The sequence below is a fragment of the Phyllostomus hastatus genome, unplaced genomic scaffold (genome assembly GCF_019186645.2).
Source record: "Phyllostomus hastatus isolate PE091 unplaced genomic scaffold, TTU_PhHast_1.1 phas_contig_152, whole genome shotgun sequence".
In the NCBI taxonomy this organism is placed as follows: domain Eukaryota; kingdom Metazoa; phylum Chordata; class Mammalia; order Chiroptera; family Phyllostomidae; genus Phyllostomus; species Phyllostomus hastatus.
This window is the reverse complement of record NW_025333622.1, coordinates 7,166,917-7,239,005: the sequence shown is the minus strand read 5'-3', so window position 1 is coordinate 7,239,005 and position 72,089 is coordinate 7,166,917.

The following is a 72,089-nucleotide window of genomic DNA, read 5'->3' as shown; positions in this document are numbered from 1 at the left end:
TTACTTGTTCTAACAATTTTTATGAGTGGATTGTTATTGACTTTTTAGTTGTTTCTTTTATTTTAAGATCACTTCCTGGTTTGCACTAGATTTGGCCTGTTTCATTCTGTCCCTGGGCACACAGATCAATGCTTCTGTTTCTTGCTTTAATGATATGGTGCATTAGTTTGAAGTAATGGTGTTTTCTCCCACATGGCCGTAATAATGACAGGTGTGCACTGGAATAAAACAAACAATGCCTTAAGTATGCATTACTTATAGTGTATTGATTAACAATATCTGTGCTCACAAAAATTAAAACAAGATCATGTACTATAGAAGTTTCCAGTGTTTTACAACTGTAAACTATAATTTGTTGTATACAGCGCAAGTGACAAAATATATAGCCTGTGGTCCTGGTGAAAGACTTTATTGCTTTCAATAGATCAGTCATTGCTTGTAGTCTAAAAACTGAAAATGCTGTTTCCCTTCAAGAAGCAACCCAGGGCCAGGTGCATTTGGAAGGACCCAGCCAATATCCTCTTAATTGAATCTACCTGAGTGGGGGTAGTTACTCTGAGAAAACAACCCTTTTAAAGGAAACCTTCTTTTGACATCATAATTACCAAACAGATACCCTTAGCTAGGTAAGGAGGCCTTCTCCTGGAACACTTGAATGCAGGGGAAAAAACCTCTCATAGAAACAAGACAACAGGTTTGGTATTATTTTTCTTGTGCAGGTTCCCTGGAATTAGACACAGGGTTTCTATCCTATTTAGGTTAGCCCCGTTTCCTACCTCATACAGAAATCAGTAGCCCAGACCTTCAGCAGCAGCCATCCCTGGGTCTCATTGTTAGCAGAGCCCCCCGACAGGCTTGTTGTCAGCTGTGCTTCCTGTGTTCCTGTCTTTTATTTCAGAACCACTGACCTGATGCTTCTTCAGTGGAGATAAAATAATGATACCTGTTGATATTCACAGGGGTCTGAGTGGGAGGCTTGACATCACAGTAACTCTGAAAAAGATAAAAAGGTGCAGCTAGCAAACAGCCACACACACAAGCTGCAACTTTATTTCTAGTTGCTATAGTTGAACAACAAAAGGGACAGGTTGAGTCATTTGGCTTCTATTGTACTGAGGTGATTTTTTTATGAGCCCTAGCTGTTTCTTTTAGAGCATGAAATAGAAATGGATCAGTCCAAGCTCTAGTGAATACATTTGGCTCATAATATAGCTTGCATTTAAATCAAATCTATATTGCCTAAAATAGACTCTTGAATTGTGCAGCAGTCATAGAAGTAGCAGTCAGAATGATGAGTGTTTTTTGCTATTCATTCAAAAGCACATAAGTCACTAAAGATACAATTTTCAATTGTTATCTGTCCTATGGAGACTATTGCAAGGGTTCAGTTTCTCTTCAATTACACTGAAATGATACACTCTTGTCTGCTGCTGTTTTAAATCCCTATTATCTCTAAATGTGTTTCCCTGTAATACTAAAAGGTATGGAGTAAACAGCAGGGGGCTCAAAGGTTCTTTTTTCCTCCTTTTCTTATTCCTTCTCCCTGTCCCCATGACTCCCCCCCTTTTTAATAGGATTCACAGGTATAGTCTAGCTTTATTCTTTTATAGCAATGCTTCTCAGCTGGGACAATTTTGCTGCCCAGGAGACATTTGGCAAAGTTTGGAGGTATTTTTGATTGTCACAATTGTGTGAGGGCTGTTACTGGCTAGCAGTTAGTCACTAGAGATTAGAGATTCTGCTGAATATTCTACATTGCACAGTAAACCCTTACCACCACAAAGATTTATTCAGCCTAAATACCCATGGGGTGGAGATAGAAAACCCTTCTTTGAAAGAAACAAACAAGAATGATCAAGCTTAACTTTTACATAATTTTTTAGAAAAGGTTAGTTGATGTGTTTTCTCTCTCTCTGCTTTTGAATTTAGATAAGGGGATTAGTGTCATGTAAGGTTTTAACAGACTGAGTTTCCCATGAAGGCACCATTGAACCCCTAAAATTCTTATTTTTAAAAATCAGTCATTATATTTGAGACATTTATCTCAAGGTCTGATGTCACTTTTCTATTTAATATTCTCCTCATATATAGCTGATATATCTAATTGAAGGGATTTTCTTGTGATAGAAACATAGTACTAAAATTCTTTGCAGTTTCATTTACCTGGCTCTAGTGAATACTTTGATTCTATCAGGGTAAAAAGAGGAGACTGTAATGAAACCCAGTTAATTTCATATACCTGTATTTTCCAAGTTCTATGTAAGATTAATCTTATGTTTAACATTTTTACTTTCCATTCTTACATTTTAGAAGGGTTTGGACAGAAAATGTCAGCCTTTCAACTTTTTTCTATAATAAAATCTCTACTGTTATGGACTAAATATTTGTGTCCTCTGAAATTCATATGTCGAAGCCCCCAAACCCAGCGTGATGGTATTTAGACACACAGTCTTCGGTAGGTGATCAGGCCCGAGGGTAGAGCCCTCATGACAGGACCATCACCCCTAGAGAAAGAGTAGAAAGAAATAGGATTTTGTCCTCCCTCCCTTCCTCTCTCCCTCCCCTTGTGTGCACCAAACCAGGAAGAAGGCTTTCACCAGGAACCAAATCCGCCTGCATTTTAATTTTGAACTTCACTGTCAACAGTGAGAAACTGAGAAAATAATTTTCTTGTTTTAGGCTGCCCAGTCTATGTTAGAGTTATTATAGAAGTCTGAACTATGACACCTCCAGAGCATGTAAAAGTAGTATGCAAATTACGGTTCAGAAAAACAATGGGTCCCAGGCACAACATGATCAAGGCCAACTGGAGCTATCATCCTCATCATAGAACAACTGGGACCAATAATTAGTCTACTTTGGGAAGCATTAGAAAATATGTCTTGTGATGCTGTGACAGGACATAGCTGAGCAGTAGCCATTCTTAGGTAGGAGCTGACCAGCAGCCATTCCCAGACAGCAGCCTTTCCCAGATAAGCAGTTATCTCAAAGTCATACACTATCCCCCGTTTTAGCAGCTGCACTCCTTCCCCTCCTCCTTCTGCCTGTGTAAAAAGCATATAAAGAAGCCTCCAGCTTAAGCTCAATGCCCAGAATTTGGATTTTTATCTCCTCTGGGTCCGCATGAGTGAATAAACCCCACTTCATAAACCCCCAAGCCGTCTGAGTCATCTTTTCCATAACAATGCTAATGATCACATCTGGTATGAAGTTTTAGGTGTATGGACACATCACCTACACCTAGACTCTTTTCTCAGGTCTCTAGGATTAGATTTACATATTATAAGAAAATTGTTTAAATTCCTTTCTAAAGTAATTGAAACACAGAAAAATATGTGCTTCTGCTAGAGACCCCCTACTAGATACCAAATTTTAAATCTGTTATACACCCAAATGTATCAACAGAAGGAAAACATTTCAATATTTGAAGCAGTGCTTCTCAGCTGGGGATATATCTGCCCCCCTTCCCAGGAGACACATGACCATATCTGTGGACATTTTGGTTGTTGCAGTTGTAGCAGAGAGGGCTTGCTGCTGGCATTTAGTGAGCAGAGGCCAGAGATGCTGCTAACAATGCACAAGACAGCTCCCCACAGAAGGGAATTATCCAGTTCTAATATCAATAGCATTGAGGTTGGAAAATTCTGATTTAAAAGATGAACCAAAGACAAGTGTTTCAGAAGAGTGAGATCCCTTTGATGCTGTCCCTTCCAGCATAAGAAACCAGACCAGAAAACATGATTCTAAACTCTTAGTGTCTTTCTCTCTCTCTCTCTTTTTTAAAATTGACTTTAGGGGAAAGAGATTTTAAATTTAGTGGTCATGAAAATGACAGCATATACTTAGCAACATAGAAAGGCAGGTAGAAGGGAATAATGGGGGAAAGGGGAGGGTATTCAGGAACAACTATAAAGAACACGTGGACAAAACCGAGGGGAGGCGGGGATGGCTGGGGTGGGGGGCAGTGGTGGGGGGAAAATGCAGACAACTGTACTTGAACAACACTAAAATTAAAAAAAAAAAAGAAAGCATGTAAACACATAAAGAAAATTAAAGGTTGCATTACAGTGTCTATTCTTGTTTTTGTCCACATTATTAGGCACCCTCTCGCAGTGTGAAGGCTGAAAAGGCAAAGCAGTGTTTCAGGTACTGAGAGTGCAGACCACCCCCAAAGCTAGTACTAGACAAAGCTGAATCCTTAATTACTCCAGAAAGATTCTCCAGGGGCTGATTCATTCTTGGATTGTACCCACAGGATGCTCTCGGGTTCTTCGCTGACGTGCCCCTTAATAAATGTGGCAACAAAATCCCTGACCACCTGTCCTATTAGGTTCTCAAACCACAAAACTTGAGTAAGACATAAATAAATAAAAATAATTATTTTCTAACTTATTATGTAAGAAATCCATGGAATCTCTACACCTCTTAGAGATTGAAGTAGAAATATAAATATCTTAAAATAAGACCTGCCATAATTATACAGTAGATGAGGAAAATAAGATAAAAAGAGAAAACAGTATATTGTGATTATGAATAATGGGTCCTTAAGGAAAAATAGTTATTCAGGCCACGTTCTTGACATTTGATGTCACCACCAAGGGCCATGATGAGCACAGCCACGTTGCACCTGCTGGGCACCCTGCAGTGCCCAGTCCGGGCACTGTAGCCTGCAGGGAACCAGGGTCTGAATGGTGCAGTGAGTTTTATTTCAACTTTAATGTGTAGGAATTGTAAGGGCTTGTAAAAATGTTTTGAATCACATAAATGAGCAACTTCCACTATGCTTAGCTCACAGTAACTTTGTATTAGATCCTGTAAGACCATATTATATTTAACTTATCTATACTAATATTTTTATAATTGCCAAGTATAAAAACATTAACACAAATAGCTTACTCCAAGTAAAACATGAAGACCTGTATTTTATAATTGAGAAAGCTACAGCACAGAGAGTTTAAATAATTTCCCCACAGTCCCATGGAGAACGTGAGAGACAGGATCAAAGTACTACAGTGCTGGGTGACACAGAGCAACAGGGCCATTGGGCACCCATCGTCTATTTCTGTGAACATCTTAGTATGCGTTCAGCTTGGATCTTTTCATGTACATATGCCTTTTAAAATAAAATCATGCTCTTCATATGGTTTTAGAATCTTCTTTTCTCACTTAACAATGCCTCATAGATATTCAAATACCGGGGAAGCCCCCAAAATGGGAATTAGCTTCTGGAGGGCAGGCATCTTTCAGCACAGGCTTCCCCACTAGGTGAGTGTTCTGGGAACCCAGCCATGTCAGTGCACCAGCTGGGGTTGTTGTGAGAGCCTCCACTGGGCTTCAGTGAATCTTTTTTAAGATTCTTTCCATGTGTTTGCCCATTTCATGATGCGTAACTTACAAGCACACCTGCCCACACTGCACTGAGTGTTCAGCAGTTTTTGACCAAAAATGGCATGACTCCTATGCCCCACCTTCTCTAATTCAGCCTATCTCACCTCCAACGACAATTTTTTGTTTGTTTCCCTGGATGAAAAAAGTCCTCAGAGGGAAATGTTTTGCTGATGTGGGAGAGGTGAAAAAAAAATGGCAGAAGCACTAAAAGGCATCAAAATCAATGAGTTCAAAGCTGTTTTGGGCAGTGGAAAAAACATGTTGATAGGTAAATTGCATCAAATGGAGAGTATTTTGAAGGTGACTGAAGTTGAAACATGTGAGAATAAACATGTTTTTTAGTAAATAAATTCTGGGTTTTGGGATCCCACCGAGATTTGAGTCAGCAATCAGCATTTCCCATATTAGCACCTGATTAGTGGTCTGTGAAACCCTAATTCACAACCTGTTAAGAGTGGTGCCACCAAAACTTATCAAAGGACATAAAAATAACAAGAAAACAAAAAGAACAACAACAAAAAAAATTATTTCTTAAATAAGTTTGAGACTAGCTTTACAAATCCAGTTAAAATGAAAAACAGGTTCACTGCAGGACATTCCAGAACACTTAGCATGCTAATGCACGTTATAACTATCTCATAGAAACATAGGTTGCTTCATTTACCAAAATTAATTGATGTGAAAATACTTTTAATTCTTTATGGAGAACTATCTACCATAAACAGGTGAAGCAATAAAATCAGTGATCTCCAAACTGCTTTGATTGCATACTCCAAGAGTGAAAACCATTTGAGCACATACCAACCATATATTTACAATTATTTATTTATAGATTATATCCATATTCTACTGCACCAATGGATTGTGTCTATTACATAATATTATAAATTTAATATGAATAAAAAGTGAATTAAATAACACATTTTAAAGACCCTAATATTAATAGCTATCAAATTTTCACTAGTATTATTAACTATTATTTCAAAGCAGTTAGAATATACATCTTTATGGTAGTTGATATAAATAAATATTTTTAAATAGATTTTGATTTCAATTTTTTCAACCTACCTCTCATTAAATCCTGTTAGACTGTTACTGTATCTATTTTATAACACTCCAGATTAAGTGCTCATACAAGAAATAAAGGTGTCATATTTATAACTCAAAACTGCAATACATACCAGTCAGCTGATACATAGAAACAGTGCCACACTGGCTCTCACTCTTCCCTCGGGATCCATTATTTGACTTAACATGTGACCTCCTGATATCTGGACCGAGTGAGAGTTCAATGTGAAAGAGAATAGGACCATTACTTTTAAAAGTAATTAGAAACTATATACTTTTCTTTCCATATCATACTCCATCATCTTAAAAGCTAAGGCCTTAGGAAACATTTTTTTGTGAAATGTTGTACGCAGAAGATTTATTATCATGGGTGAAAGAGAGCAGGTGAAAAGGAAACAGAAACATTCCAGATAGACTTGTATTTCAAGTGACCTGGCCAAGAAAGGGAGGAAGAAGTCTTATCTCAAAAGGTATAAACATCAAGGAAGCTTATTTACTTTTGTTATTTGGTCTTAAAATGTGAATGTCTTGATTATGTCTAAATATCAAATCTATGCTGTAGGAAAAGATCCAGGGAAGAGACAAGAGGAAGAACACAAGAGAGGAGGAAGACTGATGAGGAAGAATTCAATGCAGGTCCAGAGACTGAGCTATTGCAACATGTAGATGAGAGCTTTCTTTCCGCAATTAAAGCAGGAATAATACATGAAAACACCCCACCTAGAAACATGCAGCCTGACTCAGGCTGTGCCAGTGACCTGAAATGAACACAAAAATAGACAAGTGGACAGCAAAGAACCAGGATAATGATGCAGAAATAGCACCACAGGAGAGATGACCTAAAGATGAATATCACAGTTATTTCTTTAACTTTCTAGAACCATTTTGAACTAAAGAACTCAGCAAGGAGGGATTGGTAGTTAAACCAGAACTACCTTGGATACCCATAATGTATTAGCAATAACCTTTAAATTCATAAATACTTACTCAGTGCTTACCACGTTCTGAACAATGTGCTGAGTGCTGAGGATGTGGAATGAAGATATGGGTATAGTTCTTGCTTCCACTGATTACATTTGTCTTTTAATTGCAATTAATATACATAGGGATTGTTTAACAAACTAGATATAGTTTATGTCACAGTGTGAGATGTCATTCCAAATTAAATTTTGTGTATATGTTTTGACTAGAAAAGAAAAATGCTTTAGTGTTTGGTAGGGAGAAAAGAGAATGTATGGGCCTTGCTAATTTTTTTGTAGTCACTAATAGAATTCCCTAAATGGGCAAAATTATTCAGAATAGTTCCTAAAACTATATAATCTCATTGGGATATACCAATAGCTTTGAGGACACCAATACAGCTTCTTGTTTTGGGGATGTCCTTTTTGTTTCTATGGTACTCCAATCAATATTTTGAAAAATCTAGGCAACTAAAACAAAAATAGGTATAGTCACACTTTGTATACGAAAGGAGAGAATAAATGAAATTGCTAAGTTATTGACCTTATTATTATAACATAATTTTAAATTTATCTCTTCCTTTCAAGATTGATTTTTGAAGTCTAAAATTGTTTGGCCTGGGTGCCAAAAAATTTAATAGATAATGCAATTGCAATTTGACCTGTTATGTTGAAATGAAGGTTTGAGGTGCATTATGGTTTCAAACAAATACCAGGGTGATAACGACTGCCTTCCCAGTGTCAATAGATAAATGCCAACCAGACAGCACAAAAGAAAACAAAGAGGTGGAGCTAGAAAAGGCAAGGACAGAAAGAGAAGAGGGATGTTGCTAGACAGTTCTCAAGAGAAGACTCCGTCTTTACCACCTTAACAATGCCCCCATCTACAGAAAGATCTGCATGTGATCTGAATCACATTAAATAATTTTGTTTTACATAATAATTATTCCTTAATTGAGGAAGTTATTTAATGTAAAAGAAATAAAAATTTATGAAACTGATAAACATCCTTGAAATCATCAGGAGACTTTGCTAGAAGTCATCATTGGTTTTATATAACCAGAGGGAGGAAAATAGTAAACATCAAGAATTTATAATAATAATAATAATAGGTAAAAAATAAATAATAAAAACTCTTGATTTTTTTTCAATTCTTGGGGAATACTTGAGGCAGAGATGAAGAGAGAACAGGTATCTAATTACCCATTCAGAGAAATTATTTTGAAAAATTTATTTTTCCCTTCTTACTGTAATGTTGACAATCAGAATCACGTGAGCTCTGAAAATGAGAGAATTCAGCAAAATTATACTGATTGAAGTGGATCTGAAAAAAATGCTGAACCACACATTCTGTGGTCAGAGTTTCTTTCTGTGTATAGGAATTACAGAGTGGTTTAAATAAACTAAGTAGTGTTTTAGGTATGTGTAAGATGTTCACAGCTCTACTGTTGAAGTGCCACCTTGCACAGAAACTCAGCCCAGAGTGCTGCATTCTCTCAATAATTCACAATATCCAGAGTGCAGCTGCCAAGAAAAAGTGAGAGCATTGAATTTGGATAAAAACCCAGATTCTCTCTCCAGCTGTGGCTCCCTGACCTATCTGGAAAATAAGAAAACAGTCCATCTTTATAAAACACTTTTCAGCCTAACCCTTCTCTGTCTTTTCTGTCTCATTATCAGGATATCAACACATTTACACATTGATGGATTATAATGACATTAAGAAGTACAGTACAACCAGTGAGTCTAGAAATAATTAAGACCATGAAAACATTTGAAGCAATGAGATTGATTTCCTGAAATCACACACAAGAATAATTTCTATTACCAGATACATGAACTTTATACTTTTCTTGACCTCCTGTTGCTGACCTTTCTTCCTAGGAATGTGGGGAGCATGGGCCCTGCAGAGACCACAGGCCCTGAGCTGAGATTAAGTGTGGGAGTCAGGGGGGAATAAGATTTGGGCTGAAGAACAAAAGGAGATTGGTGCCCAGATCCCAGATAAAGGTGTGGGAAGCAAGTAGAGTCGAAACATTAGGTCTGAACAAAGGGTGGAGGCCAGAGAACAGACATCAAGAAAAGCCTACAGAGTGAAGAACAAGCAAAGCAGTCATGACAAGTTTGAGAGGAAAAGCACAGACAGATTCCAGACACACGGGATCCGTGGCACTGGGGCCCTTTGTAGGTGCGTCAGTTGAGCTCAGCTCTTCTTACAGTTTTAAATATTGAATTGCCTCCTTAGATATCAACTTTTAGAAATACAAGGTAGAAATAAAACAATAGTGTCACAGAAAACAGTACTATGAAAAGAAATGTAATTTTCAAACAGGAAGAAGAAACAAGGAATTGAACGAGGTGCTAAAAATAAAGTCCCTGCACTAGTCCAAGTTTAATAAATCAAATGCTATCTTGCCTATAAAAAGATAATTTCCACAGTTTATGAACATGAAAATAGCTTTATCATTCTGTTATATTCTGGGGAATCCTGCCCCTCTTCTGCCAGTGGAAATAATTCCTGCTATGTTAGAGCCTGTTCATGACATGGCAGCCTTACTAATCAAGATAAACTAGGTTATATTATTCCTCAGTAACCAATTAACCTTGAAACATCAGATACTTAATGCAGCAAAAGTTTATTTTTCCCCTCACACTAAGTGTACAATATGAGTCAATAGAACGGCAGTTCTGTTTCATATATGATTGTATCATATAAGAAGAGGCTAATAGAATCCTCCATTCTGAGGATAGTTGGATATGTTGATAGGAGAAAGGACATGTTAGAGAAATTTGGGCTCTTCATTGCCTCAGCTTGAGGTTTCCACATCACACTTATGCACATTTTGTTGGCACGAGCTGGGTCTCCTGGTCCGTCCTGCCCTAAGAGAGGTTGGGAAGTATAATCCCTCCTACACAGAAATGGAAAGAAGAATTGGGTGTTTGTAAGTGCTAGTTACATTTACCATGTTTGATATTCTTAAATCATCATAAGATTCTGGAAAGTAACTTTCTAGAGAAAAGAGAGGGTTGTAAGAAAAAAATGGGGATATAGACATACTCAAGAAAGAACAGTGGAAGGATCTTAATATAGTTTACTCTTGAACAACACAGGTTTGAATTGCATGGCTCCATATAAGTACATGTTTTTGGTTTTGTTTTCCAAAAAAAACTATAAATGTATTTTTCTCTTTCTTACAATTTTCTTAACATTTTCTCTAGATTACTTTATTATAAGAATGCAGTATGTTATATATATGTGTGTATATGTATATATATATAACATACATATTTTAATAGACATGTAATCATAAGGTTTTTTATCAACAGTAAGCTATAAATAAAGTTTTTAGGGAGTCAAAAGTTATATGCAGATCTTTTGCTGCTTAGGGGTAGGTGCCCTTAACTCCCATGTTGTTTAAGGATCAACTGTAATTTGAAATTAAGGTATTTCAGGTACTTCATAAAGGTGCAGTTTCTGCACACTTGAGATTTCCCGTAATTACAAAAATAATAAAAAAATAAAATAAAATAAAACATATTACTACCTGGGCCTATTAAAAGTAGGACTTTTTAATCAGATACTACCTGTATGTGCCCTGACAGGGGGGATTGAATCTGCAACCTAGGTATAAGCCCTGAATGGGAATTTCTTTCTCTCTGTCTCTCTCTCTTTTCCTCCCCACCTTCCTCTCTCTCTAAAAACCAATCAACATATCCTCAGATGAGGATAAAGAAAAAAGTAAGGTTCTTTAACAACAAGCTAGGATAAGATGTTGCTTTCTGCAGACTAATGAGACCAGAAATAACACAGAGAGGGTAACAGTTTGGTGGAACAACATGGTAGAGGTCTCATGCACAGTAGGAAATTAAGCTTATGCACATCTACAGAGAACCATAGAGGTTGAAACAATGAACCTCCATGACTAGCTAGTAAAGAAGTAAAACAAAATAAATATTGAGCCTTGGCTGGTGTGGCTCAGTGGATTGAGCACTGGCATGCAAACTGAAGGTTGCTGGTTTGATTCCCAGTCAGGGCACATGCCTAGGTTGCAGGCCAGGTCCCAAGTAGGGGGTGCTCTAGAGGCAACCACACATTGATGTTTCTCCTTCCCCCTCCCTTCCTCTCTCTCTAAAAAATAAATAGATAGAATCTTTTTAAAAAACCAAAATAAATATTGACAGACTAGGTAAAAATATAAAAGGCAAAACATATTTAGGTCAGTACAGAACTTCTTGAGGTTTGGAGAAGGGATCCTTGATGCTCATTCTGGTTTAAGTTTTCAGGAAGAAGTAAAGGACCCAGAGGAGTCTAGAGTAATTCTCATGGAAGGATAGTAGGCTTGATATTCAGAGAAAAAGAGTTAAAAGATACACAGAGAAGACCAGGAAACCTAACCAGAAAATATATAGCGATCGCATTAGGCCAGTGAGAATCTACTGAGTTTGGATCCTGAAGAGCTTGGTCTACACTTTGGACTTCTCAAGTTTTACTTTCAAACCAAGAGAAAGTGAATGACTCTGTATGGGGATTCTTATACTGACCTAACTCCACTTGCATTTTCATAGAGACTAGACTGGAAAACCTATTATTAGTATTACTTTGAAGAACTTTTCTAGCTTGTAATCATTCCTATTACTTGGAATTTTAAAAATACTCTCTATTTCTTTGTATGTTTGAAGTTAAATCCTTAAAAAACACAAATGAAGTTCCATGGTTCTATGTTTCAGAAACTATAACTGGGGTTGGGGGGCAGGGGAGGGGGGTGGGTGTTGAAAACACAGGCTGAGTTGCAGGTAGTGGCAATCAGGAATGAGAGACAGTAAATGCTGAGATGATTTAGTCCCATGAAAGCAGAGAGAAGATAAAGAGGTCAGTCTAGAATATAGGTAGTCTGCTAGGAGGCCATGGCCTGCTGTAAAATGACTTACTCAATTTAGGTGGCAAAGTCAATCGTGACTCAAATTTCCATTTCTTCATATAAAGTCATCCACAGCTTCTCCAAACAATAGAAAGATTACAAGGTACAGAGAGCAGCTCAGGAATTGGGTCTATTCCCATCATGAACATTAATTAGTGTTCATTACAGACATTCTAAGCATATTTTCTATTCTAGTATTCAAGTGACTGATTAAAATTTTAACTGGCCCAAGAAGTAACTCCTGTGGAATGCCATTTGTTGTGTCTCCTCAGGCTGATACTGAACCATTGAGAATATTTGTCAAAATGTGACACTTCACCCAGCTGCCTCTTCTCATAGCACGTGCATGCACAGTTGTTGGTGAGGAATTAAGACTAACAGCAGGGGCATTAAGGATTAGCTATGACAGTTTACTAAGAGGAATGCATAGTTAGTGTGGCTTTGCAGAAGCCAGGATGCCTTCCTAGTTTAGAAAGATGATGATTTCAGTTAATGAAATTTAGTTTGAAAAGAGATGAGAATAAAAAAACAACAGTGGAGGCATTTTGAATGAAAACAAAACAGAAGAGAACTCAGGATTGTTGGTCATCGTTTTTCAATCGGAGAGCACATAACAGAAAGTAAGTTTCCAATGATTAACATACACTTAGATAGTAGAAAAATAATGCTTGCAAAATTTAAAAAATCATTTCAGCTTTTTGCCAGTGTTTAAAAAATTATCCAGTGGACACAATGGCTTTACTTTATGACTGCATTCCTAGGGAATGGAATGTTAAGGAAGAGGGCAGATACCTACTTTACAATTACAGTTAAATCATGCTTAAAGTTACTGTTGGAATTTTCTACAATAGAATGTTTTGTTTTTTTAGCTTCCTAGAAATATGGTCCTGTGATGGAACAGATGTGCTATTTAGCTCTTTCTCCTTGACCTTTTGACAAGTTCTGTAATTCCAATCAGGTAGTGAACAGCTGTTCAAATAAATCTGCCCTTGAGCTTTGGGGAAGAAGATGAGGCCTCAGACTGCAGCTTCTGACTTTATTCCTGGCATCATGGTTTAAATCAGAGATAATAAACTCAGTAATCCAGAGAACACAAGAAAAACACCTTGGTAATGTTGATAAATGCCAAACTCCCTTATCCCCATAAGGGGCGGGAGAGCAGGGAAACGGGCCCTGTGGTTTAGATGAATGAGCATATTAAGTCTCCAGATTGCCTGGGGATAGCAGCTTGCGTGTTTTGGGATTAACATGCACCTTTTCAGCCCTGCCCCGAGTAAGACTTGTACACATCTGCCATCATTTCATTATGTTTTTGGTGATCTGCACAACCTTGCAATGAAGAAAGACACCCAAAGTGCAGAGAGAAATAAACAAACTCCTGGTTTTCAGGGGAAGGCTCAACAAGAGCTGTTTGACCCGAGGGACCAGCCACAGTTCCCAGCAGTGGTGCTGTGGGATGAAGCCCAGGCTGTGTCTGCATCAGTGCACTGTCATCCTGAACAGCATTCCAGTGCAAAACTGACAGCAAGAGCACATTAGGACAGCCACTCACTCAGCCGGTCTTGGTAATGCATCATCTTTAAAGGCTGATGTGTCTTCAGATCAGGGCTGTGTCCACTCCATGAAGTATACCTGGTCATCCCCCATGGAGTAAAAAACAAATAATGGAAATTACCTCATTTCTTATCTAGTATTTTAAACTGATATTTTACCTCCATTCTGAAATATATCAGGTTAGCCAAAAAAGTTCTTGTAGTTTTTTTCTGTGCAATGAATCTCATACTACTTATTTGCTTTTAACTTCATTTGAAACAATTTTGTTAGATTGAAATGAGACAGCTGTCACATCAGCTTGCATTAAAAAAAATCAAAATTGGTGAATTTTTGTGGAGCCATTTTGATATTGAAGATGGAAGAAAATAAGTGACATTTTTGACATGTTATGCTTTATTATTTCAAGAAGGATAAAGACTCAACTGAAACACACATACGCAAAAAAAGATTTGTGTAGTATATGCAGAAGGTGCTGTGACTGACTGAATGTTTCAATAGTGGTTTGCGAAGTTTCTCAGTACTACTGACATTTTGGCCAGATGATTTTTTGCTGTGGGTCTGTCTTATGCACTGGAAGATGTTTAGCAGCACCCCTGGCCTCTACTCCCTAGAAGCCAATAGCAGGAGATAGCTGACATACTCAAAATGTCCAAATTAATAAAATTGTTGGTGAAGGTGAAAAATGTGTCTTTTATTTTATGGAAAAAAACTAAACAGGCTTTTTGGCCAACCCAACATGTATCGCAGTAGAACACTTAATTAACTACAAAGTAATAAATAAACATGGAGATATATGCCCCATCCTGGCTGCTTTAACAAAATACCATAAACTGGTGGCTTACAAACTACATACATTTATTATCACAGCCCTGGAGACTGGGAAGTCCAAGTTCAAGGCAATGGCAACTTTGGTGTCAGCTTCTTAGGCGATCATCTTTCCGTCATAACAACATATAGGAGAAGGGGTAAGGTAGCTTTCTTGGGCCTCTTTTATGAAAGTACTAATTCTATTTATGAGGGGTCTGCCCTGAGGATCTAATCACCTCCCAAAAACCCCACTTTCTAATACCATCACCTTAGGGGTTAAGATTGCAACATATGAATTTTAGGGGGACACAATGATTCAGACCATAGCACATATTTTTTTTTATTGATAGGAGCACATACAACCAAAAAAAATGTTGAAGACCACTGTGCTAGCTTATTTTCCTCCTTCAACCAAATATTTGAAAGAAGAAAGGGTACATTGGGAAGTCACTATTGTCATTGTAACTCTCAGAAAGTCACTCAAACCAAATTTTTTCATTTCAGAAAGTCTTCAGACGAATGTCACTATATGGTAGAAGAAAAATGAGTGAGGGGAGAAAAGGGAAATGAAAGTCCCTTTCCTCAGGTGACATCTGTTTTTAATCAATCTTTTACTTCTTTAAAGATTTTATTTATATATTTTTCCAGAGGGGAAGGGAAGGAGGAAGAGAGGGAGAGAAACATCAATGTGTGGTTGCCTCTTCAGCATTCCCTACTTGGGACCTGGCCCACAATCCAGACATGTGCCCTGACTAAGAATCAAACTGGTGGTGCTTTGGTTCACAGGCCAGCGCTCAATCCACTGAGCCACACCAGCCAGGGATTAATCGTAAACTTTTAAACAATAGACCCAGATAGCCCATCCTCACAGTCACGGCACACCACCTGCCTTGGTGTGAGCCCCATATCTCTCTGTGAATAATCAATTAACCTGAGAAACAGGATCTCCACCAAAGGGTACCATCTCTTTGAGAGAAAGCATGTCAAATGAGTGGGTGATAGCTGGTATTGAGACTCAGGAAAATGTCACTGCTGAGTGTGGTCACCAGGTAGTTTGTTTGCAAGGAGTCAGATAGTGAGCAGAGGACACTGACCTCACAATCAAAACCAAGAGATCAAGTTGAAGATCACAGGTGGTTCTCTGGTCAAGTCCAGCCTGTAGACATAATTTGTATGGTCAAAGGTCATCTATAAAATTTCAAATTTGTTGTAAACATTTAAATATTGGAAGATCTTATAGCAAAAATTATGCACATTTTTGGTTTCTCTTAATATGTGAAAGATCTGATGATATGGAGCCCACATCCCTGAAGAGCCAGCATGGTCTGAGGATAAAGCAGGCTCCTTATGAGAGAGGGCAGAGCTTCTTACTTCCATTTCATCCCCATAATGTCTATTGGACTCATCTATGCTTGTTTCCACGTTCAAGACTCAGATATAGCAATGCAACAGAATGCTGACAGAAGTCAGGAAGGCAAACAAAAGCCCCCAAATGACTGCCCATTGTTACACCTCCTCCCCCTGCCTTTTTGCCTACCATATGCTGCATACTGTTCTAATAATCTGTGATGAAGGAAATCAAAAATGGAAAAGTCAAGGTGCCTATTCCCATTGGATTTATATTCTAGTTGAGAAAATTGGGCAACACATCAATAAGTATCTATTATCAATGATAAGAATATCTAATATACTTGAATGCTAGTATAGGCCAGCCACTCTTCTTTTTCTCATGCAGTTTGTGCTCTTTTACATGTATTAATTCCCACTGAAACCCTATAAAAAGGAAATCCCATTTTTCACATAGGAAGAGGAGTCATGAAGATAAGTATCTTAGAAAGTCCCACAGCAAGTGAGTGGTGAAGTAATAATGGGCCCCAGCAGTCTGGCTTCACAGGCTCAGCCTTGGAGCCCTGCCCCTTACAGCTGGCTCCAACACAGCCACATCACAAGTATCTACACCTCCTAAAACTCATCAGGCCCTTACGTGGCCTCCCCACATTCCGTTCTCTCTGCCTGTAAAACCACCACTGAAGTGCTGTGGTTATGAGTAGAGCCTTTGGCTTCAGATGGGCCTGGACTCAAATATAAGCTTTGTTAATCAGGCACATGATCTTAGGTAAATTTCTTAATTTCTCCATGCCTCTGTTACCTCTTTATAGCACGGGAGTGATAGCACTCCCTATCTGAGGGCACTGCTATGAAAATCAAATGAAATAATGTAACAAAGAACATTTAGCAAAGTAGCTGGAAAATTATATAATTCATAAGCAATTTTGTTTTATTCATCTATTCACCTACACAGGTCCTAGGGAGATGGGGGAAAGATATGAAAGTTTGAAAGTTTGCCTTTCACTATCTTGTCTTTTGAGTTAGGCCTACCACCTGGTTCTTCTTATCTCCAAGATGCTTTCCAGGATCCACACAAGTATCTTTTTCTCTTATTCAGTAAAGGAATTATTCAATGATATAAACTTTTATATTATCTTATGGATGATATAAAAACTAACAGTGGCTTAAAGCAGCAATTTTCACTGGTGTGATGCACGAATTTTTAAAACATGCATTACCTGACTATTTATCAGGGGCACTGACCTCTTTTCCCTTAGATTGTTAGATAAAAAAAAAAAAAGACAGCAGCCAACACAATGGCCATCTAGTGTGAATTAATCAAAATCATACCTATTTGGTGAAAAATATAATATATTTTGGTGTGTCACAGAATTTTAGTAATTAGTTCATGTGTTCCATGAGATAAAACAGGTTGAAAATTGCTGTCTTAAAGTATTAGTATTTATTTTCTAAGAGTTTTCTAGCAGCAGGAAAGACTTTAAGACTCTGGTAGTAGAAATTTTCAGCCTTTGTATTTAATTTTGATATAGAGGATTATGTAAATTTTTGTATAGGCAATCATCTGAGGTAGATAACTAAGTGTTAGTTTCCACATGTCAGGTTTTATTCACAAGAATTCCATGGACAGCTCATTTTACTGTTTAGTTGTATCAGTACCAAGGATAGCTTTACTCATTGGCTATTAAAGATAGAGGTTCTAGTGCAGTTTGATTCTACCTTTGTGACTTTGTTTAAGTCCCAAACTCTGTGAGATTTACCACATTTGGATGAGTTGTCTATACCTACTCTAAAATTCAATGATTCTACATATTTAAATATTTATAAATTCCAAAAGCACCTCCAAAACCAACAGGAAAAAAATACAGTTGGCACCATTCTCATGAGATTAATATAAATAAACTTAGGCCTCTAAAGGAAACCAAAGCAAAGCATTGAAGCACTCGTATTAATAATTCAGAAACAAAATAAAATAAAGCAAAACTTGCAGTTCCAAAGGTATCAGAATATACTTAAGTTATCATCCTATTCAGAAATCACCAGAACCACAGTGCATTCCATACTCATATTTAACAAATCATCAAGGTTAAATTTTCCTTTAAATTCAGGTTTTTCAGAGACCCCATATCAAAATCTTGCTTAGGGGAATGTTCTAGATCCATAACAACTTAAATGTGTGTGATAGTGACCCAGGTGCCTTTGCTAACTTCCTAGCCAGATTTTAAAAAGATATTTAAGAATCACTAGAAATAAAGAAATCATCCATCTATTAGATGACTCTATTCTATTATACCTTGATAAATATTATGCCCTAATCCATATATAATATTTAGGAACATAAACCTTAAAACAGTACCTCCCCTAAAGTTTTTATCCAATGATTCCCATTTTTTTAGATTATCACTATGTTCTAAATTATCTTGATAGACTGTCAGCACATTTAAGGCAACTATTTGTTCTCCAAAGATGATATATGACTATAATGTACCCTGAGTGGTGTAACCAATAAAGCCATTACTACTTACACTACTAAAATCATTGTGTATCACTTGTCAGCAATGCAAGGCCTGAGCCCACAGGAGATTTTGGCTTACTGTTAAGCATTTTATATCAGCTAGTGAACAGTCACTATAAATAATATCAAAGGAATTTTATCACACATTTCAGGTAAAAGTAAATAATAAGTCATCAACATTTCTTATTATCTCTAATTCCTAACTCAGAGATATATTATAAGTGATCTTTTTCAGGGTGGATTATGGCTCTGACATAGCGAATTTGCATTGTGGAATGCATACAATTTATATCACCAATCATATTTTTCTTGACTGGGCTTTGCATGTCAATGATTGTTTCAGGAATAAGAATTTTCAGACTTGAAAGGGTGAAACAAGATGATCTGAAAAGGCTACATACTGTATAATGCCAAGTTCATGACATTCTAGAACAGGCAAAACTCTGGAGACCATAAAAATATCAGTGGTTAACAGGGGTTAAGAATGAGAGAAGGATGAATGGGCAGACACAGGTTTTCTTAGAGCAGTGAAAATACATACATAATCTGTGACATAATGATGGGTACATGTCATTGCACATTTGTACAAATTCATAGAATATACAATACCAGAGTAAACCCTATGTAAACAGTTGACATTGGATGATTGTCATACGTCAGTATAAGTTCACCCATTGTAACAAATATGCCAGTCTGTGGGAGATGTCGATGATGGGGGAGGTTATGCATGTGTGGAAGCAGGGGATTATGGGAAATCTCTGTTCTTTCCTCTCTATTTGGCTGTGAACCTAAAACTTCCCTTTAAAAGTCTTTTTAAAGAAAGGGAATGTTTAAAAAGTTAAGGATTTAACATCTTGCAAAAAATACATGCCCATGAAACAGGAACAAATGATTTAATGAATCCCTTACCCATATTCTTACATTTGGATTATATTATGGACCCTGTAAAGTCCTATAAAACAAAGGATACCTTTTAAGTTCTCTGAAATTTTCTTCATCTCCCAAGACAGCATCTTCACAGTTTCAACTAGCTCTAATAGGATGTTAGGATGTTAGGATAATAGGATTTTAGGGAGAGTTGGTTGATAAGTTAAGCACTAGTCTTATTCTAGATGTGACACAATTAGGATGTCACTAAGGTTTTCATGGAAATACAAATACATGAGTGTATCTGTAAAATATTCTCACCTAGATTCCTCCCCCCAAAAAAAGATCTTACTTATTTTTTTTTAATTTACAGTGATGCCTCAATGCTCTAAAGATTCAGAAGGGCATTAAATGATTCATGTTGCTAGAGAAAACTCTGCTAAATATGCCTGGATGCTTTTTTATCCAGAAAAGTGCACCAGAGGCTAAGAAAGTTTATCCTTATATATCCAGGCACTTTTCCACAAGAGGGTGAGAAAAACCTATTCATCCCATAGAAATCCTCAACTTGGACCTGGGGTGGCACTGACCGGTTTAACACTGAGACCATAATATCTACCACAAGCCTTTGAAGATTCCCAGCTGTGCCTCTTGCCATGGTGAACAGGAAAATCCACATTACTGAGGGCTTCCGGTGGTTTGAAATTCTCTGGAGGGGTGGCTACAGTGTGAGTCAGCTGTAAACCATGGCCAGGCCTTCCTCAGTCCTAAGGGAAGAATTTAGGGGAGAGAACTGAATGTTTGCTAATGCAACTGCCATCTGCCACCGTTACGTCTGATGGTGACAGAGTGCACGTTAATGCCAGAGAGACAGAGAACATTCACCATCTGTTCATTGCTCTGAAATAAAATTAACTAGGTCATCTGGATTTGGAAGCCTATCTGGAATTGCTGACCTCTATTCCCAACCTTGAGAATGGAAATTTTCCCCCATCTTACATCATTCATATTACCCAGAGACAGATTTTTACTCTAATCCTTCTAGTGGAGAAATTACAGTTAATAGATTATACATTACTAATAATTTATGTGTATATCCTACATTATTATATTTGTAAGCAATAATACTACAAATTGCTATCCAAATGAAATGCTCTAAGGAGAAAATATCTAATGAATCTAATTTCAAGAAGAATGTGCAAAATCTATATGGGCATCAGTCTTTGTTGACCAGCTAACAAGAAGCCAATTTCGTACTTTTCAGGAATTCAAACTACAAAAGAAAAATAAAGAACTGTAAGATATTCTGTTCCTGCCAACTATTTAAAAGATATTTATTCATACTGTAGCAACAGAATCTCACATATGACGGTAGGGGTGGTAACACTTTATTTTTTTCTGCACAGGAAAACCTGTCTCTGGTCTCCCCGCCCAGAATCTCTCACCTTCCAATCAACTCTTCTTATCATTAATGTTCTCATTTCTCTCAGATCAGTGTTGGTCTTGGCCAGTCTTGGTCTAGTAGTAAATTTTATCTGAATATATGACACAAAAGAAGAGAAAATATAGCAAATAATTATTTTCAGTTCCTTATATCAGCCGTGTCCTAAAACATGTTTTTTTAAAGAAAACTCTAAAAGATTCCATTTTCGAGAGTCACTTTCAATTAAATTAGGAAAAAAGTTAATGCTTTTAAGAGTTTATGCACATCAATAACAGGAAATAACACAGCTCATTTAGATGACCTGTAATTTTCTGACTTGAAGTAAGTCCAGTGAAGCTATCCTTAGGTCCCAAGAGATCCCATTTTAAAATAACCTTCTGCAACTTGGATTATTGGCCAAGCTCAGTTATTAGCAAAGTCTACAGGCAGAAATTTCTCTAGATGTTTACTTATGCCTTAAGTTTTTAAGAATTTGAACAGCCTACTAAGAATGTAGGAGTCCTTATGAGTGATTTTCATATATTCAGCACTGAATTTCAAGCTCTGGAAATAATCAAAGAAGTATACAATGTTATCCCTTGGGTTCATACAGATAAAAATGTATAAGGATTATGCATACAAATATCTAAAAAATAACAACCTGCATGAAATATGCCAAAGAAAAGACACCCTGACCCTAAAACCTAAAGTAGACCTCTACTATTCTCTCATGTAGTATCTTATACTTTTTCTTTATAGCTTTATTTATTTTTATTTTTTTATTTATATGTAGATATTTGTGTCTGTGGGCAAATTGTTTCCATGGACATTTTCCCCCCTTGCTTTTAGAGAGAGAAGAAAGGAGAGAGGAAGGAATAGAGACAAACATTGCTGTGAGAGAGAAACATGGATCGGTTGCCTCTGGTATGCACCTGGACTCAGGATCGAACATGCAGCCTAGGTATGTGCCCTGACTGGGAATAAAACCCCAAAACTTTTGGCATACAGATGGTGCTCCAACAAACTGAAACACCCCCAGGGCTTTTTATAGCTTTAATTGCTGTCTATACAGTGTTTATTTATAAGATCCCTTCATGTCTGTATCTCCACCCCAACCTCATACCTATGAACTACATGAGGACAGAGTAACATATGATTGCTTTTATTGCTTCATCCTTAGAACCTAAAACAGTGTCTGGCAACATGGTAGGCGGTCACTAAATATTTGTTGAGTTAATTTTGAACTACAGTATATTCAGTCCCATGGGAGATGATGACAAACAAACAGACCATAGTTACCTGCTTTCCTTCACTGGTTAATTAATTTAACAAGTGTTTATTGAGTACATACTATGTCAAAACTGCTTTTAGATATGTGAGTAGATTTGTAAATAAAATACTCATTATAGACCCACAGAACTCATGAGGCAAGACATCATTATTATACAATCAAATTGTAAAAAATATATAATTATACCAAATTTATAATTGTAAAATGTGAGATCATTACGAAGTAAAAGCAATAGCAGATTTCATTTATTCTTAGGAGTCAGGAAATGAAGAAGGAATGCAAGCATATAAATAAGCAGGAAAATTATGATTTTAGAAGTGAGAGAGAACACTAAGGCCAACAGGGAAGAAACAACATTTATTTTATGGACACATCATGGAAAAGTAGAAGTAGTTCTGTCCTTTAAGGCATAATTATGTGTACTGAGGCATCTACTAGTGCTTGGAGTTAATATCAATATATACACTGTATTTGAATGATGTATGTCCCCAGATAGCTTGTTTTCAAAAAATGTGGGCATTGAGTCTTTCATATTTGAAAAGTTATTTGTTGCTTTTCAAATTTATATATTCACATTATGCCATTTTTATTTTTGCAATTATTCAATATGTCACGAAGTATTGTACTTCATTTGTTTAAGAAGCATCAAGCATCAATTTTTTTCAAGAAATTAACTTCACATCTCTTAACAATATGCCAGAAGTGACGTCAACTACAAAATAGTCTAGGGGAAGATAGTACAATGGTTTAGACCAAACTGTTTCCAACATAACCACTTTAAAAGTTTTCCAGGGGAGAATATTACTCCTGAAAAAATTTATCATGCACATATGGTTGATGGCAGAACCATCATTCCCCGCATGATGCTTCTTTAATAGAGATTTGTTAAGTATTTGAGAAGAGGAGATTACTTTGGAAAATATTTCCATGTAAGAACTACTATTTTTTGAGTTTCTATGACAATTTAAAAAGGCAGCATGCCATGGATTATCAATCTATACGAAGACCTGGCACGTTTATTGCGAAGCCAGGCCCACAGCCTATCAGAGCCAATAAAATGGGGCAATAGTCATGAACTCAGTTTCAAAGCTGAGACACTGAGTGCTTGGGTTGTGGCAGTTATTATTTCCTGAGTAAGACTGTATGCCAGATCCGAAATTCACTCTGTCTGACTCGCAGCCAAGAAAGGAAGTAGCGTGGGTGACCAAGTTTAACACTTGCTCTGGGGATTCCTCCCCGGCCAAAGCTAAAAGGAGACTATAATTGGGTAGCCAGGACTGTCCTTAGCACATTCTGTATTTAGATGGCTCACCTAAACCCATTAGAAAGCAAAATGACTCTGCCCTGTGCCCCTCCAGACTTTTGAAAGTGAAAAACATTGGGAACTGGATGTCGACTCTGCCAAGGTAAAGAGGAGTGAGGAAGGGAAGAAGTGGAGGGAGAAAGGTCCCTACCTGTGTCTCTGGGCTTAGGAGTAAAACAGACTAGACTGAAAGTTCAGTTCTATTACTTACTAGTCATTTACGTTTAGTTAAATATCCTCAGGGTGAACCTTGGGTTATTTTGTTGCATAACATGTATATTGTAGTCACAACTTCACAGAGTGACTTTCAGTGGCTGGTGCTATTTTATTTCTTTTGTTATGACATCTATGGAAGAGGAAAGAGAAAGTAAATGCCTAGTTTTGGGGAGTCTTTAAAGATGTCCTGTTGTTTTCTGCCATCTCCAAACCACCTCCTTTCACTTCATTTAACCCTCCCTAATTTGGGAAGAAGTTGCTTGGGAAGAAGCAAAGGAAAATGTTGACCAACCTGCCCTAGGACTAATCTTCTACACAGGAACTCCCCAAGAGAAATTGTTTCCAGTGGGATAGTTGCCAGCCTCTCCACAAGTTTTTTATAAAGCAATTTGAGTAGGTCACTTGAGGGAGGCAAATTAAAAGAACCTTTTTAACTAAGTCAACCCTTGCTCTCCAGCTAATTATAACACCTTTGTAAAGTGCTCTTGAAAGCTTCAAACAGGTAATCAGAGCAAAATGCAATTTAAATGTTTCAAACATATATATACATATATATTTTTATATATGTCTTTTAAAATATATGGGATGGGTGGGGTGGGGGAGTGGTGGGGAGAAAATAGAGACAACCGTACTTGAACAACGATTAAATAAATAAATAGAAAAAGAAAGAACGAAAGAGAGAGAGAGAGGGAAGGAAGGAAGGAAAGTACAAAGGATGGAAGGAAGGGAGGGAGGGAGGGAGGGAGAGCGAGGGAAAGAAAAGTTGAGATTAGTTCTAAAACAAAAAACAAGAAGGAGTCCAGGCTGGTGTGACTCAGTGGTTTGAGTGCTGGCCTGTGAACCTAAAGTTACTGGTTCAATTCTCAGTCAGGGCACATGCTTGGGTTGCAAACCAGGTCTACAGTAGGGGCTGTGTGAGAGGCAGTTGATGTATCTCTCACACATCGATGTTTCTCTCCCTCTCTTTTTCCCTCCCTTCCTCTCTTTCTAAAAATAAATAAATAAAATCATTTTAAAAATTATTTTAAAAAAGAAAGAAAAGTAAAAAAAGGAGCGAGAGAAACATTTTTAACAATAAAGATTGAAAACTGATTGTAGCACTACATAGGAAATAAAAATGATCTGAATGCACAATTTCCTTCAAAATAAATTTTTAAAATTGGAAACCAAGTCACATGTTTCTCAGAATTGGGGGAGTTTTATTATTTTCTATGACAGTGACAAGACACAGAAAGACATTTGCTTTTTTGGATATCAGTATACTAAGCTACCAAGGAAATTTTCTATAAAGCCATTTTAAGCTGAAAAACATATTTACTTTTTTTTAAAGGCATGCTTTCTGGGAAATGAAAGTAAAAGTAATGTTCCTTCAAAACACTGAAGAAAAAAGGAAAATAACTTTTACCTTAACAGAAAGAATGAAATTCACAATAAGGAAAGAGAGAGCTAGAGCTTAAATCTTCAAGTCATTTCACATTTGTCAGGCACAGATGAAAAACAACTTTAACTGTTAACATCAACTTTCCTGGTTTTCCTGTTATTTTTTGAAAAGACCTGTTTCATAGCAAAACGGCTCTTTACTAATTTTCTCAGTTGAAGGTTTGTATTATAAAAAAAATCCTTTTGTGATTCAGACAGCTGCCAGAGCCCAGTGTCGCTCACAGGGTCTCCCGTGTTCACCAGAGGAGACTAAGACCCCTTCCTTACTCCTGCTATACTTGGGATTTTCATACTATAATCTCCCTACTTCACAATGCCATGTCCATACACAACAGGGACAAATGCTATCCTTATGTTGCTCTTGTACTTCAGGCATGTATTTATTTACTCAAGCAGTCTTACTGCACATCCACTGTGCTGTAGGTGCCGCCCCTAGTGAGTAGATGATGGCTGTGGCAATAGAATTAGTAGGAAACAGTGCACTGATCATAATCTATCTAGACAACAGTACCAGAAGAACTTGTTAATTGATTTTATTTGGTGATTAAGAGAAAAGAGAGTCATCAATAGTGTCTCTACACATTTTGCATGAAGGGTCCATAAAGATCTCATTAAGTCAGATGGAGAATACCAGAAAGGGGTGGGTCTGACTTTTGGGAAAATCAAAAGCTCTATTTTGGATCTGCTAAACTTGGACTGTTTAATTTGTCTGGTAGGCAGCTGGAGGCAGTAGGCAGTTGAAAAATTTACTAAGGAGTGTATAAGATGGCCAGGATTAGAAAAATAAATTTGGGAGTCATTTGTCTATATAGATAAGATTAAAAGCCATGAGATAGCAAGTAGAGAGGGAAGTGAGAGGATGATCCAGAACTGAGCCTGGGACACTCCAACATTAGGAGAAAAAGGAGGCAGCAAAGGAGAATAAGAAAGAGAAGGCTGTGAAGATTATCCAGCAAGTGATGTAAAAGAAGTCAGTTGAACAAAGTATATCAAGAAGTTTACACTGGGTTACAAGAAGGCTACATTCAGCCACTGGGTATCTCTGGATTTGACAAAAAGCAAGTTGCTACAAATCTGGAGGAAAGTGTTCTTGGTGGATTGGTGCATGCATCTTAATTAAACTGCTTCACCATAGTCGTCATACAAATTGTATCATGAGTGCATGGAATGCCAAAGTGAGTCTTACTCATCTCTGCATTAAGCATCTTTTAGAGCTTAGGACAGTGTCTAACATACAGAACTTCAATAAATGTTTGTTGAATAAGGATGACTGGCCTTGATCAGTGCTTTATTTTCTATGTGCCACAGACAGCAGAAATAGGAGTTATGCATTTATCTCTGAACTCTGTTTCATGCATTCCTAGAACACTTACATCAACAATTAGATGCTTAATAAAATATTTTAATGGAAATGAAGAAATATGGTGCTTCTGGTAGTGATTTAAAGGAAGAATTAGTGTTTCTGTGAAGAATAAAAAGGAGAATAGACTGATGAAAACTTAGAAGTCACAAATTCTTTGACACTCCTTCCTTTAATCCTCACAATCTAATCACCATACCTTTGACATTGGGTTGAACTTAGTTATTTGCTTCTAACAAATAGATTGCTGAATATTAATATTACTCCCTGACTTCCAAGACTAGGTCACAGAAGGTGATGCAGTTGCTATCTGACTCTATCAGGTCTCACACCTTTGAATACTGACTTACCATGGCTACCTTTGTACCTGCCATGACGGAGAGATCATATGGAGAACACCTAAAGAGAGAGAGACATGCCCAAGGAAGTCAACTGTTCCCAGCTCAGGTGGCAGACATGCAAAAGAAGAAGCCTTCAGAATGAGTCCAGCCCTGGCTATCGTCTGGCTACAATCCAATGGGAGACTGAGCAAGAACCACCAGCCTGAGCCTAGTCAACCCCTGGAACTATGAGTGACAATGTTAATTGTTGTTTAATGCTATTAAGATGAGGTTGGTTTGCTATACAGGAATGCACAGCAGAGCAGACAATAATGTATTTCTGCTGCCAAAAAAGGGATAGGTTCACATGGCAAAACAGTAGAAGATACTTTCTGACTGGCCTAAAAAGATGTACATGGAAGAGATAGGATTAGAAGAGCTGGTTAAATGATCCCTATTATTTTTGATTGAGAGAGCAAATTCCTCGCCTAACCCTGTAAATATTGAAATAGGCCAGACAGAGCTCAAAAGCCAATTCGAGGTTTGAAGACTGGCATGAATAAGTGAAGTGAAAGTGAGTGAATGAATGAATAAATAAATGAATAAATGAATGAACTACTCCTCTAGTCCAAGAGGCTCCTCTTGCCAATAGACAGTGTTAAAAGCATTTGTCCCTATTCTCAAAGAATACTTCTCTGATCCCCTGTTACTACAGACATAGCAAACAGGTAGTGCAAAGGGTGTTTGTTGATCCAAGAAATAAGAAAATGTAAAAATTGCCATTTCTTTTGCTTCCCTTTCTCCTCCTGATGGTAACTTCAAGTTCACTAGTCTAAACAATCTTCACATAGTAAGAAATATGCTAGGTCACAGATGCCAAGAACTGTGGGTTTGCAGCTTTTTAGCTTTTCACTTCCCTTTAATCTGGAAGACAATAAATAGGGGAAATATTAACATTTGACCATCTTCATTATCATAATAAAGTTGCACTTAAACTATACCACCTGGAATTAAAACTGAACTTCAGATTTATGGTTTCTTGTTTGTTACCATTACATAACCCAATCACATAACACTTATAAAATATGCTGTAAAAAAGCTACTTCTGAGCTTTATTTCTCTCCTCATTGCACTGTTGGGGTGACTTGAGACTCCCTTGTCCACAATTTATCACACCTTTATTTGACAGTCACCATGATTACCCTAGTACAGGCTCCAGAATCTTTATGTACTGGAAAGTAGTTTCACCCCCTTTTTAAAGGCCATTTATCCCTGTGTGTTTCTGAGCCAAAAAGCCCTCTCCCTCCTCACATTCTTCCATAGGCCTTTTCTATCTACATGGAATTCAAATAGCTATCTCAGATCATTTGTACCCTAACATCTAAATATTATTTTTCCAAGTTTTCTAAATGTCTTGAATACACTGATCAATATCCTAATATGACATTCTGCTCTGCCTATTTTCTGTCATTTTATATCCTTTAGGTTATAAACTTCTTGATAGCAAGGGCAAGATCTACTAACTTTGTTCTTAAAATAGAGAAATATAGCAATATATCAAATGAGAATTTAATAATAATTACATAGAAATGTTTATTTGACCTAAGTGAAAAATAAATAACTATATTGAAGCCTTCCTCATACTATTTTATAATCCTCCTCTCTTCAAAATTTAAATGTCACCAATTAATTACAAGTCCTAAACTATCATTCTTCTCCTAGAGAGAGTATTTTCTACACAAGCTAGAGTACAGCTCTGTTTAACTCCTCCTCCTTTCCTTTTTCTACAAAATGGATGTAGCAATATAACAAGAAAAAACTCCATAGAGAAACAAGGGAAGATACTTAATCAGCCATATTTAATGATTTTAACAAAGGGACAAGAAAATCAGGATAAAACAAGTTAGAGCCTCCTTACAGACACATACACATCCTACAGCAATCGAGATCTATCTCCCACAAGGCTAAAAAATAGTAATACAGGGAATCCACTTAATGCTTTGTGTTCTTATTAAGTCCACTGCTCCTTCTAATTCCCAGGAGTCAGTCACTGTGTCCACTGACTTTTTCTAGAGGGACATGGGGGCTTCAGACAGTGCTCTGGGCATACTTGTTTGTATTCTAATGGCTGGTCATTTGATTGCTTGTTGAACTGTGTGGCAAGCAAACAACTGTTTTCCACCAATGCTGTTTTCAGCAAAGGTTTTTTTTTTTAATTCCCCTGTCCTGTGTGTTGCCAAAATTCTTAAAATACTGTTCATGGAGATTTTTTTTTGTTACCCGCCTTGGAGCCCAGATGTAGGAACCAAGCCAGTGCAGCTGGTATAACTTGGCTGTGTCTCACAGATAATTCAGTGTTTGAACAGTCTGCCTTTTTTTAAATGTTATTATTTTGCAGAATTTTGGAGTAACATTTATGGATGTAAAGGTTGAAGGACAAGTAGCAATATAGGCTAAAGTTCTCTTATTCTTTCATATATGGACTACATCAAAATGGGAAAATACAAAAAAAATCACAACTGTTTCTTCAAACCTTATATCCAATTTGCTCCTGAACTGAAGAAACAGACTTATCGCAAGAGGGTGAGGAGGAAGGAAGATATTCTTTACTTTTTTTATAAAAGACTTTATGTCATGAATATAAACATATTATACCCAACACTAAAATTTAAAAAGGCAGAGAATCTTAAAAGCAAAAAAATACTCTTTAGAAACTCCAACATAAAATCCAGTGATGCTTAGAGCAGTGAAAGTGATTTTAAACTAGACGTTGCTTTTGCTAAATTCTGGCAGCACATTCATTACTTATAAAGCAATTGCATTTTATAGCTGACATCATATTACACGGATATGGTGTGAGCACAATCTCTCTGACCTACATTCTAATTTACATTCTTCCATGGAATATGATGAAATAATAATAGCAGTTATTGGTTGAGGACTTGCTGAATTGCGTTGTGTGTTACATGGATTAACTCATTTAATCCCCTTGATAAATGCATGAGGAAGGTGCAATTACTATGCCTATTTTACCCAAGAAATCTGCAACCTAGAGTTTAAGTGATTTACCCACGACTCATAGCTAGAAAGTGGCAGAGCTGGGGTTTGAGCCTAAGCTATTTAATTGCAGAACCTGGATCAAAAACAAGACATTCTGCCACCTTTCCAAGTAAGGGATGGAATGAGTCACTGTTAAGAGGCAGGGAACTGCATACAACTGTGGCTGTGCACATAGGATCATGTTTTGCTTTAGGACATTTCCATTAAGTACGTCACAATGTAAGAGTTTAAAACCTGACTGCTCAGCTATGCTGTGAATTCTTCTCCTCCTCAAGGAAAATACCCTCTTTGCTTTGCCCTTTCTCTGCTGGTAAACAAATAAAAGAAAGTGGTATTAATAACTCATAATTACTTGATATGTATCCCTTCCCTGATTCATGCATCTTCTATCAGAAACCAACAGTGCCTTGATCTCAAGGGCTGAATAATGTGAGAAGCTCCCATATCAGGATGCATGGCAGAGCTAAATCTAAGTCAGGATGTGTTTCACCATTCTTCAAACACACCTCTCTACTTCACGACCTACTCCACCAATGCAAACCAATGGCTAACCCTAGAGACAAATCACCAAAATTCCCTTGCCATTGCTGGTTTTAGAATTCTTCAACTTCTTTTCTCTATATATTTATAACTCAATCACAGTATTAAATATAAAAAGGGTACCCTCTGTCATTTGTCTCCAGAGTGCCAGAACACATCCTCCTAATGCTCCCTGAGTTCTAATAACATGCATTTTGTACTAGTAAAGCTGTTTCAATACTTAAAAACTATAAGCTCCCTTTGTAAAGAAAAAAAGGCAACATTCTACTAGCAATACATGGTCATACTAGCTAGAAAGTCCAGCACCAAATTTTCCAGGCCATATGAAGTGAAAAGAAAGGCATATGATATAATATTGTCAATGTGAAATAGCTTTTATGATTGGAAAATATAATGGTGGACCCTGTCCTGAGGATCTTAAAGGTATTTAAAAATGGCATCAGGTCTCTGTCTTAAATGAATTAGGTGTGATCCTGTTAGCAGACAAGATGTCTTTGAACTTTATAAGTGTAACTTGTGCAAGCACAACATAAAAACAAGGGAGAAGAAAATAGAAAAAATCAGAAATCTTAGGAAAAAATACAAACCCATGTTTCAAATATGTAGCCTTCTCCAATATGAACTATTTTTCATAAGTTGCTATTGCAAAAAACCATTAATGTCATGGTATGTCCTGAATTTAGGTGTCTGTAATAAACACCCAAGTTGGAACTAGAAATAATGATATGACATCATAAAATCATCATGATATGACACTAAAACATTAGTGAAGGCATCATGAAATAACCATGATTTGCAACTGAGTCTTTCATTTTGCAAAGGAGTGAGTAAAATATGGCCCTAATATCATCACTATGTTTTCAGGGAGACCTGGGGAAAACTGGAGTAAGCAGCAGAGAAAGGGTCACAGTATTCATTTAATGCACTTAGACTATCTTTGAATCACAATTAGAATCTCACATCTTTCTGAATTTTAGTCAGTAATTCTGTGCTCATCCAAAATAAAACACAACAGGGGAAATTTCAACAATGTTCATAAAAAGCAAATATCTTGAAGCACTTGAAGACAGAAGCACTGTATATTAGTGCAGGCGTGTTTCAAAAATAACCACAGAACCAGTCCCATCACTGGGAGGATTGCTGCACTCTACAATTATGTTTGACAGGTTTTTTCAGATCTTTCCTCCTCCAAATTATCTGAATTTGAGTGAAAGCCAGAGGGTTATTTTGAAAATTGGTGGAAAAAAATACGAATGTGCTTTTCTGAGGTATCACACCTGATGTGTCATAAGCATGGGCCTGGTAGGCATAAAAGGTAGTGTAGAAGATTGCATGAAAAATATATCTTCAAATATAGGCTATCATACATGAATAATGTCTAATGAGTAAGTAACTATCAATAAATAAGAGAAAAACCTCCCTGCTCACACTGATAGTCTTAGGGTTCTTTTATTTAACCAATGCCTCGTATCTACTGAAAGTATTTGTTCAACAAATATTTGGGAAATTGCCATGTATTGGGCACTGCACAACACAGTGGGAATGCAAAAGAGTGAAAGATAGAGTCTCTCATCTTTGAGATGGCCCATCTATTGCAGAGAACTTTTATACAACTTACTAAAACATAGTATCATATTATTTATCAATACTTTTAAAAATTTGATGAAATAAACCATATCTTCATATAACATAACTCTCTGAATTAAATGTTCATTTATACTCTTCTAACATTACATGAATCTCTAGTTAGTTAAGTTCTAATAACCTTTAGTTTAAGAATATCATTACCTACTCATCAGCTAATATTTGATAAACTTTGTCTGTTTCATATATGTCCTTGGCTCATAGAGACTACTATCTTAATTGTGGAAACAAAATTTTAAGATACCTCAAAATACCATTTCCATTAATATGTACTTCTTACCCCAGTAGAGACAGTAAGGAATAGAAGTAGTAGCATGATACATAGGAAGCAGAGAGTAGTGAGAAGGGAGTATGTAGGAATGTCACACACTAATAAACATGCAGTTCATCTCCTAGGCTCTATGTTGGAAATCAAATAAAGGATATTCACAAAACCAAGCAATATTACATTTGTGTATGAAATATACATATCACAAATGAAAATATGGTACATTTCAGGTCAGATCAGATTGTAATATCTCTGTCTAGATACTCCCCAAGAGGTTAAAAATACATTCCTTTTAACTGCAATGTCATTTCTTCACAGGTCTTCAATTTATCATTCCAGCAGTAACACTGCAAACACTTCTGAATACTGTGTTACATTATTTTGGGGATGTTGGGGTAGATTTATTTCCTGCAGTTTAATTTCCCTCACTTCTTCTATTCTTATCTATTTTTTCAAATTTTTTGTTTTGAGTTAAATATTTAAAATTATTATATTCATATTAGAAAAACAAAAACAAGAGATCAAATAATTCCCACCTATTTCTCATCTTTGGGACCAAGTAAAGGAAGAAAGGCATCCCTGTCAGGTCACAATGATAACAGGTGTCATTTATCGAGTGCTCACTCCACCATGCTCCCTCCCGTGCCTGGTGTTTCCTCCTTGTGGAGGTAGCTAAAAGAATGTAACTTTGCATCTCTCTCTGTGTCTTTCTCATTCTATCCCTGGAAAGGGGGACTCACTCTTGAAATTCTAAATTTTGGGGGGAAAACTGACTTCACCATGTCTACACTCTTTCTCTGGGGCATGAGCTCCAGCAGAGGGCATACCCACCCTGCTGAGAGAATGCGACTCCACAGAGTGTGGCCTGAGCCTGGGTGGGTGAACAGGCCTCATTAGGGGTTTGGTTAGAAAGTTTATTTGGCTTTCCCATAGCTTTCCAGCCTGGCCTCTACAATTAACACAGGTGCTATTTTGACCTCTGTCACTATTCCTTTTTTATATACTTACTTGATTTTCTCAGCTGAGGCACCAAATGTGAAGATACTGAGTCCGTGAGTGGGTTCAAAGTAGGTTGAGGACGCCATGCCAACATCTGAGCCAAGAATATTGTACACAGGATCTCCATTCATTCCTCACAACAACACTACAAGGGAGATGGAATGACAACCATTTTGGAGAGGAGAAAACTCGAGCTTAGACAAGTTCTCACAGTTGCCCAAGACTGTGTGACAGAGTTGGGCTTTAAACCCAGATCCAACTCTGGGGCCATGTTGTAGAATAAAAGTAGCTGAAGCTACAGGCAAAACCAAAGAATGAACACATACTTGTTCATCCTGAACCATCTATTTTTATTCACAAAATAATAGATGACATTAGTATAAAGGTCCTCATCACAAGGAAGAGGGGATTTTAAGGAAAACCATTGACAACTACTTTAATTATAGTAATTAACAATTTGTTCTGCCTTTGGGTCAAAAGTTAGAAATCTGGCTGCCTTCTTTAGATTTCAAACCAGCAAGTTCAAAATGTCACCTATTTTATAAGCACTAAAGCACAATTGAGCTAAAAGGCAGAAATAAAAATGTTCTGCAAAGCATTTCAGCCAGGTAAATGACAGCTCACACTTGACAGACAGTACTTGAATCTACTCAGTTCTCTGAGCAGAGAACTCATCTCCGAGTTCTTTTGTCCATTTATTTTTTATAAGATGTTTTCCAGTTAGACAAGGAGATCTGCCCTGGCTGGTGTGGCTCAGTGGATTGAGTGCTGGCCTTTGAACCAAAGGGTCACCAGTTTGATTTCCAGTCTAGGGCATTTGCCTGAGTCGATGGCCAGGTCCCTTGTAGGGGACATGCAAGAGGCAACCATACATTGATATTTCTCTCCCTCTCTTTCTTTGTCCCTTCCTCTCTCCAAAAATAAATAAAATCTTTTTAATAATGGAGATCTGACTTTAAACTAGAATATATCTAATATCCTCAATAGTCTGTTCTCTGCCAGAATGACAAAACACTAGGTTAGCTACTGTACTGCAAGCAAACAAAAACATGTTTAGCAAGGAATAATGAATTTGAACTACTTCAGTTCTCAGAATAGATTGATGATGCCATTTTATTTCTTTTCTTTCCTTTTTACCTGCTTATTTCATACTCTATAATGTTCTTTACCAAATTCACTATCCGTTATCAGAAAACACACAGACTTCCTTCTCCTACCACCCTCTTTCCTTGGCCATTTCTCAGTAATATTGTGGTCATCTTTAATAAGAACATAGATAGATGAGAGAAAAGTACCTTTTATGCTAATGGAGTCTGTGTACACAAAATCAGTCTATCTCAAATCGTTGGATTTGGGAGTTTTGTTTTGCTTTTTTCTTTTTGTCAGATTCATTATCGCTGATCACACTCATTAACATTGTAAGCCTTAGAAGTAAGGAGTAACTGAATTGAAACAGATGAAAAAGAATCCCTAAGTGTATGTGATTTTCCATAGGAAATGATGCATGGTTAAGGATGATTAAAATACAAAGCCAGTAAAGTATTAAATATTACTATTAAAATAACTACATAGCAATATACAGCTCATGTTGAGAGCTAAAACCATTTCTGGGATTTTTTTTTAACAGTGCGTATCCTCAGATTTCAAACCCTTTGTGAGTTGTTTGTTTATTTATTTATTATAGGTCAAATGCATTTTCAATTATTTTGACTATTACATACATATTAAATAATGTTTCTGGTTTTTTTAAAAGGTTTGGCAACTTTTAAAATGTTAATTTTGCTATGAAAGTAACTAAAAGAAAGTAGTTTTTCTCTTGATAGGTATCAATGATTATTTTAAATAATTTTTTACAAAATACCAAGAAAACTTGGGGGTGGAGGGTCATGTGGGAAAGGGGGATATAACATCAGTCTCCTAAGAATACCCAAGAATGTCCATTATTTACTGATATAGCTTACAAAATCTAGTCTTTCACAAAAGAATGAAGAAAATCAATGCATTGGTTCAAGGAATTTTTAAGTTTCATTTCACATTTAAAATTAATTGTGCATCTCTTTATTTCATGTAAAATGTCTTAGGCTGCCTTCCCTGGGAAACAGTATTAAGATTCTGAGACAGCCTGTAGGAGTTCACTGGAGAAGGCTCAGGAACAACACTTGTGGATGGGCGGTGTTTTCTCTGAGAGCCTTGGATCAAGGAGGACGACACTGCAGAGATGTTTACATGGAGTCAAGAGCAGTGCATTCTTGTAGTAACTCTTCCTATTTCTACACCACACATTCATTGGAAGCAGCCTACACCTCAGGCACAGACACCACCTCATAGAAGGCATCTCCTTTCAGCTCCCAAAGAGGGTCTCAGCTATGCACTGTCAGTTACCAATGCTCTGGGCTGCAGAGAGAATGAATAACTCACCACTGCCAAGGGATCCATGTGAGATCTTCACAATCTATTACCACCCATCACACTAAAAGAGAATGACTAGGTAAAAGAAGTAAAATAATGTGTTTCATTTTATAAATGACACACTTTCAACTAAATCTTCAGCCTAATGAGGGAGGTAGTATATCATGTTATAGCTCTCACATGGGAATCCCTTATTAACTTAAAATGTAACATAATAGGGTGATATTTCTTATGGTTTTTGTCTAAAGTAATACCAGTGTCTTCAGTAGAGGAATCATTTAAAGATCAGAGGATAGATTGTCTATTTCACCAATGTTGTGTTTCAAAGATTCCTATTATTATTGAGAACTCATTATATGGCAAGAATGGTGCTAGAAATGGGAGTTAGAGACAGAAGGTAAATCTGTTTCCTGCAGCTCACTGGCTAGTGAAACAGAATACAATTCAGCAGATAATTACAAGCCAATGTGACAAGTGCTTTGATAGAGGTGTCATATGGTGCTATACTCAGTAAGGACTACCCAAATCAGATAAGCCTGTATTTTAACCATACAACCTTGGGGAAGGTACAGTATAGTGAAATCAGATGCACATTCAGGGAGTGAAACAGAAAACAGTTCTACAGAACACAGCACTTCACACAAGACCACTTGGGAAGGACCTGAGTAAGTCACAATGCAAAAAGAAAGGAAGGAAGGAAAGGGAAACACAAAGCCAGCCAGTGATTGGCTGATGACTGGCTTTATGATTGGTTGATTCAAATAATTTCAGAGGGCTCTGAAGCTTTGGGGTTACCCTTGGCTGTCTGATGCCAGGTACTGGGGCATTTAAGGTAGGTGCATAGTGGCTCAGAGGGTGTAAACCCAATAAGGGAGATGGTGGTGGGTATAAATGTAATCAGCTGCTCAAGAAGGGGAACTGACTGGTTTCTACCCAGGGTCAAGGCAGGGCCTCTAGCTTAATTACTGGGTCAAGGGAGTATTTTTTTGGAAAGCTGTAACAGTGTGGTTTGAGGAAGGGAGGTCTCAAAGATGATAATTTCCCAGGAAGTATCATTGAAACAGCTTTGAAGGAATGCTAATGTACATTCCCTCTGTGTGGAATGGATTTACAATACTCACCATCCTACTGAGAAATAAAATAATGGTGAAAATTAGAGCTAATATTTATTCTATTAATTATAAAGAATGATATAGATATAAGGCAACACTATTATGAGGATGAAATATGTTGTTTTCCCTTGAAATATGTCTGCAACTTCTACAAAATGAATCAATGTCATTAGGTTGTAGCACAATGACAAACACAGAACTAGAATGTATTGGTAACCATTCAGTTCCTGAACTTTTATTCACCTAGGCAAAGAACATTGCAACAATACAGAAAAAAAGACCACAAGTGACAAAACTGCCAAAAGTTAACTGTCACCCTCTCTTCCTGTCCCCAAAATAGGAAGAACCCAGTTCTTAGTCTACATTTCCTTTTTCCATCAATAGTATTGGGTTGGCTAAAATGTTTATTTAGTTTTTTCCATAAAATATAAAACACATTTTTTCATTTTCACCGATAACTTTATTGATTTGGATATTTTGAGTATGTTGTCTATCTCCCATGTGGCATAACATTTATTGTTCTCAGTTAATGTGTCAATTCCATCACTGTCATCTTCAACTGGTCTACCCGATCAGGGAGCACTGTCTAGTGGGACATCTCCAGCACAAAACTCCTCAAAATACTTTCAGTACCTCCGATCTGTCACAGTACCTTCTCCACCCACTGCACAATTTTTTTTTTTTGCATTTCAGTTGTGTTTTGACCCTGATCAAACAGTTGTATCAAACTTGCCCTTCATTTACCCCTGTTTTTGCTGATGCTGAAATGATTTTCCCCCATTTCTTTATAGTAACATCTTACTCATGTGTCAAAATATGCCTCAAAATATGCCTCCTTTCTAAGGCTTCCTTAAAATTCTGTTGTTAGAATGAACCTGCCCTCCAGGTTTAACATACACATCTATCTTAGTTTCTATTACAGGCTCTATTGTGTTTCTCTCCCTTTGGTATTTTTCTTCCTTCTTAAACCCACACTATATCTCTTATGAAATTGTGCACAAATTAAAATCATCATTAATGCTATTGTTAATGGGATTATTCATTAATGAGTTATAATAATCTATAATGAAGGCTTTGAAAAGAAAATGATAAATCTGTATGTATTGACATAGACATTTAAAATATATTGCTAATAAGTATAACTTATTAATGCTATATATATTATAATACCTTTGAAGTAAAATACATAAATGTTACATTTATGTGTGCAGGAAAAATTTATAGAAACATAGATAAGCAACTGGAGCAGAGGTTACTTCTGGGAAGTGAGAAAAGAGTTAAAAAAAGAGGACATTTCCTTCTGACTCTATGTCTTTATGTGCAGTTTAGATCTGATCATAAATATGGAATTTTATATTAAAAAAGCAATTAAAAAGTTGAAAAAATTAGTGTACTTTTCAGGGTTTACCTGTGTTTTCTTGTTAGAAACCTGCTTCCTTGCAGACTACAAATTTCTAGCAAGAGGGAGTCCAGACTCAGCCCAGGCATGCAAGTGGCAGCCATTTTCATGACTGGGACCTTTGGCGCAGCTCTCCTCCCAGGCCAGTCCTCTTAACTGAGTCCTGTGGGTTTTACAGGAGCTGTCTAAAAATCATTACTGGTTAGTAGTCAAATAAAAACCCGGTCCCATTGAGAATATTTCTCTATCGATATCCAGAAAGATAAACTGAAATTCCTATTACAGAGAAGTAAGACAGTTAAAGTTTCATATTTAAATTAAGAAAAGCAGTTTGTCATTTGGTTTTACTCATAAGAAAAGGAAATTTTGGTCAAGATGGATTGATTTTTCTAAGGTCTTCCTTCTTACCTAAACTAGGTACCTCAGCAGATCTGCTGGGTTACTAATCTAACCAAGAGGACAGTTAGATTCCTCTGCTCTAACTTTTGTAAAATAAAATAAAAGGCAATAACTCATGAATGTCTGCTGCAAGTATGAAGCTAGTCCCCAACTCTTACTTGTCCATGCCATGGCTAATTAAGTGGGTCCATGGGTCATAGTTTTAGTCACAAACTGCTCAATTGCTTGCTTCCTGTAGCGGGCCAAGGGAAGATTATGGGACTGCCTTTATGGATTTGTAATGGAAATGCTGAATCCTATGGTCCAAAAGAGTCTTAAATGAAAATTTCAAGAAATATGGAAAAAAGTTAGGAGAACTTTCTTTGTAAGACACACAGTATAAAAAGCCACTCAAAGATCTCATTTTGGGAGCAAGAAAAAGTTGCTGACTTTTACTGCAAATTGCCATGGATAACATGGTGATTATGTATGTTGAAAATAGTCTAATTCTGAGTCACTCATGAAGAATTAAGGGAAAATACGAGAGTTAAAAAAATCTATTTGAAAATCTCATGTAAAAATCCTTTCAAAATAGTATCCCTATTTTCCTAGGACAGTTCTCCTTTGTTCAGGGTCAGTTGATTGAAAATCTGGTTTTTCTGAGCATCTGTTTTATTCTTTGAGGAATCATGAATTTTTATCTCATTAAAAGACCATAAGCCTGATATAAATAAAGTAGGTTATGAGATAAATTATTAAAGAAGTAGAACCACTCAGAGGACATTGTTATACTTTTATTAAAAAGAGAAGAGGAATTGTGAATATAAGCACAAATAATTGGAGGAATAAACAGAATGTGGAAGGCAGTAGAGAGAAATAGCTACTGGGGGCCATCAGGAACACTGCAAGTACAGAATTAAGAGGATATCATCTTAGGGGTGGAAGAAGACCTTAATTCAAAAATCAGTCCTTCTACTCAGAGGCAAGGCACAAAAGAAAATCTGAGACCTGAGTCCTACAGACCATGTTCCCACCAAGACTTAGGAGCATTGCTGGGCATTTAGTACTTGTGGTGCAATCAGTGCTTTTTGCATTTCAGCAATACAGGCTAATATAGCAACGACCCGCTGTTGTTAGGAACAGCCTGACATTTCAGGAATTTCCTGACCTGCTGTGCAAAGGTCTTCCTTCTACTTTTGACTCGCTGTTTTCTTGGCAAAAACAAGGCATTTCTTCCATGATAGAGGTGAAAGCAAGGAAAAGTGGCTTCTCTTCTCAGCATCTATCTGCCTCCCATCAGGAAAGAACAATTATGAAGTCTAAAATGGTGGAATGTTCTACTGAGTAAGAAATCTTGGTTCTCTTTGACTACCCTCAAAAGAATTAGGAAAATACCCACCTATTTATTTCTATACCCCCACTCCTGTAAACATCAGGGGAGGGTGTTTAAGCAACAGAATGTAGACTTCAGTGCTACCTTCACTAATAACTATGTAACTTTGAAAATCTCACTTAACTTCTCTATACTTCAAATAGAGTCTTAAATGATAATTATATGCATGTTCTGCTCAACTCACAATTTTTAATGAAATTTGAGAAATGAAGACATTAACTAAATTATAAAATACTTTATAGTATTAATGTCATTTGACATTTCTCTGAATTTTGATATTCTGGTAGTTTGGGCACTAGCCCCCAAAGATGTACCTGTTTTGATCCCCAGAACCTGTGAATATGTTGTTGCTTTAATTGACAAAAGCTATTTTTTTTAGATGTGATTAAAATTAAGATTACTAAAATGGGGAGATTGTCTCGGATTATGTTTGTAGTCCCAGTGTAATGATGAGAATGTTGTAGGAGGGAGGCAGGAGAGTTAGAGAGAAAGCACTGTGATGACAGAGGCAGAGTCAGGGTGTTAAGGCTGCTGGTTGGGAGGGTTCCTCAAGCCAGGGGATGTGGATGGCCTCTCTGAAGCTGGAGAAGGCAAAGGAACAGGTTCTTTTTTAGAGCCCCTGGAGAAAATAAGGCCCTGCTAACACATTGATTTCAGCCCAGTTAAACCCATTTTGATTCCTGTCCTCCAGAACTGTAAGAACAAATTTGTGCTGTTGTAAGCCACTAAAATTGTGATAATTTGTTTCAGCAGCATATATTGTCTTGAAGGGTATTTACTATGTCAAAGAATGATATTTGTTCCCAATGTCCATTCTCTCCTTTGTCCATCTTTAGCTGAAAATATTTAGAATAAAGACATTTCCTGGCAGCTAGGAAGGCAGATAAGTTTTTGCCTGTGCAAGAGGGGTGTGCAGGTTCTGCAAAGTATCCTTGAGGGGTATATAGGCCTTTCCTTCAACTCTCCTTTCTCCATCATACTGGCTGTAATTAAGACTTGATGAATGAAGAGAGACCATATAACGTTGGCCTTCAGATGGAAGCTCATATTGACAACAGCAGAGCAGAGAGGAAGGAGCAGGGTCCATGGAGACTGTGGAGTCATGTTAACTCTTGGCCAAGTACCTAGATTTTTGTATGAGAGAGAAATCAACTTTTGTCTTGTTTAATACATGAGAATTTTGAGTTTTCAGTTACTCATAGCTAAACTTAATTATATAGTACATCTTTTTGTTTCTCAATTAAATGAACACATTACTTTTGCATGCATAATGAAAATGAGTGTTAGGTAAAACTAATCATAAAGGGTGAGCAGAGTTCATTAAATGAAGACACTAGAGAATGAATCTGAGTACATGGAATAATTTAAGTAAAAATACAGAATCCATACTTATATACTTTTTCTTCAAATGTAAACAGGCTGCTATATTCTAAATAAAGGAGAAATGTGCTATTTACTAAAACAAGTTGAAGGGACAAGAAGACTGTACTTGTTATTACCTTTACTATTTTAGGATTTAAGAAAAAATCTATTGAGTCAAAACATAAATAAGGAATGGAGAAAAATATGAAGTCTCACTTGTGCAAAACACAAAGAAAAAACATTTTATATAATCAAAAACAGAAGGAAAAAAACATGACCATACATATTTTGTATACCAAGTAATTAAAACTATCAAACTCTTCAAGAAAAAGAGGTGATAAAGATGAGACTATGAAAAAGAAAATTGAACACTAAGAAAATTATAAAGAGCAGAAAATAATAAAATAGAGAATAGGAATAATAGAAAAAATTTTAAAACTAAAATCTAATTAATATAATTAATAAACTATGGGAAATTAATTTATTAATAAAAAGAACATGTCAGTAAAAATCAGGACTTTTTAATACAAATATATATTCACAATAATAAAACAACATTACAAACTATTATAATTAATACATTTAAAAATTTTAGTGGGATAGATAATGGTAGGGGAAAAACTTAAAATACTAAATTTGTGCAAGAAAAAATAGAAAACTCAAATAAATAAATAGGCACAATATGTTGTGCTGGTGAAGGCAGGGAACGCAACCTGCCTTCACCAGCACAACAAAATACAAGAGGTGTTGGACAGAGTGACTCTCATTTAACCAGCTGGTAGGAAAGAACCACTGCTAAAACTGAACTGATGATTAAAAGAGTCACTTCAAAATACTTTCATATAGGGGGGCTAAGATGGCATTGGAGTAGAAAGGGGCAGATTCTGCCTCCCTCTGTTCAGGGGAGAAAATCCTGGCCGATCTATGGAGTAGAGAAGCAAGTAACCAACATACTTCAGCATATGTGAAAATAGGGGACCAAGGATTGTGGCAGAACCAAAAAACTGGACCCTAAGAAGACTGCTGCAACAGGGTGGAGGCAGTGAACACCAGGATACCCACTGGAAGAGGAAACCCAACAACAAAGGAACCACTAACAGATAACAACAGAAGAAGGTGAGAGAGGGAGTGGTAACCACACAAACCTCAATCCAGGACCTATCTGGAAATACAACTAAACAGTAGAGACAGTACCCAATACAAACAACTGAACAAGAGCAAGAAAGAATCCTTAAAACCTTAAACACATGGAAGAACCAGCTTCAAAGCAACCTGCCTTCACCAGCACAACAAAATAGAAGAGGTGGTGGACAGAGTGACTCTCATTTAACCAGCTGGTAGAAAAGAACCACCAAAGAAAGACCCAACAACAATCAAAACCCAAAGGCAAACACAAAGCCAACTTAAATGACAGCCCAAGACCAGTGAGCTTGGGAGTTCAAGGAAACTGCACCACTGAAACTCACTGCTATTCTACTACAGAAGTTCACACCACAAACCCAGGGAGCCAGAAAAGATCAATTTAAGAAGCTGAGGCTAACAAGAAGAGTCTCACAAACAATGAGAAAACAAAGAAACAATCCCCAAAAGAAGGGAAAGGAGGAAGCCTCAGAAAAAGTGCTAAATGAAATAGAGGCAACTCAACTATCAGATATTGAGTTGAAAACAATGATTATCAGGAAGCTCAATGGAACTCACAATGAGCTGCCAGAAACTACAGGGAAGCTACAACAATCTCACTGCAAACAATATAAACATGAAAAAGGAAAAAGAAACTCTCAACAAGGGCCAAGAAGAAATGAAGAATGCCATTTCTGAAGTGAGGAACACAGTAGAAGGAATGAAAAGCAGGAGATTGATGAAGCAGGTCGGATTAGCGAGCTAGAGGGCAAAGTGGAAAACAACACCCAGAAAGAGCAAGAAAAAGAAAAGAGGCTCAGAAAGAATGAAGAGGGATTAAGAGAAATGCAAGACAATATGAAACGTAATAATATCCATATAATAGGGATACCAGAAGGAGAAGAAGAAGAGCAAGAGATAGAAAACCTATTTGAAAAAGTAATGATGGAAAACTTCCCTAATTTGATGAGAGAAAAAGTCACACAAATCCAGGAAACATAGAGTCTCAATCAAGAGGAACCCAAAGAGGCCCACCTCAAGACACATCATAATTAAAATGGCAAAATTTCAAGACAAAGAGAGAATATTAAAGGAAGCAAGGAAAAAACAGGAAGTAACATATAAGGGAGCCCCAATAAGGCTAACAGCTGACTTCACAATGGAAATACTCCAAGCCAGAAGAGAATGGCAAGAAATACTCCAAGTAATGAGAACCAGAAGTCTACAACCAAGGCTACTTTACCCAGCAAGGCTCTCAATCAAGATAGAAGGACAAATAAGAAGCTTCTCAGACAAAAGAAGTCTAAAAGAATACATCTCCACCAAACCAGTTCTGCAAGAGATTCTAAAGGGACTGCTTTAAGGAAAGGAAGAAAAAGAGAGAGAGAGGAACACACGTACATAAAAAACAATAAATAAGTACCTATCAATAATAACCTTAAACGTAAATGGATTAAATGCTCCAATCAAAAGACATAGAATAGCTGAATGGATAAGAAAACATGACTCACACATATGCTGCCTACAAGAGACCCACCTCAGGATAAAAGACCTGCACAGGCTGAAAGTGAAGGGCTTAAAACAAATCTTCCAAGCAAACGGACAGGGAAAAAAACCCGGGGTAGCAATACTCATATCTGACAAAACAGACTTCCAAAAAAGGACCATAAAGAGAGACCCAGGTCACTTCATAATACTCAACGGAAGAATCCACCAAGAAAACATAAATATTGTAAATAGATATGCACCCAACATAGGAGCACCCAAATACATAAAGAAAATCTTAGAGGACTTCAAGAAAGATATTGACAGCAACACAATTATAGTGGGGGATTTTAACACACCACTATCGAAAAAGGACAGATCTTCCAAACAAAATATCAACAAAGATATTGTGGCACTGAACAATACCTTAGATGAAATGGACTTAACTTATATATACAGAGCCCTCCATCCCAAAGAAGCTAAATACACATTCTTTTCAAATGTACATGGAACATTTTCAAAGACAGACCACATGATGGGACACAAAACAAGCCTAAACAATTTCAAGAAAATTGAAATCATACCAAGCATTTCTTGGATCACAAATGACTGAAGCTAGAAACCAACCTGAAGGAAAAAACCCAAAACACTCAAAATCATGGAGATTAAATAGCATGCTATTAAACAATGAATGGGTCAAGAAAGATAGTAGGGAAGAAATCAGAAGGTTTCTGGAAACAAATGAAAATGAACTCACAACAACCCAAAACTTATGGGACACAGCCAAGGCAGTCCTGAGAGGGAAGTTCATAGCGATACAGGCCCACCTAAAAAAGTTAGAAACATTCCAAACAAACAACTTAACCCTACGTCTAAAAGAACTCGAGGAACAACAACAAAGGCAGCCCAGAGCAAGCAGAAGGAAGGAAATAACCAAGATCAGAGCAGAATTAAATGACATAGAGACTAAAAGCACAATTCTAAGGATCAATGAATCCAAGAGCTGGTTCTTTGAAACAATAAACAAAATCGACAAGCCGTTAAGCAGACTCATCAAGAAAAAAAGAGAAAACCCAAATAAACACAATCAGAAATGAAAGAGGAGAGATTACAACAGATACCACAGAAATACAAAGCATTGTAAGAAATTACTACAAAGAACTGTATGCCAAGAAATTTGAAAATTTAGATGAAATGGACACATTTCTAGAAAAATATAATCTTCCAAAACTCAATGAAAAAGAAGGAGAAAACCTGAACAAACCAATAACAACAAAAGAAATTGAAGCAGTAATCAAAAAACTCCCAACACACAAAAGCCCTGGACCAGATGGTTTCACAGGAGAATTCTACAAAGCATTTAAGGAACAGCTAACCCCTATCCTTCACAGACTATTCCAAAAAATCCAAAAAGATGGTAGTCTACCAAACTCTTTTTATGAGGCCAACATCATCCTAATTCCAAAACCAGATAAAGACACAACAAAGAAAGAAAACTTCAGGCCAGTATCACTGATGAACATTGACGCTAAAATCCTCAACAAAATACTGGCAAACCACATCCAACAATACATTAAAAAGATCATACACCATGACCAAGTGGGATTCATCCCAGGGATGCAAGGATGGTTCAATATTAGCAAATCAGTAAATGTAATACATCACATAAACAAAAACAAAGACAAAAACCACATGATCATATCAATAGATGTGGAAAAAGCATTTGATAAGGTACAGCACCCATTTTTTATAAAAACACTCAGCAAAGTGGAAATAGAGGGAGCATTCCTCAATGTAATAAAGGCCATATATGAGACACCTACAGCCAACATCATACTCAATGGGCAAAAGCTAAAATCTTTTCCACAAAGATCAGGAACAAGACAAGGCTGTCCACTTTCACCACTTCTATTCAATATAGTACTGGAAGTTTTAGCCACAGCAATCAAACAAGAAAAGGAAATAAAAGGCATCCAAATTGGAAAGGAGGAAACAAAACTGTCACTGTTTGAGGATGACATGATAGTGTACATAGAAAATCCTATAGGCTCTGCTAAAAAACTGCTTGACCTAATAAACAAATTTGGCAAAACAGCGGGATACAAAGTCAATATCCAGAAATCAAAGGCATTTTTGTATACCAACAATGAAACAGCAGAAACAGAAATCAGGAATAAAATCCCATTTGATATAGCAAAAAGAAAAATAAAATACCTAGGAATAAATCTAACCAAGGAAGTAAAAGACCTGTATAAAGTAAACTACACAACACTGAAGAAAGGAATTAAGGAAGACATAAACAAATGGAAACATATACCATGTTCATGGATTGGAAGAATTAACATCATCAAAATGTCCATACTACCCAAAGCAATTTACAGATTCAATGCAATACCTATTAAAGTACCAACAGCATATTTCACAGACAGAGAACAAACACTTCAAAAATTTATAACGAACCATAAGCAAACCATAAACGAATAGATGCTGCAATTTTGAGAGAAAAAAAAAAAGTAGAAGGGATCACAATACCTGATACCAAACTATATTACAAGGCCACTGTAATCAAAACAGCCTGGTACTGGCATAAAAATAGGCACATGGACCAATGGAACATAACAGAGAGCCCAGAAATAAGCCCCAGTCTCTATGGTCAATTAATATTTGACAAAGGGGGCAGCAACATAAAATGGACTAAACACAGGACTTGAACAGACACTTCTTCAAGGAGGACATACAGAGGATCCAGAAACACATGAAAAGATGCTCAATATCACTATCAGCAAGATGCAAATTAAAACCACAGTGAGATACCACTTTACACCAGTCAGAAGGGCCTTCATAAACAAAGCAACAAACAACAAGTGTTGGAGAGGTTGTGGTGAAAAGGGGACCCTAGGACACTGTTGGTGGGATTGCAGTCTGGTACAACCACTATGGAAAACAGTATGGAATTTTCTCAGAAAACTAAAAATGGATCTTCCTTGTGACCCAGCAATTCCACTGCTGGGACTATATCCTAAGAACCCTAAAACACCAATGCAAAAGAACCTATGCACCCCAATGTTCACAGCAGCACAATTTACAATAGCCAAGTGCTGGAAGCAACTTAGATGCCCATCAGTAAATGAATGGATCCGAAAACTATAGTACATTTTTACAATGGAATTGTATGCAGCAGAAAGAAAGAAGGAGCTCCTACCCTTTGCAACAGCATGGATACAACTGGAAAGCATTATGCTAAGCAAAATAAGCCAGGCAGTGAAAGACAAATACCATATGATCTCACCTTTGACAGGAACTTAAACAACAAAACAAAGAAACAAGCTAAATATAACCAAAGACACTGAAGTAAAGAACAGACTGACAGATTTCAGAGGGGAGAGGAGAGGGAATTTCAGGGGAATTTCAGGGGAAAAGGGGAAGGGTTTACAGGAAGGACTATAAGGACACATGGATAAAAACTAGGGGTGGGTGGAAATGGAAGGGAGGAGGGGAGGTTTGGGTGCGTGGGTTGGGATGGGAGTAAAAGATAGAAAATTGTACTGCAACAACAATTTAAATAAAATTTAAAAAATACCTTCATATATATTTTATGATGCAGTTATTACAAACCTTAAAGAGATAATCTATGCCTGAAACATGTTTTTTTTCTCCAGAAAATTAAAATGGTGAAAATTTCCTGATTTATTTTATAAGTATCATTGATACCAGAAAAAGAACAGCACAAGAAAAGAAAAAAATTATAGAAATATTTTACTCAGCACAGAAATGCAAAATAAATAAATAAATAAAATTTTCACCAAATGAATCCAAGAATATATTTTTAAAAAACATATTGTAATCAAATATATTTTATCTAGGAAATAAAAGGAAGGCTTAACATTACTACTGTAATAAACTAAAGTAGAAAAAATCAATTATCTCAATGTATATAGAGAAAAATAGTTAAGAGTATTTATAATAAAAAGAAAATGCTTAGAAGATGAGTAGAAGGAAATTAGCCAACTTAGTAAGCATTATTATTATTATTATTATTATTATCATTACCACTTCTACTACTACTACTATCTCTATGTGTATATAAATTGTAAAGGCATTTTTTTAGTATGGAATAAAAATCACAACACTGGTATTTTTCAAAGCGTGAATGAAGTCTTAGTGCCATAAACATGGGGTTAAATGAGAGCACTGAAGGTGGAGGCACCGGAGATTAAACTATCATTACTTGCAGATACTGCTATATTTATCACTAGGTAGAAAACTCAAAATTTATGAGCAAAATATTATAAATAAACAGGGTTTAACATAAGTGTAAGATGCAGAACCAACTTAAAACTTAGACTTCTTGTTTATAAGGAATAAGTAATCTGATATATTTTATAATACAATAAAATAGAGTTACACTAAATATAAAGTAAATATAAAGGTTTCAGGTTTTTATCATGCCAAAACTGCACAGGACATTTTTGGCTATCATGTTAAACTTTTATTAAAAGATATAACCATTAAAGAAGTTGAGATATTAACCACTAACCTCTTTACTCCCAAATAGTTTTCCAAGTGTGTTCTATCAGACTTTCAAGGAATAGAGAAATTTCTGTGTTCCAGGTTAAGTTCTCCAGAAGCAGACTCTGAGACATTACCATACAGTAGTTTAAAAAGGACTTGTCTCAGGATTAGAACCTATGAAGGAAGGGGAAACAAAGATTAGGCATGGAAGAAAACGGGCTATGATGCAGTCACAACTTCCCTGTGGTGAGTTGCGAATCTGGGACAAAGGTCAATTGTCTTTAGCATTCATGAACCAGTCGTCTATTCGTGCAGTCTCCCTGGATGCATTTCACAGACCCACGAAAGGCGGCATGATGTTGAGAAGGGTGACTCTCTTCAAAGACAATTCCCAGAAACGGCTCAACTGGGTGGCACTGCATGGTGTTCTCTCTAGTCCTCTTTGTATACTACTGGAGGTAATTTTTTAAATTCTGGCAGTAGCTACTTTGGGATTCTGGTGGGCCTCTTTACAGGGGAATAAGGGAAGACAGGATAGGATTTAACAGCAGGACGTTATTACCCTTGCAGCTGGCGCTCCTCCCACTCTGTTTTCCATCTGAAACTCCACTCACTCACAGCTGAGCCCCTCACCAACACTCCCTTCTCTGGTTGTGGCTGCTGCCACAACCATTCACCGTAAAAAATAAATAAATAAATAAATTGGACAACAAAGTGCCAAGAGATGCCCCAGTGAGTGGTCTGGATGCCACACATATCTCCCTTTGTCCACACTGTGTAATAGCAGCCTTTTTTCCTAATTACCAGAATTAATTTTCCCACATAGAAGGCTATTCCTTTTTATCCTCTGATCTTGCTAGAGGCATAAGTTAACATGAATAAAAATCTTGGTGATTTCCCTAGTGAAATCTCTTACTTTGGGAGCAATACTTTTAGACCAGAACTGTGGGATGGGAAGCCCAAATTTCCCCAAGTGGGCCTCTGGGAATAAGGGTCCACGGGGCCATTCTTAATTCCATCCCTTGGCTCCCAAACCCATGCAGTACATGCTGACAACACAGCACCACATAATTGTCACTGATTGAGAGCCTGTGCTAAACACCACGGTGCAGCCTCCCATTTTTACTGAGTACTTTCTGAGTGCCTCAGCTGAGCTTTCAGCAGACATTAGTGTTCCATGTGTCTGGCCATCTTGGATGATGGAGAACATGATAGCACTACTGGCATAATTCAAACACAATAGGATTCATGAGTATATAATATAGAAAAGTGTAGGCTCTGTTCTTATCCACTTTATAGTCTAATGGCCAAAGTTAAGAGATTTTTACCAGAAAGTCTTAAAAAATCTAATTTTGTATCTTCTTAACACCACAGGTCTATATATATTTTAGACCTACAAAAAGAAATGGACAAATTTACCTCCATAGGAGATTTTAATTTACTTTTATGAATAACAGACCTAACAATAACAACCAAAAAGTAAGAGCATAGAGTATTTAAAAGCATAAAAAGCAGCTTGATCTGAAGCCATTATAAAGAAGATAACTGTGAACAGTCAGAATATACAATCTTATCTTGCATACTTGGAACATTTCTAAATATTGTCAACATAATAGCCTATAAAAACGATTTCAGTAAATTAGAAAAGATTGAAATCAAAGAAATAATTCTCTCTGCTTGCTGTATGATTATGTTAAAAATTAATATTCAAAAGCTGACTAGAAAAATCTCATGTTTGGAAATTAAGAAATTTCTCAATAACTTATGAGTCAAAGATGGACTCAATAAAAATAAAAAATACATAAAATTAAATGATAATGAAAATATTACATATCAAAATTGTAGTCTATAGCTAAAGTTTTTAGAGGAAATTATATAAATGTAAAATGACCATAAAAGAGAAGAAAAAATCAAAATTAATTAGCTAAGCTTCCAATTTAAGTGGAGTACATACAAAATTTACCTAATAGAATACTGCTTGTCTGTAAAAAAGAAGAAAATTTTATGCTTTGTGAAAGCATGGATAGACCTAGAGAGCATTATGCTAAGTAAAATAAACCAGTCAGAGAAAGACAAGTACCATATGATTTCACTCATATGTGGGATCTAATGAACAAACTGAACTAATGAGCAAAATAGAGACAGATTCATAGACAGAGAGCAGGCAAACAGCTGTAGGGAGTGGAGGAATGGAGCAAAAAGGAAAAAGGACTCATGGACATGGACAACAGTGTGGTGATTGCAGGGGGAGGAAGTATAAGGGGGGGATAAATGGTAATGTAAAAAATACAATAATTTTTTATACCCAAGAGAATTTTAAGTAATATATATAATAGCCAAATATATAGTAAAATAGAAAACAAAAATAGAGAAACAGGAAAGCCAAAAATATAAGGCTAATAAATTTAACAGTCTCCAGTGAGAGTAGTAAAGAAAAGAATAATATTAGAGGCTCAAATAAATAATATAAGTAAATCTTCACAAGTAATAATAATAAGGATAATAATAATAGTAATACTCAAGGAGCAAATGATTATAATAGTAAACAAAGAGAGTGAAGAAACAATCTTCAGTCCCAGCTGGTGTAGCTCAGTGGATTGAGCGCTGACCTATGAACCAAAGGGTCACTGGTTCAATTCCCAGTCAGGGCACATGCCTGGGTTGCAGGCCAAGTTCCCTGGTATGAGGCATGCAATGTGTGAAAGTCAACCAAACACTGATGTTTCTCTCCCTCTCTTTCTCCCTCCCTTCTCCTCTGTCTAAAAATAAATAAATACAATATTTAAAAAAAAGAAAAAAGAAACAATTTTCAACTATTACTAAGCTAGAAAAATCTTGAAACTAACATATGGCAACAATGTTATTACAAAAGAAATGATAGGTCAATCTCACCTATAAATATCAATTCAAAAGTCCTAAATACATATTACAGAATTAAATTCAGCACTGTACATAAAAATAATACAGAATGACTATATTTGGAATATACCAAGATAAAAACAATTTAATATTAGAAAATTAAAATAATTCATTACATTAAGGATTAAAAAGTATATAACCTGCCCTGGCTGGCGTAGCTCAGTGGATTGAGCACAGGCTGTGAACCAAAGCATCGCAGGTTTGATTCCCAGTCAGGGCACACACATGGGTTGCAGGCCATGGCCCCCAGCAACCGCACATTGACGTTTCTCTCTCTCTCTCTATCTCCCTTCCTTCCCTCTTTTAAAAAAAATAAATAAATAAAATCTTTAAAAAAAAACTTTGACCTCCAAAAATCATTATTAAAAAAATTATATAATCTATATAGCTGATAAAATTGAACATCCCTTTATATTTAAGAGGAAAAAGGATCTTAGAAAAAGAGAAGTAGAAGCAAAATTATTTACCCTGATTGATGACACTTTACAGCTGCCCCCAGACCCCCAAAAAAACAATTGAGTTTATTTCCTTTAAGATCATTTCAAGAAAAGGTTTCTACTCATTGCCATTCCCGTAGAACATTGTACTAAAGGAGCTAATCAGCACAATAAGACATTAAAAGTTAATTAAAAGAAAAAGAATTAGAAATAAAGAAGCGAATTTATCACTATGCAAAGTTGATAGCATTGTACAAAGAAAGGAAATCATAAAAAAAGTGATAAACAATGAACTTAATACAATATAGAAAAGTTTTTTTACAAAAGACTATTTGGAAGATGACATTAAAAACCTGACAAGAGCAGTGAAATGAATGAAATAAAAATACATAAAACAACATGAATATTTGGAGGAAAGAAGTCATATTTGGTATTATTCTATTTATATACAAAACTAGAAATTATTTTTAGGAGTGGTTGACTGCAACAAGAGCCACAAATTCTTCCCATCTCTATTGGCACACCCTTGTACAGTGTGACTTTGCATCTGCTCTCTTATTTCTTCACTCCTTGGGTTTTGACTTGGTCTTGTGAGTTATCTTGGTTAATGGGACATTAACAAATGCATACAATCAGAGGCTTGAAGATCTCGTTCTTGTGTTTGGCATTTGTACTCTTACTGCTCTTGGAATGTGCCACCATCATGTGAAAAAGTCTGAATTAGCCTGCTGGTACATGTGATCAAGGATCCCAGCTGACAGGACTCTACCATCAGACAGGTGAGTGAAGTTGTCCTGGACCTAGTGGTCCCAGATAAGATAACCCAGATTACATAAGATATAGGCAGAAAAAGGTGAAGCCCTTCCAAAGAACAGCCTAGACAACCCAGAGAATCACAAGAAATGGTGAATATTTATTATTTTAAGCCACTACATTTGGGTGTTTTTGTTGTTGCTGTTATGCAGCAAAACTAAATGATAACACTGTTATTCAAATATGTGGGCCTTAAAACTAATGATAATACTATTCTATTTTTTAAACTGAGTAATGTGTACTTGTATGTTTGCTATTCTTCATCCCTAACACAAATTTTACAAATATCCTCTTTTTAAGATAGCTAATATAGTAGTCAATAGATCATAAATTCTATTTTTAAAAGGATCATATATATATTGACTCTTTTCAAATCTCCTACCTCATAAAGTTAATGTGTCACAACATTATAGAATCAGTGTTGAGACACACCTTAGAGATAACCTAATAAACCAGGTAAAATTCTGACAATTAATAGGTATCCTCTTCTTCAAATAAAATCTCCTATTATACTCAATTACATCGATGTGTTCTTATTTTTATTTCTTTATGCAAATCACATCCCCAGCCAGTGTCTTCTGCAGCTCAACCTTCAGTTACGTACCACTACCAGAGCGCTCGTTGTTTGTTCGTGGGGGCATTTCTTCCTTTCAGATTGAAACATTCTTCTATCTAACCTCTTTTGCTAATAGTTCTAGGAACCTGTGTATATTCTGGATTGTGCCTGATCAATGCATCTTTTGGATTCCAAATACCAAAGAGCTATCCAAACCCAAGGTTTTTAGAGGAACAACATTTTGTGCAGAAAATCCATTTTAAAAAAGTCTCTTTACATGATGATGACAGGAAGTCTTCTCCTTTGACAATAATTCTTTGAACGAATGTTTGAATGTCCAGGAAAAAACAAACTTGCCTGTGGATTGTACCACAAGGAGTGTCACTGTCATAACTAGACTTTGCCAGGAGAGGGACACTCTAAGGCTCAGAAATGAATAGAGATAGACTGGCTGTTACTTTGAATTCACAATTAGATCTTTCCTATCCAATAAAAGCAAGGATCAAGTTTATAAATGAAATATAAAGGACCAAGGCTATGTAAGAACCAAGTGGGAGTTACATAAAACAACTCATGTTTTATTATGATAAGATATAAGATATTCATACTTGTCCCTTTGCAGGCTCTGAATGATCCATGAACTGGATGATGAGACAATCCTATTGGGGCAGGGGGCGGGGGGGATTCTGCTAGTTGTCTTGAATTATGCATACAAAGACATTATGTATTTGACATAAGATGATCTTATTATTAAAGGAAAAGACAGAAAGGAATCCTCAAGAGCAGTCTTTGGCTTGATTACTTCAGCTGCTTATTTACCTCTGAGCAAGGGGCTTAAGATCTCTATATTTCATAATATTTTTTTAAACAAAGTGGTTCTTTTTTTTTAAGATTTTATTTATTTATTTTTAGAGAGGGAAGGGAGGGAGAGAGAGAGAGAGAGAGAGAGAGAGAGAGAAACATCAATGTGCGGTTGCTGGGGGCCGTGACCTGCAACCCATGTATGTACCCTGGCTGGTAATTGAACCTGGGACACTTTGGTTCCCAGCCCGCGTTCAATCCACTGAGTTACGCCAGCCAGGGCTCATAATATTTTCTAAGTGCTAAGTATGTCATTAACTTACATTGTTCCTGCCTTTGTAATCCCATTGGCAATCTTTTTATAAATCTGTATAACTGCCAGCTTCAATATGCTAGTAAATTATTTTCAATTGTATAAAATGGGAGAACTCAATGATATGGAAAGTTTGTCCCCTGGCCTAATCTACTGAGTGACCTTTCCTCTGTGCTTAGTATCCTCAAGTGGCCTTGACGGCAGCAGCTCCCTAGATTCCTACCAGAATCAGAGACACCCATGGCGCACCCCAGGCTTTATTTTTCGTTGTTGTCTTTGCTTTTAAATTTTATTTTAATTGTTGTAGAAGTACAATTTTCTGTCTTTTACTCCCATCCCAGCACACCCACCCAGCCCTCCCCACCTCCCTCCCATTTCCACCCACCCCTAGATTTTTATCCATGTGTCTTTTATACTTGTTCCTGTAAACCCTTCCCCTTTTCCTCTGAAATTCCCCTGAAATTCCCTCCCCTCTCCCCTCTCCCCTCTGAACACTGTCAGCCTGTTCTCTATTTCAGTGTCTTTGGTTATATTTTGCTTGTTTCTTTGACCCCAGGCTTTAAAATAGATAGTCTTTCCCTACTTTTAAGGAACAAGAAAGAGGATAAATAAAAGGATGGAAAGAGACAGATGACAGATAAACAGATTAGACAGACAGACATATAAAAAGATAAATATTAATAATATGAGAACGTTATTTGACAGAAACCATTTTATGCAATAAATATATAAAATTAAAGACAATATAATTATTTTACTCATTCATCTATTCATTCAAACTGTTATTAACAATCAATTATTCTGATAGACTCTCGGGATATATAAATAAGTTTGTATCCCCACAGAGATTCTAGCAAAACTGATAGACTTGTAAATAACTAGAATTTAGTGGGTTACCTACTGTATAGAACTGTGTCCATGTTTAGAGGTAGCACAAAAGAGAGAAGAATCAGTTCTGCATGGGTTGGAGAAAGAAAAGAAAAAACACAGATTTCACAGAGGGAAACATGAGCTGAACTGGGAGATTTTGTCTGTCCAGAGGGAACTAGGAAACGCTTTCTAGATGAGGTGACATGTGAGACTGGAAAATTTCTGACAAAAGCTTTGTGTCCATATTATGTTAATGCACATAGTCTGGTGATAATACTTAGAGTTATAGTGTTCACGCATTCACCACTTCAGCGGCACCAAAATGTCATTATAATCCCACATGTACTTTCAGAAAGAAAAGTATCTTTATCTTCATCATTTTCCTACACCATGTCAGTTCTTTCTGCTTTACAGAATGTTTTAAAGTTATTTGTGTGGAGCTGTGATATGTCTTAAAAATCTACAGATTTTCTAAAATTTACTGGTCTTTAATAACAAATGTGTCCTTTCTTTGGCAAAAGGTAACTATGGAAATTTTTAAAGCAGTTTTCTGAAGAAATTTATAGATAGTATCCCACTTCTTCAGACAAGTGTTAGTGAAGAACTGTGGAAGGGCTCAGTATAGCAGTGATTTAATAAATGGAGACTTCATTATGAAAAGCAGATTATATAGGCTTTGTTTTAAATACCCATGACACACATGCTTGATTTAAGGATCTAGACATTATCTTGGTTCTTGGCATTTCTACACACAAAGCCTAATATATTTTTATTTGACACATGTCAATCTTTCATTGTAATCAAGGTACTGTAAGAGAATCATTAACAAGTATGATTGATTTTTGAGTTATAAAGCTAAAATAAAGCAAAAACGTGAAGGTATTAATAAAATTATTTTTAAAATACCAGTAAAGAAGTAAAAAATAAGAGCTCATGTCCAACATAGAGAATGGAAATGCCTTGTAAAGTGTTGGGTCCAAGAGAGAGATTATGGGGTAGTGTCTTTGGGATTGGAATAAATCACACAAGCAAAGGCCTGGAGTTAAGAAAGAACAGAATGTGCTCAGGAAACACCAAAGAATTCAATTTGATCAGATCATACATCTAAGTTAGCAAATTCCCATTTCCCATAACCAATTTGTAGTAGATGTCTGAAACTGTAAAAGGTTATATGGCTATATTCAGGCTCAATAGGAAAAATTGTCACAAGCAATTAGCTATAGCTGCTATAAGTGAAGATGGGAAGAATATCGACCCATCATCCATGTATTTGCTAATTAGGGAATAAGACATCTGAGGTTCCATGGGAGGTTAGGATAGACAGCTAAAATAACTCAGGCTCAGAACATGATGAGCCATAAATTCCAAGCCAAGGTATTTATGTTTTATTCTTCTTTTAAACTTTTATTACAGAAGTAATACAAAGTTTGCAAAAAGAATTTAAAAAACCCAAAGTACATATAGAAAATTGAAAACCTCTTTCACAATACCACTCTGAAGAAGGAATAAATAAATACATATTCTTTCAACTTTTATACATATATATACAAATAGGTATGAAATATGTACTGCATATAAATTGTTTCAACTTAAAAACAGGTTTTCATTACACATATAATTCTACAACTTGCTTCTTTACATGGACATGTTTTCAGGAAAATACAAAGAGATCTATCTCATCTTTTCTAACCAGAATGTAACATTTCATTGCATCGTATATAAATGACATACTATTTAGTTAACTGAGAGCTATTAAAACATTTCTTTAAAAAAAGATTTTATTTACTGACTTTCAGAGAGAAGAGAAGGGAGGGAGAAAGAAAGGGAGAGAAATACTGATGTGTGACAGAAACACTGATTGATTGCCTCTCTCTCACCCCCAGCTGGGTAGCAGACCCACGACCCAGACACATGCCCTGACCAGAAACTGAATTGACAATCTTTTGATCTACAGGACAACACCCAAGCCACTGAGCCACACCTGTCAGGGCACCACTGAAACTTTACAATGGGAAAATAAAATGATTATAAATTGTTAAAAATATGAAAAAGTTGAGATGAAATTTTTGGAAGAGAAATAGGAGATAGAGAAAACAGGAGATTATTGCAATAATCTAAGTAAACTCTAATAATGCGAGCTTATATTAAGACTAACTATAAGAGATGTTCCAGATAATATAATTTTAAAAAGTTTATAATTCATCTTAGCTTATCAGGTAGGAATAAGAGAGGACAATGAGAGGAAAGGTCCAGTATGGATGTTCAGGGAGATTAGGAAGCTGTCCCTAGAGAAAGGGAACAGAAGGAAGCAAAAAGGTTATTGGGGAACTCTCCTATCTTTCACCTTGCTTTCTAGCTCCCCATCTTTGGATAGCTTGCCAAGTTACATCAACCTGACTGCAGTATTTCCCAAACCCACTCTATTTTTCCTATTTCTTCAATCACTATCCCCACTAATGCCCTTATTTTCTCTGTCTCAGCACTGCTCCTCTTTGAATTCATCCAATGCTGCTATCAAAAGTCAGGCTGATTCAGGTAGCTAATGCTCACTAACTTACACAGTCATGTAACCCTTAAAAATGGAGATATACTCTGAGAAATGTGTTATTGGGTGATTTTGTCATTGTGCAAACATCATAGAATGCACTTATGCAAACCTAGATGGGATAGCCTATTACTCACCTAGGCTGTATGGTATAGGCTATTGCTCCTAGGCTACAAAACTGTACAGCATGTTACTGTACAAAACATGAAATTAAATCAAGCACAAGAGAAATAATGAAATCAAGAGGCACAGTAAACACAGAATGTACGAGGCTGGTGCCACCATTAACAGCATGCTGTTTTACAGCAAACTTATTTTTTATAAGAAGGAAGAGCACACACTAAAATAACAATAAAAAATATAGTACAATAAATAAAAAACCAGCAACAGCCCTGGCTGGTGCGGCTCGATGGACTGAGCACTGGCTTATGAACCATAGATTTGCCAGTTAGATTCCCAGTCAGGGCACATGCCTGGGTTGTGGGCCAGGTCCCCAGTGCAGGGTGCCCAAGAGGCAACCACACATCGATGCTTCTCTCCCACTCTGTCTCACTCCCTCTCTGAAAGTAAATAAATAAAACAGTAACATAGTCATTTATCATCACTATCAAGTATTATGTACTGTACGTAACTTGTATGTTCTGTATTTTTATGCCACTGGCAGCACAGTAGGTTTGTTTGCATCACCACAGGCATGTCAGTAATGCCTTGGGCTCTGACATTACAATGGCTAAGATGTCACTAGATAATGTAATTTTCTGCCTTCATTATAATCTTATGGGACTACATTTCTGCTTCGTGTTGGGCACTGTTTGCTTTTAAAATATGTTGTATGTCACTGAAACTTCATAGAAAGCTACTGTTTGGTTTTGTGACTTTGGTGAAATTATTTAACCTTTTCCTAAGAATCAATTTCCTCATCTGTAAAATGGGAATAATAGTATTTGCTTTATGTACCTGTTGCATGGAAACTAATATCGAAGGTTAATTACTTAGTATAACGATGCCACATTGTAAGTGCAGGAAAGTTAGCTGTCATTAGCTTAAGTTCTCAACCTTATCCAAAACTGTCTCTGCCACCTGCCCAACTTCACAAACTTTCTTGTCCATTACATATTCCCATGTATATACTCCATGTTTCAACCTCTCGCTGCCTTCACCCATGCTGCTCTCTTTGACTGGAAGGCCTTCTCTGACATCTCTATCTCAATACTTATAAGTGCTGAGCCTTATTGGTCCCAACCACATGAAAATAGTGTAATTTATTCTATCTAGTAGTCATTTCTGACTGCCTCAATTGCCACAGAATTTTATATGCAGTTACCTTATAACACTTTTTTACCTTGAATTTTTTATCCATCTGTTTGTGTACATGACTTATATACATGGCTTATATACTTATAGGTGTATACACCTTCACTTCTAGGTTCTGAGCTTCTTTAGAAGTTAGGGGAAGGACCAATTCTTCTTTTTTAATATTTTAAAAGATTTTATTTACTTATTTTTAGAGAGAGGGGAAGGGAGGGAGGAAGAGAGGGAGAAAAATGTCAGTGTATAGTTGGCTCTCGTGCACCCCCTATTGGGGACCTGGTCCACAACCCAGGCGTGTGCCCTGACTGGGAATCAAACCATCAACCCTTGGGTTCCCAGGCTGACACTCAGTCCACTGAGCCACATCAGCCAGAATAGGACCAATTCTTTATCTTTATGAAATCTATAATATTTTTAATATAATAGATATAACAAAAACATTTATTGAAGATCTATGCTAAATAATCTCTATTTGTCTCTCTAAACATCATCCTGCTGCCAAGCTGACAATCCATAGATCTTACCAGCTGGCAATGGAGAGGAAAGGCAAAAGACAGAGAAAGGGAGAAGAGAGAAGTCAAGTATCAGCTCTTGCATCACAGAGTCACCTTAAGCTAGCTGCAGCCCTCAACTGAAGGTCACTGCTCCAGACAAGTTGGACAAATCTACTGGATTCTCTCCTTTTGAAACCCAGTAACTGCTCTACCCACCTGTCACTGGGCCCTAGAGGTTACTACACAGGCCCTACCTTTGTAAAGGGTCTATTTAATAATTCTTTCCCTTAAATTACCCTAATCCAAGTATACCATTTTTGTTTTCCTCCTGAGACCATCTGCTAAAAGTTTAAGGAGAATTTTTAGCTAAAAAGGAAAAGAATTGGGAAAGTAACTCCTTAAGGCCCATCTTATCAATCAAGTAAGAAGAAAAAGTCTTTACTTAGACTGGAGAAGACAGCAGTGTGGTTGGAGGCTAGAGAAAATTGAAAAAGGATTAGAGTAACTGCTCAAGAAAAGGCCTTAAGAACTTCGTTAATGGTGAATAAAAGAATAGCAGAACAGCAGGGAGGGCCTAATTACATAGAACTCAACTGGCAAGCTCCTCTCAATTTCCCCAGCAGTGCTTAACAGAACAAGAGAGTTGTTGAAACAAAGCAAAGCAAAGCAACACAAAATAAAACACAAGTGATAGGGCTTCACTAAATTGGGGATGATGGGATGTTAAAGAATCATTGGACACAAAGGTGCTGAGAAAGATCATAACTAGGACCTAGGAAGAAGTCTGACTGGGACAAGGGAAGCCCAGGAGAGGTTAATAGGTGTCTTTTCATTTCCAGGGTATTTGGAAGAAGAATAGATCACCAAAATGCACAGTGATTGCATTTTTACATTTACAAGCAACATAGTGTACATCCCAAAAGTTAGGCTGCCTACAATTTCAACTACCTTTTTAGATAACAGGATTTGGATAGTGTTCTTGTTACTATCCAGAAATTCCTCTTTGGGCTCCTTTTGAAAATTTAATTTTACAAACACACTTTTTACTTTCTAGAACTTAAATCTTTAAAAGTTCCTTTTTGTTTACCTTCAATTCTAACACAGCTTCCAAGAATCTGGACTTCTGACAAATTGAGAACAATCAGATTTCAGAGTTAGATGTAAAATAAGCAGGAGGGAAAGGAAAAAGGAGAAGTACAAAACAATCACATTAACGAAACAGTCATGTTCTTGATTACAATATGGAAACAGGAGAAACTACCCTGCCGACTCACACATTCAACACGAAGGTCACCAGGGGAACATGCTTGTACACTTCCCGGTTCTCGAAAATGTACCAATGTAATCTTTGTGTTTACCCCTTTTCTTTTCCTTTCTGAAATCTCAACTGAAAAATCTCCATTAAACTCGTGAGTTCTTTGTTATTCACCTCGTAAATTCATTCTTTACTGCTCCCATCACAGAATTCACTAAGCTGGCAACATGCAAAAAGACATTCCTTTTCCTCCAGAACTTATGAGTGTAGCATGCAATGAAAATGTCTGCTTTCCCTAGAGCCTGTAAAAACAGGAGAGTGTAAATTGGTTTTTCCTTTAAATGTCTTTCATCTTTCTTTACTCTCTACTTTTAGATTTTAAGTTCCTCCAGGGCAGGCAGTGGATCTGTAATTTTTTTGTATAATTCCCCACAGAAATTAAAACATGTATGAACCCAGAATGAGAAATAAATAACTTTTCAGCTGTTATTACATATAATGTGAAAGAATAGTTTGGGAAATTGTGAACTCAGGTCTTAGATAGTTAACATCAGTAAATAACCACCTCCAAGAAAAACACTATAGAGGGAAAGGTGTTTTTGACTCCATACTGGGCAGTTTGTGAGGTTCCTCTCTTGTATAAAACATTTGCAAATTAAAGAACATACTCATTTACCCCTTAACTGTGTGTTCTAGCCATTGCCTCCTGGTGGTGGCCACAGCCCTTCGTTTATGTGACAAAATAAACCAAATGGATTAATCAGGAATAAGTTTAGACTCTAGTTAGGAATTTACTAAGATTATAATTTTAAATCATTAGCTAAGAATATTGGTTCAAGATATATACTGTTAATAAAAAGAAAACACATTTTAGTAATAAGACAAATATAAATAAATTTGTCTGTTAAATATAGACACATGGATTTGTTAAATATTTATTAAACATCTATAAATGCACCATATTTACTGGTTATGTAAAGGTAAAGACAACATTTTTACTTTCAAGATGCTTAAAATGTATTAACATGTTTTCATGGGAAGGAAATATTTTCTCTTTCTATATAATGCTAGTCTCAACTGGTTTCAAAACAGAATTTTAATTTTAGACACTGTTAAAAACAAGCCCCAAATGGAGTCTTTTTTTGCTAAGCCCCACGTCACATAACCAAGACTCCATTTAAATACAGTTTCGGTTCTCCCAGAAGTAAAATTTGAAACCACTCAATCAGCACTAGTTGGATAAGCTGCCTCATAGACCCCTGCCATTCCCTAAAGGAAAGGAATCTTGCAATGCCCAACCTGCTTTTTACTAAGTTTATCTACCTTATCCTCCTTACTTTCCTTAATCAAGCTTCCCTCTCCCTTTCTCTCTGCTAAATTGAATGCTGCCCTATAAGAATTTATCTTTGCTCAAATAAAGTCATAAAAATGTTAATATGTTTCAGTTTAGTTTTTCACAGTTTTAGTGTAAAAAGATGGAAGCAAAGACACCCTCCCCAGCTGTTCCCAGAAACAACCAGACATAGGCACCTGCCCAGCATCTTTCATTTGCTATTTTCTTGGGAGACAGGTGGGTGAGTTCCTCATTGCTCCGCAGCTATCCTGTCAGGAGCTTTCTGACGTTGAGTTTTCCTTTTTCCTGTCTGGGTCTGCAAACCACTGGAGTCGAACTGGGTTCAACACAGAAATCAGACTATTTCCAGGTCTGCTGGGTCTGATTCACAAATTGAGCTGGATCCAAATTAAACTGGGCTGGGTCTAGTGTGAGGCCTCAGGTGAATAGAATTTTGTTTTAAGGCTGAACAACTCTACCAGAGTAATCTGGGAATACACTGGCCACAGACAAGAAATTTTAACCTCAATAAGTTTACTCATTTGCAAGATGCCCTAGCAAAAAAAAAGGGGTCTCGGCCAAGCACTCACTGTAACAGGTAGGTGAAAGTTATTTTTCCTCCTCTACAGTTTCTGGTGACCAGGATGAGACCTACTAAGACACCCGATTCTCTCCAGAGCCTGTAGACTGGATCCTGGGAAACTGGCAGAAGACAACCAAGGGTAAGAAATCAGTCATGTCTTCCAGATATCAATCTGTGGTGCCTGTTAAGAGAGGAAAGTGAAATTTCACATTGTCCCTTTCTTTTAGATTGGTGGGCAAGAAACATTTGTGAGAATTAATTGAATTGACTTGTGAATTTGCTTTGGGATACCCTTTGGTTGTCTATCCTTTCTCCCCTGGGGGCAGTATCTTGCAGTTTTTTAAAGCCAGTCAGGTTCACACGGGATTTGGGCAGATGGAAGAAAATTCACAAAGCTTTTGGGAAGCCTGACATGCCTTTATTCAGGGGTGGGGCAATCCACACACACCACGAGCCACATCACACCATGGGAAGTCCCAACTCCCTTACATACTAAATGCACACAAAGCCAGCACGGTGCCAAGATATTATTTAACAAAGCTTGATTCTGTGCATGGGGGGCCATGCTCAAGGTTATGTGGATACTGCTTACCATAGTTGCCTGGACATCTGGATGAGGGAACCTGACTGACTCCATTTTCCCTACAGGCAGTAGGGAATTTATCTCCCTGTTGTTTGGCTTGCTTTGTGTCTTGAGAACTTGATTTGGCAACCTCCAAGTTGAGGTCTCCAAAATATGGTTGGAGAGAAAATGTGGATTGTATTCCATTTGAGGCTAGGGTTCTACTGACTGTTACCAGCTCTCAGGGGAATTACTTGTCCATTTTTTTTCATTTAGGTTATCTTTTAGAGTGGCTCTAACTCTTGGGAGGGTAGTCTCTTTTACCCTCACTTTGGAATGCCTCTTGCATCCATGGGTTGTTCAATACTGCCAGGAATAGCTACTGTTTGTCCCTGCTGATAACTAATATTTGAAAAAAATGAACAGAAAAACATACTATTATTGGGAACCGCCCTGACTGGTATCAGAAGCTGAAACCCCCGCCTAGGCTAAAGCTAAGGGAACGCCCTTGGAACTGTAAGCCAGCAAGGAGACAAAAGCTTATCTTCCTGGCAGGAATGCTGCTTCTGCTGCTTTATTCATAACTGAACCCCAAAAAGCTTGGTGGGTTAGCCAAAGACGGGTAAGATTCCCCACAGGGGGAATGACCTAAGACAGGCACGATCACTTTGGGAGGCCCCCCAAAAGAAGGACTTGGGGGGCTGCAGCAAAAGGGGGTGATGGACCCTTGCTCCTCGGCTTTGACATAGCCTGAGTTCTCAGCATCTGGGAAAAAACCTCCTTGTCTCCCAGTTGCCTTAGTTCCCTTGCTCCACCTAAGCCTGAAATAATGACAGGGTGGTGCAGCTCGGTACTGAGAAGTGCGGATTCCCTGGGGTGATCAGGCCTAAGAAAGAACATGGAAATTACTGTGAAACCTTCTTTGTTTAGAATGCTCTCAGTTGAATGAGAAGGGTCTTAGGAGGAAGTTATTTTGTTCCTCAGTCTTACAGCTCTTTGACCCCCAACTCAATAGACCAGCAGAGTTCTTTGTTTTCTATAGTTCCTTACTTCCCCCTAATGAGTACTGTACTTTACCTGAATTATTATGCAGAATGAGCCCAATAAAAGCAGGTATGGACTGTAAATCAGCGCGCTCCCCACTAGGGGGGTTGGCCATTTCGTCCCTACTTCCCCACAGAAACTAGTCTGTCTCTGTGCATGTGTTTTCTCTCGCGTGTTTTCGTTGAGCCATCCACAGCGTTCTGTGGTCACTGCTGGCCGGTGACCCACGCGCAACATACTATTAATTTACTTTGATTCTTTACTTAGTCAAGTCAATGTAACTGCGTTGATGCATTCTTGGCTGGTAGTTGAAGAGACAGGCCAAAGTCCCAAGTCATTATTTTGGGACTTTCTCCCCCAATGGAGTGGCTAGTCAGAGCTAAGACAGGAGCAAAAATTTATCAATATTTTCAATACCTAACTTTCTATCACTCTAACCCCTCCAATTTTAATGCCTATACCAAGTAAAATGTATAGGCATTTATCATTATACTATATTTAATTTTATAAAGAAACAAATCCCACTTTTAGTTAGTCTAGCATTTAGGAAAGACAGACTTTGGGAAAAATCAGAGGGTTCAATTTCTAGCTAAGTGAGTGTTACTCTTTGTGAATCAGTTTTGCCACCTGAAAAGTGGGGAGTAATCTCTATCTTGTGTAATAGTCATGAGGTTTAAAAGAGATAACCTAGTGCATGGTAAGCACTTGCTGTGTTTGTATGCATCAGGTATACTCTCGACAGCATAGAAACTGACCCAAATGTTTTTTAAAGTTCATATGATCTAGGATAATCTTCAGTAAATAAAAACTAGTTTATATTTGTTGGGTTTCATTAAAACAGGTATGTCTTTACAGTTAGAAGTATTAAATATAATACTTTTATTCAACCTAGGTTTACTAAAAATCAAACAAGCTTGTTATTTCTGTTATAGAATTTGCCATCTGGAAAGATATCAAGGTGATGGTTAGCTGTTTAATGTCTCAAGAAATTTTCAAGAGTAATCTAAACATAATTAAGAATAAGTATGTTAAATAACAAAAAAAAAGAAAGAAAAAAAAGAATAAGTATGTTAAATAGATATAAGATAAAAGTTCATAAATAATTTTTCAACAATAATTATGCTTTATGGTATAGTTTACTTTAAAATAGTTTCCAAAGTCTTTTTGGTAAGGTAAATAATATAAATTACTAAAACAGGAACTACTGATTACACTACTTTTTTTTTTTTACTTTTGGCTTCCTTTTAGAGAGGAACTAAAGATATTTGGGTCTATTAGTAAACATGTTGTGTACCACATTGGAAAATATACTATGAGGAAGAATATGCTCTCAGAAACTGTGAAATGTATTTATAAATTTGCCAATCCACAGATTGCTAGTGTAACAGACAGTCCGCAGTTGCTTACTTGTTAGTTTTTACTCACAATTAAGTATTATAAGGTTTAAGAATTCTAATCAATATATGTAATTAAAACCACTTCGAAATAATAAGGGTGAATGGCAACAACTGTGCATGAAAAGGTAAGGAAAGTAAAACAAATAATTTTTCCAGAATAAGAACAAGGAAAAAAAATAGAACAAAATCTGAATGGATATGAAAATGTAGCAACAACATATAGGATATACTTTATATACTGGTACTTGGATATTTATGTTGATCTTTCAGATGTGGGTGAATTTTAAGTGTCTGAAACAGCCAGCGTACTCTCAAATAATAAATCATTAATTAACTTATTTTATTTTCATTGTATTTTTTCCATTAATAATAAATCGTTTTTTAAAAGTCGTAGAAGATTAGTGGAAAAGATATCTTCAGAAAGGAATTTCATGTGTGGTCAAGCTGACTAAGATTGGAATGGAATTTAAGTTTTAAAACTCAACTTTTATATCAAAAGTACACTGGTATAAAATTAAAATGTGTTTGTCTCTCTGAAAAGACAAAGTTTCTTGGATAATTTGTCTGCTCTTGATAAGGAATGGTGAGAGATTTTTTTTTTTCATTTGGGTAATAAACCTAGAAAGCAAACATTTTATGCCTTACTATGTAGTCTTCTGCATTTGTCTTTAAAATATTCTACTGTCACTTTGGTAAAGAGAAAATTAATTATTATTTCATGATAATTTTTATTTTATTTTTTCAAATGTTCAAAAATTTTAACATTTGACAACTTTTCAAAATCAAATTCTAAACAGAGTTTTTTTGCCTTGGCAGGGTGGCTCAGCTGGTTGGAGCATCATCCTGTGCACCAAAAACTGTTGATTCAGTCCCTGGTCAGGGCACATACCTAGGTTAGGTTCAGTCCCCAGTGGGGCATGTAAATGAGGCAACCAATCAATGTTCCTCTCTCACATCATTGTTTCTCTCTCTCTCTCTCTCCCCACCGCTCTCAAAATAAAAATCAATAAAACATCTTTAGGTGAAGATAATAAATGAATGAATGAATGAATGAATGGATAAATAAATAAGTAAATAGGGTTTTTGTTTTTGTTTTTTTTAACCTCAAAGGAACTTTGAGATTTCCCAGCGGGCCCCATAGAAAGTCTCAGAGGATTTGTCTCTCACCTTGTGAAGAAAGATGTTAAACTAATTATGTTTCTTTTATATGCTAAATGACATAAGAAACATTGTCAAATAAGTGATTATAAACCTTCTTACATATTTGTATTTATATTTGTATGTATGCATGTTGTTAATATGCGTTCTGAAAATGTATGAAATCCCTAAAATTCTGATATTACCTGCTATAATGTTATCACTCGTAATTCCAATTATTGTCTTAAAATATTGTATGTCACAGAAATATCTAACTTTCTTTGTCAATTCCATTATAATGAACTCTCATCATATCTTTAAATATGGACATTTTTAAGTCTCTTGTGCTTTACAGTTATTGCTTTACTCTGATGCTTTTGCAAAAGTGAGATTAATGGAAAGGATCTTGACACTTTTCATTAATGACACTGCTGCCAAATTACATGTGTCAAACTTGGATGCACACTTTACAACTCCAGAAGGCTCCACCTAACATCTGGTCTTATGTAAATTCTTCAGACCTCGGAATAAAATTACCTAGGAAGAGAAATAGCTGACATTGAGGTAGACTACTTTCTCCCAAGAGCTTTCTATTTCTCCTTTCCTTTCCAACCATCCTGTTTCTAATTCTTACACCAGGAAGCCCTTTATGATTCTTTTTTCACCTTTTGTCTTGTGCTCACCTGGAAAGATAAGACCACTGATCACATATCTCAGACCATTGCAAGAGAGGGGAAATCCAACCTCCAAAGGACCCCTGGATTTGCCATGTTGCTGATGATCCTGTAGTTATTCCCTGATTTCCAGTGTTTTAGTGTATCCAAAACTAACCCAGCCCCATCTCTGTTGTGTGAGACTCCCTAATCTTCAGGATCCTTTTAAATCCCTCTCTCTGGTCAACAACTTGAAATCAGGGGAACCTTGGGACACAAGGCAAGGGTAACCAGAATACAACCACCGGTGTGGTCTACAGACCCATAAATTTTGCTGGCCTCCATGACTGTTACCTTTCCAGACCCAAGTTATAGAGTCAAATGGAAATTACTAGGAGGCATTCATGATTCAAGATTAGTTTCCTTTGGCAGAATCCTGCTGCCCTGGCTAAGAGTAAGGGCAAATGAGACTATGATCAGGAACCTTTCCTTAATTCTTGAAGATATTAGAGAATCTGCTACTAAAGCAAAAGCTGCCCAGGAAAAATCCTAGAGTCTCTGGTCAAAGTTGTCTCTGATAGTAGATAGTTCTTGATTATCTTTTGTCTGAACAAGGAGGTATTTTTGCTGTAGTTGGATTGACACTTCTGGGGAGGGTGAAACTAAGCTACGTAAGATCATTGAACAAGCTCTTGGCTTAAGAGAGTGACTTTTTCAATGGAGTCTTTCTTTGACTTATTTGATTCTGACTGCTTTAAGTCTTGAGGACCATGGCTCCAAAGCACACTCCAGACATTGAGAATTGACCTGTTTATAGTCACAGTAGTCTTCCTGATACACCGTATTCTCTCAAAAGCTTTAATTACATCACATATTTATAGCCACTAACTACCAAGCATCTCACTAAGACTAGAATGTCAGAAAAGAAACAAAGAGATTGACTGACTTAAAGAACAGAAACCCAGTATCATGACCTGTGAATACCACAGAGACTCAGAAGGGAAAAAAAGTAAGAACTCCAGAGTAACAGCCTAATCCCTTAAATTTCTATTATATCTCTCAGGCTGGGAGTCAGATCAAAGGGGAGAATTATTAAAAACAGATAATAGGCCAAAAATGGTATCTAAGGAACATGTCACCAAACAGGACTTCACTTAATTACAGTTTTGGCTCTCCCTAAATGGAATCTTGAGTCAGTCAATCAGGAATCAGAATCTCCTGATCAGCACTAGTTAGATCACCTGCCCCATAGACCTATGATTGAAAGTGACCTTGCAATAACCAACCCACTCTTTTGCCAGTGTAACTTCCTTGCTCTGGCTTCTTTCTGCCTGTAAAAGTCTCATTTTGTACAGCTCCTCAGAGCTCTTCTCTATCTGCTAAATTAGATAATGCCCCATTCCAATCAGTTGTTGCTCAAATGAACTCCTAAAATTTTTAACATGCCTGAGTTTATATTTTAGCAGTACTGTTAAAAAAATTATTCTGACACTTATTAAATTGGTAAGGAATGTTTCACTCAAGACTATGGCTATCAATGTCAAGACTATTGCAATCTTAAGGGGGTTGGTGTATGGAAAATTTTACTAGGAGACATCAAAGGTAGGGAGATTCTTGCTAACCTGACTTAGAATTCTTACTGAAAGGCAGGCCAGGATTATCTGTACCAGGGGTGGGGAATAAGAAATCTGATCAGATATAGGGGTGGGGAATAAAGAATTTGATCAGATAGCAAGGGTTAAGGGGTTCTAACCATACTGATTTAAGCAGGAATTTTGCTACAACTGAACTAGGCTGCCAAAGACAAGGCCCACAAACAAAGCCTAGTTGAAAAAAAGGGCTGAAAAGCCTGCCTAAAGCTTGTTTCAAAGGAAAGTTTTGTTATTATATTGATTCTGCTTTGCCATATTATTGAGTCAGAATATGTCTAACTTAACTCATGTGATTGTAAAGGCAATGGTGCACAGGGTACCAGCAAACTATCCAATGTGAGGCTGAAACCCAGCCCTCCTACTTACCTCTTAGGCAGCTTGCATAAGTCACTTTTCTGCTCAGAGCCAGTCTCCTTACCTGTATAATAAGGAAAACACCTGCATTAATGGACTATTTGTGAAGCACATAAGATGCTATATTGAAAATATCTGGAAACGCTACTTTGCTAAGCAAATGAAAGGTGCTTTTATTGTTGAGAATGCCTGTTTCATCCTTATTCCAATGAACTCAAAGCAACAAGTAGCCCTGATGCCTTGTGGACTACAGACAGCAGCACCCGTACCTCCCTCTCCCTTTTGTTAACCCTTCTATTGCAGCCTGTATGATTTTGTGTTGTAATTAGCTAGTTACACAGCTTTTCATTCCACTACTATTTTCTCAAGGTAGGCAGCTTATATCATTCTTCTTTGTGCTCCCAGTGCCAGTGGCACATATTTGGGCTTCAATAAGTACTTGCTGAAAAAACACATGCATAGTTATTTATTGGTTCCAAGAACATCAGACTAAGAGTTCTTTATTTCTCTAGTTTTCCTGAAGCAGCATCCTTCAGCAAACAAAGAAACTCTCTTGCTGGCACTCTCTCTATATTAGTGCACTAAAGCAAAGTCAGGTATACCAAGGATTTTATGTTCAGGAAGAGAATGTGAAACAAAAGTCACATGTAGTCAAAATTGTCTTTGAAAAAGGCTTTAAGTAGCCCTTTGTTTCTCTTTTGGAACCTTTGAATTTCCCACAGCATCTTTTAGGTGAGCAGAGAAATTTATTTCTGTAAGTTAAATGTGTATATATAGTTGTTCCCTTGTATTTTGGAGTCCTACCTAATTTCTATTTTCTGATATTCTTCTTTCTCCTCAACTGGAACCTTGTCAGTCTTGGTTTTAGGTTCAAACCTGCATCAGTTTCTATCTAGGCAGTGCAATGAGGGGGAACTCAATAAGTTAAGGTTCACCACATGGGCAACATTCAATAAGTTGTTGCCCTGGCTAATGTGCCCTTACTGTAATTCTGGGTGCCAATTATGTTAGTGGATTTCTGCTTTCTTCCAAAGATCACATGCTCTGCCTCTTGCTTCATGAGTGACCTGTATCCCTGCCTTTTCCCCTGAGGCATCAGCCTATGTCTGAGGAATCTGCCTGGCACCCTGTTCTTCTAGGAAGTGGAAATGGACTTATAACTGCTAATCAACTTCTTTTCATAGACTTTAGAGTTCTAGGTTCTTTCTTCTGCTCTCACACTCTGCCTACATTCCTGCTATATTTTCAGATAGCTTTTCCTAACAATGCCTCTACCTATATTGTCAACAACTCATCGAATACCATTTTCTATTACAAATGGGCTTCTGTATCCCATGCCCAGAAGCTGGTTTTAGGTCCTCACTGTCCTGTTTCACTGGTGTAAATCCCATCATCATCATCACATCTGTCTCAGTTAACTCAGGTAAAAGACTGAATTTTTAAAGAGACAGACTACTATTGCAATGACAGCTAATATAATTTAAACAGAGTTAAAACATATAACAAAGGAATTATGTATTAAACACTAACTGATTTCCTCACACATCAACTATATGGTGAATTTTATGTTTTATTAAAAAAAGGAATATCTGCGCTGTCTGGTGTGGCTCAGTGGATTGAACACGGGCCTGCAAACCAAAAGGTCACCAGTTCAATTCCCTGGGTTGTGGGCCAGGTCCCCAGTAGGGAACACAAGAGAGGCAGCTACACATTGATGTTTCTCTCCCTCTCTTTCTCCCTTCCTTCCCCTCTATCTAAATAGATAGATAAAACCTTTAAAACAATAAAAAAATTAAAAAGGGATATCTAAAATTGGTCTCCAAAATATTTATATTTTTTAGTTATACAGAGATAATTTAATAAGGGAACAGGATACAACATTGTATTTAACTCATAACCTTAAAATAAACTCAAAGACTGATATAAAATGATCTCTCCATCAGGAGAAAATAGGAGGAATGATATCTAAGCAGTGGTCACTATGAGATCTGCTGCTAATTTATTTCAAAGTATGACTCAATGATAGAAGTTTTGGAGATTTTATCTAATGTCTCTCTGCTTGTAGAAGAATCTTACATGTGAAAACAATGATTTATCAAGCAGTTTAATTTTCTGTTTTCTTGGAGAGTATCCAGCCATGTGTGATTTAAAAAAAACAAAACACCATATATATATACACACACACATACACACACACACATACGTATGTGTGTACATACATGCATGCATACATAGATACTGGTGTGACTCAGTGGATTGAGCACCGGTCTGTGAAAGGGTCGCAAGTTTGATTCCCAGTCAGGGCACATGCCTGGGTTGTAGGCCACATCCCCGATTGGGGGCATGCAAGAGGTAACCAGTCGGTGTATCTCTCACACATCAATGTTTCTCTTCCTCTCTTTCTCCCTCCTTTCCCCTCTCTCTAAAAATAAATAAACAAAATCTTTTCTATACAAATGTGTATATGCATACACATACACATGTAGATGCATATATACATATACATCTACATGTATATGTAGATACATATATATAGTTATACATGCATTCTGTTCTGTTTCCTGAACTAGATTTAGAAAGTGTTGAAAGTGAGGTGTAAAAAT